At 41.9% G+C, this 72089-nt stretch overlaps 2 protein-coding genes across 5 annotated transcripts; both read right to left on the bottom strand.

Annotated features, from left to right (window-relative positions):
• Nucleotides 1-32877: 32877 nt before the first annotated feature.
• On the bottom strand, nucleotides 32878-43915 carry EMB1138 (DEAD box RNA helicase (RH3)). 3 transcript variants are annotated; one of them, XM_087390509.1, is made up of 11 exons: nucleotides 43757-43915; nucleotides 42962-43645; nucleotides 42615-42751; nucleotides 42054-42468; nucleotides 36560-36658; nucleotides 36205-36429; nucleotides 35715-36092; nucleotides 34735-34878; nucleotides 34529-34624; nucleotides 33693-33997; nucleotides 32878-33220 (listed from the first exon to the last, which is right to left on the bottom strand). In XM_087390509.1, the coding sequence occupies exons 2-11, from the start codon at nucleotides 43517-43519 to the stop codon at nucleotides 33142-33144; spliced, it is 2436 nt and encodes an 811-aa protein (XP_087246635.1). In that variant the 5' UTR covers nucleotides 43520-43645; nucleotides 43757-43915; the 3' UTR covers nucleotides 32878-33141. The 3 variants fall into 3 exon arrangements, with proteins under 3 accessions (XP_087246635.1, XP_087246634.1, XP_087246633.1); XM_087390508.1 differs by having other exon boundaries at nucleotides 42962-43624; XM_087390507.1 differs by lacking the exon at nucleotides 43757-43915 and having other exon boundaries at nucleotides 42962-43749.
• A 9149-nt stretch (nucleotides 43916-53064) lies between these two features.
• LOC147890116 (uncharacterized) lies at nucleotides 53065-69196 on the bottom strand. Of its 2 annotated transcripts, none has more exons than XM_087390882.1 (6): nucleotides 68951-69196; nucleotides 68538-68797; nucleotides 68229-68300; nucleotides 67942-67992; nucleotides 67783-67845; nucleotides 53065-53307 (listed from the first exon to the last, which is right to left on the bottom strand). In XM_087390882.1, exons 1-6 carry the CDS (start codon nucleotides 69123-69125, stop codon nucleotides 53248-53250), a joined length of 681 nt encoding a protein of 226 aa, XP_087247008.1. In that variant the 5' UTR covers nucleotides 69126-69196; the 3' UTR covers nucleotides 53065-53247. The 2 variants fall into 2 exon arrangements, with proteins under 2 accessions (XP_087247008.1, XP_087247009.1); XM_087390883.1 differs by having other exon boundaries at nucleotides 67831-67845.
• Between the last annotated feature and the right edge of the window lie 2893 nt (nucleotides 69197-72089).

The following is a 72089-nucleotide window of genomic DNA, read 5'->3' as shown; positions in this document are numbered from 1 at the left end:
ATTTGAATGAAAGTATAGATGAATTTATTGGGCAATATATCCATATTGAAGAAATATTTCATGGTGTTAAAGGAACCATTGTGTATGATCCTTGGAACAATATATTTTTAGATCTGTAACAACTTCAAAAAAGAATGGTCGAGTTTTATGGAATAACATTTGAGGAGTGCAAAGGCATTTTGAAATTTGTTATCAAACTGGATGAGTGTGAGGTTGTAAAGGAAAAGAAAATGGAAAGAGTTACTATTACATTGATGAATGGAGCAATTGATACATCATTGACTGAAGCGAGTTCGAAGTATTTTAGTGTGTAGTCAGAGAAACACATATGGTGGTTAGGCTCGTTCCAGGTATGATCATTTTTTGTTTTATACTTGATTTTGGTCATTGTTTTCAAATCTGTTATAGTAATACTTTTGTTTTCTATAATCTGGCAGGTGAAGACCGAAGACCATGAAACACTAGATTGGGTGTTTCACCACACGGAAATACCAAGAATAATCAAAAGACAAGTGCAAGGCGAGAATCTCCATGTTGCAGGAAAAGGTGATTTTCAAGTAGAGTGGCACATGGCCGAGGATCTTAAAACACTTAAGTGCATGTATAACATTAGTAAAGGAGGCAACTCAAAGTCTCCTTGTCTTTACTGCAAAGAATCAGCTCAAGTAATGGATTCAAAATGGTGGAAGAGAGCACCTAATAGAGATAAAGTTGACCCTGACTTCAAGGCCATTCTGGACATTCCACTATGTAATGTTCACATCTGCACATTGCATGGTCTATGTCGAATTATTGAGAAATTGGTATTTTTATATATTGGATTTGCTTGGAAACTCCGTCCCAAAAAAAATAGAAAGGATGCTCTTCAAGCATTGGAAAAAGTGTTATCTGATATAGGTCTGCATGGAGGAGATGTTCAAATCACAAAGGATTTTAAAAAGTCTACCAATGGCAAGGAGGTACCAATCAAGCCCTCTATTGGTGGTGTTAAGGCAAGAAGATTCTTGTCTCGACCCAAACATAGTAAGCAAGTAAGGCAAGGTAGAACAGTTTCAAAGATTAATTATGGATTGTGGAAGCAAGTCCATAATGCTGTGAAAGATCATGAGGCAGATGGGGAAGCACGAAATAGGAAGGCAGAGGTGTGGAGGTCTCTTGATCAACTCTTCATGTTCTGTGACAAAGTAACATGGACAAAGAGTGATTACAAGAACTTTGAGGAGGCAATTAAACATTTTGGAAAGTCAATGAAAGACGCGTGGACAGCCTGCAATATAACTCACTACATGGTAAGGTTATGTCTTTTTCTTTTACTTAAGTGTGATCCTCTTTTTTTTTATTACTTACTATGCATTCTTATGTCTTACAACATATCATATACAACCACCTTCCCTATTTTGTCAAAAAGTATGGATGCCCAGCTATTTGGTCTACCCAAGGCATGGAGAAGTCTCACTACATGGCACGTAATGCATTTTTTAGACACACACACAACACTATGGAGGGAGTCAGAAGGCAAATAGTCTGAAGGAAGTCTTCCAATGGTTTTACCGAGGCATACTACAGAGGCTGCATGCTAAAAGAAAAGTTACTAGCTCCAAAATCAAGCTTGCTTTTCTTCTAGCCCAAAAGCAAAGACGAAGACAAGCTCTAGACAATTCAATTGCAGCAGAGAGACATAGACAATGGAGGGAACCAAAGATATTTAAAAACCATAAATGGACAAGTAAACATGAATAGGACTCATTTGTAACTTATTGGTGTTATGTCCACATGTTTTCAAACTCATTCAATAGAAATTTTTTTAGTGGAACAAGTGACTCTTGGTGTTATGCATGAAAAGTATTTCTTTTGTGAAACATATGATCTAAACTTAATACAATTTGTTCACAATTTCAATATATTGTTCATTTAATATTTAACGACACCACTCTATGTAAATGTACAAATCATTTCATCATCAACTTATTAATCATTTATAGAGATCATACCAGATATCAAAGACTTTATACAAATCAGTTCAAATTTAATATAATGTTTGTGCTATATTCGATGACTAAATCCTATTTCTCCCAGGGCCTGCCGATTGGAACTCTCTTTTTGATCTTGATTGGAGTCTTTTTCTTCTTTATTGGCTTGATGTCGACTGTCTCTTTATCCTTTTCTTCAACTCTCTCCACTTGTTTCTCTTCTTGGACTGTGTGGCCTGATGCAATCATGGGTGGCTCTCGAAACCTTACGAGCTGGTGTTTTCCATAGCCCTCCAGATATTTGGGCTCCTTAACACCACATGCTAATGCATAAGAAGTGTAAGACAAAAAGTAAGCAGCCCTAGAGGCCTGCTTATTCACATAATCTCCAAATATATCTATGGTAGACAACCTCTCTATCAAAATGATCTTTTCCTTTTGCCATGAAAGAACATGTCCACCTAAAGCCCTGGACAAACATTTTAAGAAGTAAACAATGGCTTCTCCATTGTTGCTCAACTGCCTGTGGTAAATCAAGATCTTGGCACTACCTAGATCATGAATATAATGAGCTAGACCTGACATTTTGCGAAACCCAACCTGCCTGCTTCCACTTGATCTCTGGAGGAATGTGTCATCCTCAATTTGTAGCTGCCACATATCAAAGGATTGGAGTGAGACAATACACAACCTACAAAAACAAAGTTAAGTAGAAGTCAAAGTATTTGATTTGAAGTACCTTCTCATTTTCATCAGCAACAAGCAGTTCATCTTTCCAAAGATTTATCCCTCTCCCCTCTTGTCTAGCCTCTTCTTTAGGCTTTTCTGTGTATAGTGTTGAGAGATTCATAGCTTCCTGTGTGAGCTGGAAGGCAGCTTCATCTGGCTCTTGGAACTTTTCAGCCTCTTTGAAACAAAATGAAAGGGCCTCTACAGGATCAAACATTGTTTCCAAAGCCAGTAGTGAATGGTCATCCTCTATGCCAACCTCCTTGTCAAGCCTTGAAGCCTAGGCAATAAGGGAAATGGCATAGTCCTCCCTCAAATTGAACATAAACTCTATATCATGGAGGAAAACATAATCCTTTCCACTAATCAACACACCTGGAAGCATGGGCACTGCATAGTTGCTGCTCTGAACATCAAAATCTTCAACTAGCTCTGCTCCCCTCAGAGTTTTTGTCCTCAATTGAACAAGGTCAAGAGCAGCCACTTGCAGCCCCTCATCCTGAAGGTTGATATCTTCTTCTTGCTCTGCCATTTCTGTGACCAAAGAAACATCCTCCTTTTCCTCTGCTTCAGATGTGTCTTCTTCTTCTATTTCCTGCCCTTGTTCATCCAAAGACTCCTGACTGAAGACAATGTACATAAGAAATGCCATGCTCTCCTCCAGCACTCTGCACTTTCTGGTGTGCAAAGTACAGTTGAATTTATATTGATCAGGCAAGCTGTCAAATCTTCTGTTCACATGGTACCTCAGCCTGTCATTGGAGACAATATGATTTATATGCACAAAAACCTTTTCTCCTTCCACAATTCTTCCTGCCTCTGTCAGTTCTTTGAAGGTATCCCAATAGTCTGAAAGAAAATCTTTGTGCTGCTCCAGTACAGAGCTCATTGTGAACTCCATGTTGAAAATACTGTGGTATATATGGAAGTTACTCTGAGCCTTGCATTTGTGAAGAAACTCAAATAGGAGCAAATCTGGAGAATTGTCCTCTTCTGGTTCCATTTGTTTTTGGATGGAAGAATCAGCACTCTGCTCCAGTCTCTTCTTTTTGTCTGTTCAAAAACTTATATACTATGAATTCTATATGCTGACATATGCAATCAGTGAATGCATTGTATATCACCAGATAATTCCTTCATGACATCTCATGACTCACCTGGTGATTGCTGTGGTCTAATAATAGCAGCAGAAAAGTCCCGCTTCCTCTTGAAAGGTGGGGCCTAGGAGCCAGCTGTTCCAAAACAAAAACATTTCTCATCATCAAGGAATATTTCCACAGGGCTAAAGATAGCAAATTAATGAGGTAGAAGTGAGAACCAAATTAGACACAGGAATTTGCAGCAAAATGCGATATGGGCTATTTAGAGATATATAAACCACTCTCCTCACATTTTGTTGCAAATTCTCAAGTTCTGTTCATGTGCTTGTCAAATCAAGCACTTGGTTCATCTCAGTGATTCCTGGACACTATGATCTCATATGCAAGAGAAATAATGGAATGAGTGAAACTTTTCATGAGGAATGTGTCAACAACAGGAATTTGTAGCAAAATGCGATATGGGCTGTTTAGAGAATTATAAACCACTCTCCTCGCATTTTGTTGCAAATTTCTAGTTTCTATTCATATCCAACTCCAATCTAATTTCTAGGTGATTTACCACATTCTTGAACAGTATAAATTGAAAATGTAACAAGAAGGATGGAGCTGAGTGAAGACATTTGGACATCAAAAATCCAATGGATGGAAGAAATATATGTTAAAACACATTGAAACCAATCTAGAATTCTGACCTTTTTTATCCTTTTCCATGCTGATGGAGTTGCACTGGTAAATCTCCTACTCTTTCTCTAGCTTGAACTTTGCACTCTAGGTAACCTAGAGATCTGGCAGTAGTAGTAGTCTTCAGGTAGGTTGCAGTCTGGATGGAGTGTGCTGGGTAGGAAAGGATCAAAGAGAAGGAAATGGAAGATGCGAGGGTCATGGCAGGGATGAAAGATTGGGAGGCAGGGGAGGGAAAAGTGGTTGTGGTATTGATTATGAAATCATGAATGGCACAAGTTCCAAGGCATAAAGTGTACTTTCACACGTGCCAAATTTCAAACTCCAAGAGATCTGGGTCCCATCCACACGTGTGAAAAATGACTACATTCCACACGTGTGAGATTTAGAGATGCTTTATTTCTATTTGCACTTATTTGTGGTATCCTGTTTTAGACCTCTTGCCCTCCAGTCTCTGCTCTCTTGCCTCCCTACCTCCATACTCTGCAACATCAGCATCCTGTCCAGCAGCACAGGTTCATCCTCAGCACAGGTTACTCATCAGCAGCACAGCACATCCACAGATAGATTCCAGGTCAGTAACAATGGGTTCTCCCCTTAGTCTCTGCAATCTTCTTGCCTACAATAGAAAAAATCCATTCTGCATGGAAATGCATAGACTCAAGTCAAGACAGAGAAATCACTGTAGGAATGCAGATCTTCAAGTGTGATATTTGCATGTGAGGGTAAAACTGTACTTATGGGTTCTCCCTTCAGTCTGTGCACACTTCTTGCCTTCCATAGACTCAATCCATCCTGTATGGTTATGCAAACACCTTCAAATGACTGAAGGCATATTCTAGCATGCTGCCTCATGAATTTGTAGCAAAATGCGAGGAGAAGGCCTCAGGAATTTCAAACAGCTGAAATCGCGTTTTGTTGCAAATATTGAAATATTGCTTCATCAACCCCTGTCATTCTGGTTTTGTGACTTCCATAACTATCCATAGCTGTAATCTTCTTGCATAAACTCCATTCATACTGTATTTAGTTGGAGAGACAGAGAAATCACTGTAGGAGTGCACCAGCATGTCATTTCAAAAATTTGTAGCAAAATGCGATGTGGACCTGTTTGAAATTCCAAACTGCTCATATCGCATTTTATTGCAAATTTCTCTATATGGCTTCATCCACCCCTGTGATTGCCTTTTCTTTGTTAGAACATGTTCTCCATGTCTGTGATCTCTTTCCAATAAGGAAGTTGAAGGTTGATGAGGTAAAGGTTGTTGAGGTAACACACTCAAAGAACACCAGAGGGAAGGCTGCTTATGAGGACTCACTGAAGCAGCAAATAAAAGAAACAAAATCTGTTATAGATGTGGAGACTGGAAAGAAGGAGCTATAGATACATAGAAGGTTGAAGGAGCTGGGCCCTGATGTAGTTGTTCATATTGAGGATGAAGTTTTAGTGAATGATTTTGACTTGACAAAACAATGCTTAGCAGCATTGGCTCATAAGAATGAGTATTGCTCAGATACTATCATTCTTGCAATGCTCTAGTAAGTGTCTATAAATTTTACATTTTTTGCAAATCAATCCTCCTTGTACCTCCTTTATAACCTACCCTAATTATTTTCTGATCCTATGCAGCATGATGAGAAGCTAGCTTCACCCCTCTGTACAGCATACAGTCCATATTGTTGATCCAGCCATTTCTTCTAAATTAAGAGATGCAAAGGAGACTCCCATGAGTATTTCTAGCTGGTTCAAACACTACAATTTTGAAGTAATTGATGTTTTGCTACTTCCATACCATAGCAGGTATGTGGGTGACTACTTCTTTTAAGATTCTTCTTTAAGATTGGGAACTCTTGTAGCCTTTGATTTTCTTATGCTTTTTTCCTTATGCAGTGACCACTGGAGTTTTGTTTCTATTGACATCCAGCAGAAGCAATGCTTTCTATTCAACTCTCTAAAAAACACACATAGAGAGCTAAAATTGTAAGTGCTGTGTGTGCTTTTTGAACTTAAAACTTCATTATTTTGATATCATACTAACTAAATTATACATATTGCAGTTGTATTAGAAGGCTTTTAGATGCATTGGATCACTGTCCTCCAAATGTCTCTCTTTTGGATTCAATAGAGCCAATAAGTCTAGAGGTAAAAAGTCTATTAAATGCTATGTCTTTGAACTTATTGAATAATTTTGTTTTGTGCTGATGCTAACAGTTTCTAACATATCTTTCTAACTGTACAGACACCACAACAAAATGATTCAAGTAGCTGTGGATGGAGAGTGCTAATCAATGCAAAATATATACTTTCAAGCTACTTTGAGAAGGAACAGCCAGACCTGGTAAGGAAAAATACTTTTCATTTAGCTTGAAGATAATTCATAATGATACAAAGCGTTCTAAATTATCCTCTGCCATTGCAGATGAAAGAGGATAGCTTCAGCTCCAACTATGTACATAATTTTAGAGCTCATACAATTTGGAGGTTTTTGAGCTATGCCTCCCCCAAACCTATTGTACCAGCTACTGTGGAGCTGGGTGTAAGCTCTAAAGTACAAGAACGTGTCATACACCTTGATCCCACAAATGAAGCACCTAATGCTGAGGACCAGAAGCCACAGGAGCAATCACATAGTGCTGAGGAGGAGCAGACACAGGAGCAAAGACCTGCTGCTGATGTTGAGGAGAAGGTGGAGAAGCAGCAAAGAGATGCTCCTGGGGCAGTGGAGGAGACAGGATGGAGCACGGATAGGATGGAGCAGCAGAGAAAAGATCCTCCAAAAAATGTAGAGCAGCCTCTGGATCAAGCTATACATAAATAGAAAATGGATGTCAGAAATATGTTCTAGATATTTAGCTAAACAGTTCTGTACAAAATCTTACTTGATTGAATACAAAACCTTTGTTTATGGAGTCTGTGTTATCTCAATTTTTAAATTTTCGATGTCTTTGCATTTTATTGAGCTCTCTCTTCTTTTGAGTAACTGCAAAAAAGCAATATGAATCAGAGTGGTAAATTAAACTAATAGCAATGCTTAATGAGACTAGGATAAATCAGATGGTGTACCTTTCTGTTGTTGTAGATAAATAAAAAGTCGTTTGAGATAGAACCTTCAGTCTCAAACAGAATGTCACTGCGCAATTGAGCTAGGGAGCAACATTCTCTTAATGAGATATTGACTAGCACATCACCATTCTCAACAACATCAATATCAATAAGTTTATTTTCTACACCAAAAGACTCTTCATCTTGATCCATTGGGACAAGCTTTGTGCCTAGCATTCGACTGCGCTTGTAATAAAAAGAGAAAATAAAATTTTGTGATGCAACCATGTACTTCAGTTGCATAGAAGGTTGGACCACCTCACAAAACACTGAACTACATGTCTTCTTATCCCAACCTTTATCCGAAAATTGTGGCATGCATGCCGAATTTGTTGCTTTAACTGTGAACATTGTTTTTGAAACCTTCACTGGAAAGGTATTAAACAAGTCCACAAAAACTGTGAGAGGCATGCACAAAGAAATTTTTACTATCCTAGTGGTAATATTGGGCCTTAGAGCTTTCTGTACTTCTGTAAAAAGCTTCGCCCTATATGCCTCTATAACACTAGAATGTGGGTGAGGCCAATCCACTGAATTCCACGCCAGAAGGTCTTGTTTTATTAATACACCATGTGTGTTAGCTTTGTCCAGCAACTGATAAAAATGATCAGTAAAAAATATACTCGATTGAGCTAGCTCTGTTGCACATCGACCTTGGTATTGTTGTTCTCCTATCGATCCATGCAGAACATCTATAAATCCCATAATGCAATCGATGTTTTGCCATGTCTCATACGATGAAGGATATAAATCTAAAATAAAACAACACAAGAATGTCAATAAGCTAAGAGAGAAAGCTTCATCTTAAAAATCCATACACCTCGTAAAAGAATTTTTTCAAGTTGCATTACCTTTGCTAAATCGGTGGCTTTCTCTTGAAGAAAAGCCACTTTCTGAGACATCTTTTTATCTTATTGCTCAAAAATTTCTTTGAGGGTAGATGTCATCAGGTGCATTGCAACTCCAGCAGAGTGAGATGACAATTTGGATTTGCCATCCACACAATTCTTTCAAATAAGATGTTAGAGGAAGGAGGAGATTACAAAAGTAACTTCTTGAAAGGAGGAGATTGAGGAGACAAGTTGCAGGAAGAGTGCAAGGGAGAAAAAAAAGGTCAAGAGATAGAAGATGAAACAGTGAAGGAAATGGAATAGTGGAGGCTAAAGTTTGCAATCCAATTGCAAGGGCGAAAGAAATGGTCGAGAGGGATAGAAGATGAAATAGTGAAGGGAATCAAATAGCGGAGGTTTAAGTTTATAGCCCGACTACAAGGAACTATCAAGGTGAGAGCCACCGTGGCAGTTGGCCCAAATTTTGATTAATTCAAGGCCGCAGTACTACTTACATGGTAATGTGAGTGATTAGAGGTGATTAGGCTTCATGATTTCATCTGTGGTAATTACTGCCATCTTCCATCGATGATGGCATTTAAGATTACTAGCCACATTCATGGTGGTGTGGTTAAGATTCCAATGGGCTGGGAGTTAATTACCAGCCACCTCAGTGACCCATAATTACTCACCTGCCAGTTACCACCTCCAGGCTTGCATGCATGATTACTACGAGTGCATAAATAACCAGTCACTGGGCTTGCATGCTCAGTAGAGTAGTAGAGTGCATGGTAATGAGTGATTAGAGGTGATTAGGCTTCTTGATTTACTTTTGTGGTAATTACTACCCAGTGGTGGTTGCTCTCATCAACCACATCTGTGGTGGCTAAGATTCCACTGGGTTGGAGTTAATTATCATCCACCGTAGTGGCCTGCAATTACTCACCTACCAGTTACCACCACCAGCCTTGCATGCATGATTACTATGAGTGAAGTAGATTACCAGTCATCGGGCTTGTGATTAGAGGTGATTAGGCTTCATGATTTGTGGTAATTACTGCTCGATGGTGGTGGCTCTCATCAACCACGTCTATCGTGGCTAAGATTCCACTGGGTTGGCAGATTTAATTGCAGTGGCCTACAATCATTCACTTGCCAGTTACCACCACTGGGCGTTTGCTTCATGTTTACCAACCACGTTTAATTGACATTGCCCGCCTGGGGTGGCACCTAAGATTCCACCACGGTGGTCTTCAACAATTAATATGGCTAGAACATTGGGCCTCCAACCACACCACAGTGGCTCAAACTTTATAATATATAAGATCCGTGGAATTCGGCATTTTACTACGTTTCTCTCATCTGCCCCTACTCTGCTACTTTGCTCCACACACCCTCCTCCACCTCTCTTTTGCCCCTGCTCTACTTTGCTCCATGCTCCCTCCAACTCTCATCATTCATCTGCTCCCTTTCTCATCCACTCCATTGCTCACCCACTCATCTTCACCATGCCTTATTGTAACTACTACCACCCCTCAATACAACGTGATCCCAATGCTATATGCCTTATCAATAGGCTTAACTCTTCATGCATGCATCAAGGCTTCTACAACCTTGACTCTGTCAACTAACACTCCAAGAAAAAGATCCTCCAAGAGAGCTTGTAGCCAAACGCTCATGGCTTATTGCAACTCCTACGATGTCTACAATAGCCCTTAGTTTTCTCCATGGATCTCACAACTCTCAATGGCTTTGTGAGTAGTTCCTCCATCACTAATGAGCAAATGGCTCATAGAAGCTCAACTGTGCTCCACACGGCACCTCCCGCAACCAACGCTAAAGCCTCTATGCACAGCATAGTGTTTGACAACTATCATCAACCACCAAGGCCCAGCAATTTGAGTGGTCTCTATGGCTCCCTAGAAACTCTCCTATACAGCTCCCTCAAGCTAACTCTCACTACTAGCAAACAGACTCAATCCCGCCAACCATCTACGATGATGAGCGGCTCTTTAGCAGCACCACCGACTAATGTCAATGAAGCTGACAATGAAAACTAATCGACAGGATGGAATATTGAAGATTCCAAAGCATAATCCAAAGATTTCATCTCCAAGCTCTTGGCCACTAACATGTGGAAGATCACAAGGGTTGGAATTTGAATTGCCATGTAGCAACCTATCTACCACCTGCCACTTATTTTCCATGTGGCTTATCTACAACATCATCACCACGGTCCTACTACCACATCATCATGACCTCTAGCCATGTCATCAGATGACTCCGCTGCCATGTAGGCAGTCCATGTCAACCTACCATGTCATCCTACATGTGTCACTACCACATCATCTTGCACAATCAGCCCTAAGTGCCATGTCATTGGCCACATGGCAATGCCACATCATTATTTCCTTCTAGGCACCGTTGCCTCTACACAGGCACACTTTGCATTCTGCATGGAACACACAATGCCACATCAGCAGTGCCACCCAAGCACAACCTTGTAAGTAGCATGTGACCACCATTGCCAAGTCACAATGCCATAGCACCATAGGCCACATCATCAATTTGGACCCCTCCTTGATCAAAGTTTGGCCATCCTTCCGGAAGCCATAACTTTTGATCCAAGTGGAATTTCGCAGAGCTATAAACAGGAAAATTATCTTCAGATTGTGCTCTATGCAGTAAGCACCTCAGATCTAACATTTGACATTTCCATAGGTCACCTTCATCAAATCCTCTTAATTGGAACCACATCATTCTGATCCATTGCAACGTACCTAGCACAAAAAATGAATTCAGATTAAATTCTTTTACTGAATTTGATGCTTCAAAGGGTAGTCTAGCTATAGACTAGCTCATCTTTAAAGGAGATCCAACTCCAGCATGTTAGATGCATAAAATGATTAAAAAATGTAACAACAAGAAGAATTAAACTCTCACCTTTCCCATCCTGTCAGCAATTCTCTTTTGAATCAGGACACGTTGCTTTCCTTCAACTTCTGTTCTTGGTCTATAGGCATCTTTGTGGATATCTTATCAATTGCTTTTTTGAGCTCTGTATTGTACTCAACCTACACAAAAGATTTCCTTTTATAGAAAGAAAAGGAATGAAAGAGAATAAGCACCAAGAGAAGTGTAGCATTAAACCTGAAAGACCAATCTTGCAAGATAGCCTCTTGTCAATGGAAACCAGGGTCTTTTTCCTTTACTCTCATGAGCCCTCCAGTTCTCTATGGATTTCACTTCATTAGGAGACAATGATTTCATAAATATCGTAGGATCACACTCACAAATGTTGTGTGCATTTATAAGTGTGTCTCGGAGACTAGGTTTGACGATGGCATGCTCATTCATACTACAAGATACATCAAAAGATTAGTTCGTTTGTACAAAATAAAAATAATGAAGATAAAGAATTATACAAGACAAAATAATGGAAGAAAAAAAGGTATCAAAGTACTTACGAATTCATGCGCTGTAGGCCAGCCAATAGAGCAATCTCACTTATTTTTCTAGGATCAATTATTGTGCAAACCACTCTTATGTGTCATTTTTTGTTTGTAGGAAAGATATCCTTTATAACACTCATCCAAGCAGTAGTCCTATGATTTCCCTCCCAAACAAAAAACATCCTTCTTGACATAAATTTAAATTCATGACTTGATAGCAAGTCATTCTCAAACTCTTCATCAACATCTCTCCAAGTGGGAGACCACCTCTCCATCATATCATCTGTCACTACTACCTCCTCTCCATCACTTTTGCAAACGGACACTATGAAAGATCCTTTCTCTGGAAGGTAGCCCTCCACTTGGAATGCACTTTTTAATGAAGACACATCATCACGCAGTCCTCATACTCGTGCATAGGGGATCAATCTACATAATGGAATGCGAGGACAATGATCTGAATCAAGCATCCTGCATTTTCCAATCACATCACCTCCTCCTTCCACTTGCACTTCAGTGTCATCCAATTCAACCTCCTCCAATCTTGGTCCTTCATCTTTTGGAGCAGAGGATGTATCAGGCTCAGAACCTGCTGCACTCCCTGGTTCTTCTGTCCCACCTACTGATGATTGGGCAGGGGGATCTATTTTCTTTCCTCTTGCTAACTTTGGAGGCAGATCCTCTTGAGGCTTTTTACCTTTCCTTCCTGTCATCCTGAAATGAAATACAAAAAAAATGACATAGTAACTCAGGGATCTAGAAGCTATTTTTATTTTCAAGTCACCATGCAGGTCAAGTGTGGCAGCATTCTTGATCCCAATAACCAATCTTATTGTAGGAAGACTGTTGCAAGTGTGAGAGCATGTCAGTGTCCTAAATTGTAAAGATCTTTCTACCAAAAAAGACAGCGCGTTGATGCGCTGTCCATTTTGAAGCAAAAGACATCTAAATGCCACCCCACTAAAATTCTATTATGAAGCATAAAAGAGGCCAATTTTGATGCTTGGGATACCGAAATAGACAGCGCGTTGACACGCTGTCCATTTTGAAGCAAAAGACATCTAAATGCCACCCCACTGGAATTCTATTATGAAGCATAAAAGAGGCCAATTTTGATGCTTGGGATACCGAAAAAGACAGCGCGTTGTCACGCTGTCCATTTTGGTATCACAAGCATCAAAATTTCCTTCTTTACTCAAATATGAAGGTGGTACATGAAAGATACAATGGAGGATTTTAGATGTCCTTTTCCATTGAAATGGACAGCGTGTCAACGCGCTGTCCATTTCAATGGAAAGGGTATCCAAAATGCTCCTAACGTCATGGCTCTTCCAAATGCTTAAGGACTCACTAGAGAGGTCTTGGAAGATTGAAAAATTGGAGGATGAGGATGTGAGGAGAAGAAGGATTCACAATTTTGAAATCAATTTGAGGTGTATAGACAAAAATTGATGAAAGTTTTTTAAGTTTTTAGTAAACCCCCAATGCTTTTTAGTATAGCTCCTCTGACATGATTTTGATCTACTTTCCATGAGAAAGGGCAGCGCGTTGATGCAGCGCGTTGATGCACTGCCCTTTCTCATGGAAAGTAGATCAAAATCATTGGGCCATTTTGATCTACTTTCCATGAGAAACGCGCTGCCCTTTCTCATGGAAAGTAGATTAAAAAAAGGATGTGTGTAGCTTGGCTAATTTTTTATACGAAGCTTGGAATTCCCAAAAACAAAAGCATGGGAGAGGGAGCGTGTACCTTGGCGGAGGAGATGGAGAAGATGGGAGTTCACGAGACCTTTCGTGAGGAGGTGAGTTGAGCGTGGAAGGTGGAGGCGACATTGGAAGGAAGGTGGAGTGTGGAAGGAGAAGGCAGCTACTCCAACTACCACACTGGGAGGAAGGTTGGAGCATGGAAGGAGAAGGTGGAGCGTGGAAGGAGAAGAGAGGAGGCCAAAGAAAGCTTGAGGAGGGCCGAGGAAGCGAAGAGGGAGTGCGAGTTGTGGAAGAGGAGGAAGAGGCGATGAGGAGGGAGAGGCGGGTCATGGAAGAGGAGGGAGAAGCGAAGAGGGAGTGCAGGTCGTGGAAGAGGAGGCGAGGTCGTGGAAGAGGAGGTGGGTCATGGAAGAAGAGAAGCGATGGTGAAGGAGCGAGCGATGGGGAAGGCAAGGAGGGAGACTCACAAACTTAGAAGGCAGAAGGCAGAAGGATGGTCTATAGCGGCTGGACACAGAAGGCAGAAGGAGCGAAGGCAGAAGGCAGAAGGCTATAGCGAGCGATGGTTTCTAGATGGGAGAAGAGAAGGAGGGAGCGATGGCGAGAAGAGAAGGTGTGAGTGATGGAGGTTCACTCGAAGGCAACAAGCTCATCGGAACTCGTTAACCTGCAGGAAGTATGTTTGGGGGAAGACGATAATGAAGAGGAACACACTTGGGAGAAGGGAGGTAGAGGAGCTAATTCGGAGAGAGTCCAAGAGGTGGATGGCCTACGAGGGCGTTATTTGGAGAGGAGGCCTACGAGGGCGTTGTACCACGCAATCGCAGCAGGAACGTTGTGGGCGACAGGGATGTGAAGAGCGCAATCAAGCCACAAAAACGTTGCCAGATCGGAGTGGTTAAGAACGCCGTCACCATAGAAGAACATGGACAGAACGAAGGCGGTGAGAGCGAAAGCACAGAGTTTCAAAGATGAAGATTTCTTACGAGTTGGCGGCAGAGTGAAGGAGGTGTGATTATGTTCAATCGAAATTCACAGAAGTGATTAGTAACTTCAAACTTGTAAGTACTCGCCTTGCATGATTCAACTTGGTGGACGAGCGTTGTAGATCAATTGGAACGACTGATCAGTGAGAGAAAGAGACAAAGTGGCCGTCATGCGTCATGAGAGAAAGAGCAAGATGGAGCAGGTGTGATTATCAAATCTAATGACATTGATAGCAGCGGAAACTCCCAAATTTGAAAGACTCGTCATCTTTCTAACTCACTGTTAGAGAATTCCTGTTCCACCACAATCAAAATAGTTTATTCAACACAGCATCTTCTGCCAATCTTTTCAACGTAAGGAAAAAAATCGAACATGACAATATGTAAGGGAAACAGAAAAAGAGCGAGGTGGGCAAAATTTGCGCCATCCTCTTGCCGACGAAAAGACCCACAGCACTTACAACCTTCGATGGACTCTAGCGATAGTCGGCCGTCGTACATCAGAAAGTTGTGGCTACAAATGATCGCGGGAAGTTTCAATATTGGAACTGTAACTTGAATTCAGAGATGTTAAGAAATAAGAATCGTTTCCCAATGATTCTGGTCCACAGAGGTATTATCAGATCATGCTGAAAGCATAGGCAGAGGTGGAGCTAATGGGATACAAGAAGGGAGGGGAGGGAGGAGAAGGGGAGGGAGGAGAAGGGGCGGCAGTGGTGGTGTTGGAGGATACGATGCAGAGGACTAGCGGCGAGGCTGGTGGGGGAAGGGTCGCCGGCTTACGAGAGGTTGATGAAGAGGCCAACGGAGGAAGAGAGGCTGAGGGAGGCATCCGCGGCCATGTACTCGGTCATGTGCTCGCCAACCAAGCCATTCTGCAGTCAAGTTCGATCATGTGCTCGCCAACCAAGCCATTCTGGAGGCGGCACAAGGGAGAGAGACCGTGACCGTCGGAATTGGCCCCAGGTGCAACGCCGAGGGAGAAGCTCTGCCGGTCGCAGCCGCCCAGAAGTTGGCGAGGCTGGCCAACTTAAGCTTTGAGATGGAGGCAGCAATGCCAAAGAGCTTAGAGTTGCCTAGCCACGGCCCAGACTCTGCCTTGGTTGTCAATTGTGTCTTCGGCCTCCAACGCTTTCTCAACAACAACGTCGCTCTCGCTACTCTCCTCCGCCTTCTCTCCTCCGCCGCTCTCGCTACTCACCTCCGCCGCTCTCGCTACTCCCTCGCTTGTCGCTACATTGTGAGCCATAAGGCTTTTCGCGGGAGCTCTCTGCACTTTTTGCCCATGCCGTGATCGTTTATTTCGTTCCTTGCTTTCGATGATGAGAGGATTTTCGTAGCTGCAATACATGAAAATTCAAAAGGAGATTGACGAAAGTTGAGGGAAGTGTTGGAGGGCAAGCTGTATAGACGAAGCAGTAGTGAAGGCAGCTTCATACTGCAACCTTCAAAAAATCAGGATACATTGATGGAAATGAACTGTTGAAGTTTTGAGAGCACGAACAACCGGTTTCCAGGCAACCGGTTGCTGACCCATCGAAATTTGGGGAACAACGAAAATCAAGCTTAACATCACCAATTTTCCCGACTTTAGTGGAGTGCTTTGGAGCTCCGAATTCAGAGGCCAATTTCGCGGAGGATGGCATGGGAACATGTGGTGAAATAGGGATACAAACGGATGGCGTGGGAACGCCCTCTCAGTTGGTGAAATAGGGATACAAACGGGATTTGGAGGACAGGGTCAGGCTGTCAGGCAGGATGAACGTTGCCTTTCATGTTTCAATTTGGGTGGATGAACGTTGTAGCAAGACAACGAAGGTGGTGAGAGCGAAAGCGCAGAGTTTCAAAGATGAAGATTTCTTACGAGTTTCAAAATTTTGAATGGAGATGATGAAGATTTCTTGCGAGTTTCAAAGTTTTGAATGAAGAAGATGAAGATTTTTTGAATGAAGAAGATGAAGATGAGCTAATTAAGAAGAGGAATACGCTTGGGAAAACTTGTTAACGAAAACTCTTTCTGTGTTTGCGCTTGGGTTCTTTTGACTATATAAAAATAACACAAGATGCGTGGCTTCTTTTGAGCGACGATGTTCGTGGTGCCTTTGACACTGTAGGAAGGTGCCAATGACATGATGGAGAGCCTTTGATTACATAATCCTCCTTCGATTACATAATCCTCCATTAGCAAGATCCTCCATAGCTTCGATTCACCTTGATGGGATTTCAAACTCAGCTTCATGTCTTCCTGTACATATACTATGTTCTGTGCTGGAGGGGCACCTCTCCATTGGCAAGCTCAACCTCCATAGTGTCCAGTACAGGACGGGCAAAAAAAGCTAATTACTACAGAGTCTCGAGTCTCCATGGATCCAAGAGTCTCCATTAATGCTTGATCCAAGAGACTCCATTAATGCTTGGAACGGATATTTTCATTCTGTTGTCCACGCCTTGTTTGCTTTCATTCGTTGTTTTTCCCTCAGATTGTTTTGCCTTCTGCACCCAACCTTCAGTCGCCCCGCTTCTAGATTTAGCTATTGAGTCAAGGAAGGATTTATTACTAAATCTTGACTATACTTGATTCTATTCATATTGACAGAAGGTATCAAGTATTGATTCTGTTCTTAAACATATCCTCTTACCAGATTCGTGTTTGCAAGTTATGGAGCCTTTAATATTCAGATTACCATCTTGTGAAATGATTACCATTTTCATGGATATTATGAACCATGTCATGGAGCCTTTATGAAGATAATTGTGACGGCGTCATCTAACTCGCCACCTTTCAAAGACATAATTTTTTCACATCTTCTCTTCTTTTGTCATCTCGTCCTTCTATCAACATCTTCTCTTCCGCTGCCATGTCCTCTTCTATCAACCTCTTTTCTTCTATTTCCATCTCTTGTGCTTCCGTTTGCTCTTCTGATGCCACCTCTTCTCTGGCAATGTCATTTTTTATCACACTCTTCTACTGGCTACATCTTCTTTTGTAAATCAAGAGCCACTAGCTATTCTAGAGCTCCGTCTTCTTTTGCGCTTGCAAATTAATGAAATTGTTCTCGTAGTGGGTGGCGCCAATCCTTTAGTGTTCATTTGTGCATCTAAAACATGCCTGCATCTGTGTTCATTCGCTTTGGAGAATCAAAAACATTGTCCATTCGTTACGACACTCCTTTATTGGAGGTCTCCCTAGTAGATCTCAAGGAACACTTTCACCTTGCGGATGAGGAGATTAGTCTACATCAAGAAATCGGAGTGGATGACATTGCCATAGTGCTTCCCTTGGTGGACTTGGAGGACGGTCAAAAAGGGTACAAGATCAATGGAAAACAACATTCAACCTTCAGAGTTGAGGTGATAAGAAGGAAAGATTCTCATAGTGACTTTCAAAATGCTGAAGTGAATAGTGTTATTTCACTTATAGAGAAGATGCCTTTGAATAGTTCTTTGCATGTTGCATTAACTTCTGCAGTTAGAGTTGAGAAGGTTGTTGAACTGCCTAAAACTTATGATGGGTATGTTGTCTTTGAACTCCCCCCTTTGCCTGATGGATCTCCAATGTCTGGAATGGAACAAAATGCCGATGGTCATGTATGGACAAAATATTCAACATGTTCACAAGACTTTTTCAATGGAATTGTAAGGATGAGTAGATGTTCTGGATACTTGAGATGCTGTAACATTCATTGTCCTTACCTTGAACGAATGGGAGTTCTGAATGATACACAATGGAAGGGAAAGCTTAGGTAGCCACTTATGCCTGGTCCAATTGATCCAATTGTCTGCAAGCATTGTTTAGAAATCCCAGAGTGTGTTTATCAATGCAGTGCTATCATATATTATTGCTTGCCTCATGAAAGAGCGAAGACAACAAGATGTGCTGTGCATGTTGGGTTCCATGACCATCTTGTTGAGAAAGGAAAAAGTCGTGCAAAGGAATTGCAAGTGGATGATCTTGTTTCAATGCGTGCTAGGCTAAATGCAAATTCATCTTGCAAAAACATTGAGGTCTCAATTACACAAGACCTTATGATGGATATGTTGCTTGCAAAGGAGGGGGTTGCTATGGAACCTCTAGATTACCAACAATTTGAAGAGGTTTTGGATACAATCACACCAATGACACAAAGGAGAAGGCTTCAGAGAATAGTGCAGAGTGCAAGATGTGATGCTAGAGGAGGAGATGGTGAAATGGATTCAATACTGGGTTTGAAAAAGAGATGCAGATATCCATATGTGCAAAGTATCTTGTTTCCTGAGCAGTTGCAAGATGAACAACAACCACATATTTTCAAAATGTCGACCATTGGTCCAGGATCAGGGGTTGATTTGGTGAATCGAATGCGGCCAGGAGGTAGCCTTGGATCACAATGGGTGCATTTTGACCACGTCCATCGAGTAAAAGGATGGTCAACTATGGGTGCTCATGTGTATGACCCTTACATAAGGGAACTCTTAACAATAGCTATATGTGAATTCAAGGTGGAAGATACCAATGCACAAGTGCAATTCTGGAAGCTTTTGAATAGTCAAATGGAGAAGAATGGTTTTGAACCACCTCAATTCCGAGGATTCATGGCAGATGGAGCAGGAGCAAATTGGCTTGCTATCCGCACAGTTTACAATGGTGGGCCTGAAAATGTAATGGAGGGTAAAGAAAGGACTTGTGGTTTTCACTGGGAGATGAGCATGGTTGAGCATACCAAAAGATGCATTAAGCCACAATTTCAGGAGGAGCATAAGGTTCTATGTAGGAAATGGAGGGAGGCAACGACAGCTGCTTCTGCAGATCAATGCAAGAGAACATTGACCTTGTATTGGTCTCCATTGCATGTGAAAGAGGGTGAGTTGCCAGCACTCCACACATGGTTGGCTTGGTGGGATGTTAGAGTCAACCAATGGGGGGGAATGTTTTTGCAGCAAGAGAAAAATTCTGGGTTTGTTCCTACAGTAAATCTTTCGGAGACAAAACACTCTAGCATGAGAGCAGCACATGGGTATGCAAGACACATAACATTGTATGAAGCTTGTGCTGTAGATCTTGCAATGAGTGTCCTTAAGAGTGCTCACTATAATGCCTTTTTGAATGGAAAACACTTGGGTACAGGTCCAAATTTGGATGTTCTACGACAAAGAATACTTGATGGTGGTGGATCTAGTAAAGGAGATAGAAATAGGCTTGTTGATTTGTCACACACTGTGATTGAAGAGGCTGGGTTACACTCTCCAGAGATGGATAGACCGATGACAGAACTGATAAGTATGAGAAGAAAGAGGAGTTCTACATGTTCAACTGTGGTCCATGCACTTGATAGTCATCGCCCTGAATACATCACTGTCACTACAAAGAGAGTGATTGGAAAAAGACGACAACTTGATTTTTTAAATCCTACAAACCAGGTAGTTTGTAGAGAGGCAAACATTCATGATGCCAATTGGGCAATTAGGAGAACTGAAGCACATAGTGTTGTCACATGCTTTGGTTACTTGACAGAAAGTCGGAGACGGTGTGGGGCAATGATCAATGCGCTTGGTAGAAGTGCAAGCAATGGTGTGCCAGCGCCTTGCTTTAAGGGAAGAAGGCAACATTCCAATGGATTGACAGAACAATTTGTTTGGTTTTGTAATGGTACTGTGACCCATACATGGAAGGTGGATAATTCCATTCAAGGTGTTCCTGGAAACTCTCCAGGTGTGTGGAAGGTTGCATGTGGGACGTCAATTACTGTGGATGAGAGGGAGACCCTGGTAAGGGCAGGATTTGTATTTGAGACTGATGATGCTATTGGTGTCATGAGCTTCCCATCTCGTATGCAAAAAATCCATACGCCAAGCCATGTGCACCCATCTCATCGTGATGGAAAGCTTGTATCATGGAGAACTAGGTTGAATAAAGAATTCAAAGAAAGGATAAGCAAGGCAGTTGCAGAGAATGGGGAGGTTGTAAGAGAGAGCACTATTATTCCAAATGAGGTGCATCTTTTCCACATTCGTACATCAGGTTCAATTTCCAAGGGGTTAACATACTGTGTCTCAATTTCAGAATTCTCACGGTGTACATGTCTTGATTTCACTCAAAGGGAGACAAGTAAAACTCCTTATATGCCTTGCAAGCACATATACTTTGTGTTCATTGTAGTGCTGGGATTGAGTGATACAGTGCATCAGTTTATGCATCAAGCAGCGTTGACTAAGATTGAGTTGTTTCAAGCACTGGCTGGAAAAAGAAATCCATCTTCCATAGACTAGATGATGTGAAAGACATTCTATTGTTCTTTGCTGAACATGCGGATTATAGAGGTAGGGATCCTTCTATGTTTTTGTAATCGAAGTAAGGATATACTTCTACAAGCATTAGAGGCAAGATATGTCAGCCTTTAAGGTGAATAGTAGAAGATGCAATAGATGTAATGTGCTTTTTTGCTCTACATGCCTTCCATTTTTTGGATCAGACGTTTGGAAGATGTACTTCTGCAAACATGGAAGGCATGATATGTACATGTAGAGTATGAGCACGTTTTGGCTATATTCTACCTGCTCCTATGTTGTTGTCTCTCCATAAGGATTTCAGTGTGAAAGTAAGGAGAGAAAGGTATTTAATATGATGTGTAGGCTACTCCTTTTCTTTGGATGGGTGTATGGAGAAAGATACCAAGTATGGGGAGAAAGGATATGTGCAGCCTGATATTTGTATTCATGATGCATGTATGGAATATGTAATCATATAAGCATGGTGGGCATGATATGTAATGTAAAACTTGTGTGCAATGTTAGTTCTTTTTCAAATCTTGTATTCAGTACCACTATGTGTTTGTTTGCCAAATTTATTGTAATGTAAATATATGAGAAGGAAGGAGATGTGCAATTCGAACAATGTGCCCTCTACTGGGAGGCAAAGTGACCAAGAGCAATGATGACTTAACCTCATCATCCAAATTCAGCCCATGCTGAATAACATGACTAAAAGTCTTATTAAACTCATTCAAATGAGTCAATACAGATTGCCCTTCTCTCATTTGCAATTGCACAAGCTTCTTCAACCAAAAAACTTTGCTAAAAGTGCTTTGTTGTGCATACAATGTCCCTAATCTCTGCCATGCATCCCATGCAGTGTTCTCATTCCGAATGCTCATAACGATGTCATTGCAACATGTCAACATAATAGTGGCTTTAGCAAGTGTGTTTAGCCTCCACCATTCAGCATCTGTCATAGACGTAGGCTTCCTGCCTTGCTCTTGAATGGGAACATATTGCTCCTTGAGATACAGTATGTTCATGCATTGTGTCTGCCACACATCAAAGTTGCTAGTTCCCTCTAGCTTTTTAATGTTCATCATAGATGACGAATCTGCCATAATGTCCAAGCCACAACAACAAGACAATAATGATGCTCAAACGCTTAGCACCTTGCAAGCAATCAATGCCACCAAAGAGTGAAATGCACTACAAGTGCACAACCTGTACAACAAGTGCCCGCACTTAAACTAGTGCCAAAACCTTCAGCAACAAGTGCAGAATCCTTGCATACAATTGCATTGACCCAACATGGCATATGAAATCCAAACTGTAGCATTTACCAATTGCAACTGTTGCCCGAAAATTCACTGCATATGGCATCCAAAATGCCTCAAAAAACCATGCTCAAGTTTGCACTTTACGTTGTGTCAAATTTGTGTCCTGCACCAAACCTCACCACCACTCTACCAAATGGCAAGCTCTACCACCACATCCGGTGGGCCATGCCAAGAAGAAAATATTGCAACAAATGCAAAAACAAAATAAGGTAGAGACAAGTGCAAGAAATAGCCTCTTACTTGGTCCTTCATCGAATTGTGAAAAAATGCCAAATGACATGCCAAAAGAGCACTATATCTCACAAAGTAGTGGTCGAATGGCGAAGCGATGAACAGCAAACTTATAGCAAGTGGGGAATACTCCAACTTCTCAGAAGTGAGCTGAGCCAAATTTTCCAAGGATGAGAAGATATGGCAGCTCCAAAAGTGCCTGTCAAGAAAAGTGACTGTCCCATAAAATGTCTGCAAATTTTATGAACAGGTTTCGCCAGTGAATATCTCCCAAACGAAATGTCATATGGCTTTATTGCAGAAGGCAAACTTGTAGAAAATCCAAAAATCTCCAAGTTTTGTGTTGACCATGAGTCCAAATTATTGACAGAAAAAAAAGAGATATTAAATCTCAAAAATTGCTGTCCAATAAAAAATGACTGTCTGAGAATTTTGAAACAGCGATTTGGGGTTGTAAACAATCGAATTCGGCCAAAAAATAGCAGAACCAAGTCCAAAGGACCTAAAATTGCTCAGAGCGTCGAAATTGAGTAAAATAGAGTATTTGTTTGTAAAATTTCGACGTCGTGACCAAAAACTGCTTGTAGAAGGGAGGACAAGCCAGAGATTCGTCTCTCTTATCCTCAACCACGACCAGGGTTCTCCCTCAACACACCAGAGATTTCTTTTCCACAGCTACAAGTAGCTCAAGGGTCTCTCACTCTTCACCTCTCTCTCAAACTCTCCAGGAAACATAACTCCTTACTCCACCGAGTGGCTCTGGTCTACCACCAAGCTACTCAAGGTCATCGGGCTATCACCAAGCTTCCCAGAGCTTTGATACCAGTTTGAAGGGGATCGGGGATAGTAAAGGGCAACAAGAAGGAGAGGAGAACACACAATGTGGGGGTGTCAAGAGACACCAAAGAATAGGTATGCATAGTATATATAGTGGAAGCATAGTATACTATGTACATGGGACTAGCCACATGGCCTTTACCCCAACAGCCACCTTTGGTAGTCCTTGCAATCTTGCCTGCCTCAACAATGATAAATACTTCATCTTAAGGAGATTTTTTGTTTGCTTCCCGAGCTCTTGATTGCTGCATATCTAGTTGCTTCTTTTAGAGCCAACATTTGCTCTTTCTATGCCTTTCCTTCCTACAAAAGTAGCACGCATTATTCGCCTTCCTTTCACCTTGATAGGCCTTCTTAGGCTCTTGCACTACTTGATTGACCTTAGGAGCTCTTCTAACTTTGTTGTACTAGCAGTATTTGGTGTCATGGATTCCTAAACAATTGTATTATAGAACTTACCCGCCTGACACTCATTCATTATGTGATCGCTCACCTTGCACTTGTGATACAAGACCTCCCCTTTTTCTAAGCTACCTTGAATGCCCATTTCCTTGAGGATCTTCTTGTAATCCTCCTACATTGTGTCCTTCTTTGAAGCCTTTGCCTCTTCATTGTCCTCGCTTTTTGCTTCTTAGATGGGTGGCTTCTTCTTGTTTCAAAATTCTGTGTTTCCTTTTTCTAATGCAAGAGCTTATTGGAGCAATTTGTCATACATCCTTGTAGGGTATGCAATCTCCATTCTTTGCGGCTTGGGGGTACTTATTAAGGCCACTGACCAACCATAATCTTAGCGACATCTTGTTAGGTGCATTTTGATTTGGTTCATTAGCACCCTCAACTTTGTGGTGAAGTTAAACATTGTCTCGCCCTTTACCTGGTCGAGGTTTTTGAGCTTCAACAACAGGTCCTCACTGAATTTGTGCTGGAACCTGTTCATGAGGATAGCTTTCAATTCCTCCCATGTTGTGAAGTGCTTGTTAGGGTATTGGTTGAATTATACAATGGCCGTGGTGGGAAAGTACATTAGGCACCGACAAATGGATGATTTGCAAAAGTGCCACAGTCGTTCAGATGGATGATTTGAAACAATTGCCGCCGTCCTTAAAAAATTTTGCACATAGGATTGGGGATTTTCTCCTTCGACCCCTATGAAGTTTTGAAACTTCACCCTCACTCTTGGCCCTCGTTTTGTTGGAAGTTTTTCATTGCGGGTGCATTCATCTTCTTCCCTCTCCTCTCTCTCCTTATTCCCTCTTTGTCTTCCCATCCTTCATCTCTGTCCATCACTACTTTAGTCATTGCCTTGGCTCTCACAAGAGTAATAAGGATCTACTTCTTGTCCTTGCAAAAAGTAGTCAAAAATCTCTAGTGCTGGGGTTTCTGGACTCCTTAGGTAACTCCCTATAGCCACTCATCGCTTGGTGTCAGTGATGGTGAATATCCGACCTACTCATGTCCTCTCTTATATTGTTCAGTCTCATAAACAACTGCTCTCACTACTGTGAGTATCGCAGTTGCCTTCTAGATCTTTTGTTTGGTGGCTCCATCATGCAATACACCTGAGTCGTTCATCCTCCCAATTTGTCTAGCACCCTTGATTTATGTTCCCCAACAAGATTGACAAATGTTAATGTCGAGCATAGATTTGTGTGTTGTGATTTTGTCCTTCGTCCAGTAGTGGTTTTGGCTTTTCAGTGTTGGACAATCGCATTGTTTCCAAATAGGCATGTGAGCGTTAGTGCATTGTTAGTCATGAGATGAATGCAACATGCAAAATGAAGCATATTAGAAAGAGCACATACTAATTTAGCAAGATGAGCAAAGTGGTGTGAATTAGATATTGAGAGAAAAGACTTCTATTGTGTAGGGCCAAACCGAATAGATACATCAACTCTCTAGCTACACTTTCTCAAAGAATCTCAGCTCTAGTATGTCCTTTCACGCTTGAAACATCTTGCATTTTTCATTGCTCATCTACTCACATTCATTGCCTTGAGTTTCTGATGATTGAAAACAATGTGAATCAAAATAGAATCTTAGGTGAGAGAATAAGTGGCGAGATTTAAAAGAGAAGTGCCCAAAATGGAGCAAGAAGAAGATAGGAGATGCAAAAATCTTGAAAGTTTTGAAAGAATGAAAATGAAATGGGAGGGGAACACATGTAGGGAAGTAAAGTAATGAGAGCTTGATGTGAACATCAACCCATGATAGGGCAAACAATGAAAGAAGTTTAAAAAAAGAAGAGATTCAAAAGGTTCAAGCAAGAAAGATGCAAAATGGTGCTCACAAAAGAGAGAGAGAAGGAAGAGAAAAATGCAAGAATGAAAGAAAATGTGGTAGTTAGATGGGAGGATTTCATTTTAGGACAAATGGTGCAAGTTTGGCAAATTTCCTTTACTCCCTTGGTGAGTTTTGAAATAACGAACATGAAATGGGAGGGGAACACATGTAGGGAAGTGAAATGATGAGAGCTTGATGTGAACATCAACCCATGATAGGGAGGACAATGAAAGAATTCAAAAGAAATGAAGAGAATCAAAAATCAAGTTCAAGCAAGAAAGATGTGAAATGGCACTCAATGAATGAGAGAGAGAGAAGGAACAGAAAATGAAGTGTGTTAGTTACATGGGAGGATTTCATTTCAAGACAAATGGTGCAATTTTTGCAATACTCCCCTATTCACTTGATTTCTCAATACACCAGTGGCAAATAAAATTGAGACCATTTTCAAACATCTCCCATCACATCATGTAGTTCAAGGACATCTTCTAAGAGGCATCATGTGTTCTGAGGATTTCACGAATTTGTTGAAACAATGAAGAGGTTGGAGTACAATGTTGAAGAGGATCAAGTAAGAGTTATAATTACTAGAAATAATAATTTGCATTCTTTGAGTAAAAAGAATAGAAGATCTATTCATTTCTTGTTTGGTATTAAATTGTTTATATTTTTTCTCATGAATAAGTTTCTTCAAAGTTTTTGAAAAATTTACTATTGATAAATCATTTATGACATTTTGGTTAGAAATACCATAAGAATATAAGGGACTTAACCATATCCCTTAAGTGCCAATTACCCTACGGTGAAAGAATTGATTATATGATGGGATAACATATGTACTTGAATGTGTATTAATGCATCCCTTGAACACAATTCAACTATAAAAAACATTGTTCTTACGGAATTTAGGTTTCTCTTTCCTAACCAATATATTTAATCAGATGCCTTGCTTCCAAAACCCTACAATTCTAGCTGAAATTAGCTATTTGGTGAACCATTTGTTTATTTGTGGCTTTGATGATGATAGCGGAAGTGAGAGAGGGAGAAAGAGAGAGAGGAGTGCACATGATATCGCTACCTGTACACTATGTTGTATTGAACATAACATGGATATATACATGAGTACCCCTTAGGGTAAGGTTAGGGTTTCCCCCTATGCCCTATCTTGATGGTGCAATTTACACCATCCTTAACACCCACTCTTAAATTGCACTTGGGTAAGTAGAGGGTGCATGTACAAGATCTTTTTGTGTTTCGTTTGGTGCATATGATATCATCCAAAACTAGAAAAGAAAACTGAAAAGAATCAGAGTAGTATATGCATGTGTGAGAACAGTGACTACAGAGCGGAAGCCTGTACAATGAGTACAACTTACGATCCTATACATAACATGTATTTCTCCCTGTTAAATTGTGAATCATCCTTCACCTTTAGGAACAAAGCCCAGAAAATAGGCCGAAGGGAAGAGGAAAGAAATATGCAAAGTAAAGTCCACTTGGATCAAAGACTGGTCGATTGAAAGATTAATGAGTGGTTGGAGAACCATGTGTATGGCTACGTGCTGAACATGTCATAAGTCACCATGGAGTGTGTAGCTGCTCTTTAGCAGAGGCATTTGGGTGAGAGGCTAGTCGATGTAGTGACAGAGATGTGGTCCGGTATGTTATGACATACAAGGGTGTCACGAACCCAAAAGAATTGACAGTAATGTCGAAGGTATGCTACAGTTGAGTAATCTCTATCATATGATGTGGGGTCGAAGAAGACCACATATTCAGTGTGGACAAAGTGATCCAGGGGTTGCATAAAAGATGGGGCTGAAGGTGCAAGTGTGATACACTACTCGGTTGATAAAGAGGCCCGTAAAAATGACAAGGTATGGCAACCTTTAGAGCTTGTATGCTCAATTATCATGAGTTCAAGGTTGTCTGATGTGTGCATGGCTAAAAATCCATCGGCATTGGGATGTACATTGAAGGATAGGTAATTTGGGAAATCAATGTGGAGACAAGCGAGGAACCAAAGATGATCCAAATCAATGATGAGCTTCCTGCTAAATTCCTCAACACTACAAAAACTCTGTTCTAGGATTACCGTGGCGTGTTCACTTGGGAATAGATGGACTTAAAGGGGGAACCAAATAACCTAATCCAACATCAAGTCCCTTAGGTCCCTAATGCAAAGCACATTTGACAGCAATGATACAAAATGAGTCCTAACACACAAAGCTAGTGAGGTCCGGAATAGACCAACTGTTCAAGGTAGGGTTTATTTGTCAAGTGGACTGAAGTGAATGGTTGTTTCCAATGGTTATTGTACGCAAACACTATATTGAAGAATTTGGGAATCTCTTAAGTTCGACTTTCAAGTAAAGGGTTAAGATTTGACCATGTGGCCAAAACTTGAACCGTAATTTGAAAGTGGGACTTGGGAGGATTCCCTAATATGGTGTTTAGGATGGATTCCACTTTCAAGTAATGGGTTCAAGTTTGACCATGTGGCCAAATCTTAACCAGATTGGGAAGTCCCAAAATATTTGAAAATTCCCAAATTCCCTAATATAGTGTTCCCAATAAAAATGGGAAACGTTTCATCTGCATACACTATTGATGACTCAATGCGTAGACCATCAAAGATCCGTTTCCCCTACCATCCACTACCATGAATGATCGGTTCACTAAAGAAAGCATTGCCTTGAAGGGATGGGTTGACATTTTGCAAGCACAAAAGGAACAAGCTGAAGATAAAGTGGACGTATCAAGAAGCAAGCTAGCAGTACAAGAAGAAAAATTCACTCTACCAGCCTTGGAGATCTTTCAGGGCATCAAAACTTAGTGCAACAAAATGTAGCAGCACCTGGAAAAATTGTTGCATAAACTCACCAAGCCCCCAAAATAGGATAAGCTCTACAAGAAGGGAGATGATGATGAAGACAATGAGGATACATGAGTAGTCCAAGGAGAGGGATCCTCCAGGATAACCTCCACACGAAGAGAGATGATGAAATGAAGACAATGAGGACACAGGAGCATGCCAAGTAGGGGGATCCTCCACACCCAACACAAACAATAAGGCCAAGCCACTACATGAACAAAATCAGGGTGTCAAAGGACCCAGCACGCCATGGTGCCATAGGTGGAGCTTGCCAAAGCTGAGCACGGAGCACCAAAAGAAGGAGTAACACATGCAAAGGCAAAAAGGAAACTACAACATGAAAGGGCCACAAAGACCGTCTCTGAAAGTGGCATGGGACTTCGGAGAACCATAGGGCAGGGCTAGAAGGATGATACGGACAAAGGCAAAGTAGATGAAGCCCAAACAAACAAGGAGGCTGGAAAAGACCAAGAACAGTCAGCACATGAAGCCAGCTGCCAACTATGGCTAAAAGCCCAAGTAGACAATAGCAAAAGCGCACTACATTGAGTCATAAAATGGTGATGCAAGGAGGAACTTCTCACTCAAGTCCTTCTCATCATGAATACGCATCCGGCCATCAATACACCCTCCTTGAAACAATAAAAAGGATGTAGTCGAACTTCCATCAAATTGTTAATGAGCAAATATGAAGTCTTGAGTTCCAAATAATTACATGGACGAAGCTAAAGAGACTCATAGGAACAGAGGCTAACAAGCTCTAGCCAATCTTAGTAGAATGCACATATCCAACCACTAGACATAAAATGGACACTGAAGATGAAATCTTGCGTCGTTGAACAAACCCCCATCATTAATGCCATGAGGACATAGCTTGAAACAGAGCTGGGGAGAATGTTGCACCCCTCGGGGCAACGAATGCGTAGCCCAAGATTCTTGACAAAGGATGAAGGAGCAGAGGCGAGGGACAAAGCAACCAAGTGTAACTTTCCTCACATGACTTCCTAGACAACGTGGCCAAAGGGCCAGGCCAATGCATTACTTTGTGGAACCCTTTCGAGAGCAATAAAGGAGCAGGATGGCAAGGGGAACAAAAGACAAGAAAAAAGGCAACAGGATGTTAAAGTCAAAGAAGGCCTAACAAGCATGCGGACAAATGTTGAGCTTGTTTATGGTTGTAAGTTGTAACGGTAGTGGGTAGTACCCATCGTCTGTGTCAATTCATGATAATATAGAAAGGATTCATGGTCGAGATATTCTAAAGGAAGATCTAGGTGTGTCGAGTGCAACTAGAGACCTATTGTATATAGCCAATTTGGCCTTGCACAATAGAACTCTTTTCTCGCAAAGAATCACATTTGTGCCACTTTGCTCGTCTCGCTTTCGTGTGCATTTTTTCTAGTAAGCTTTACTTTGCATGTTGCATTTACCTCATGACTAACAACATAGTAAAACTTGCCCAATTATCTAGAAACAAATATTTTGCCGCCACCCAAGACCACTACTAGATGAAGGACATAATCACAGCATGCGAAACGAGGCACTTCGGCCTTAACATGTAGGTAGTACATTAATTGTGAAAGGAAAGGTTGGAAAGTGTGAAGAAGAACAACTTGCCGAAGACTTGTGGAGGTCATGGTCAAGTTTCACAATATGCATGTGGCAGAATGCAATGGTCAACTAAATATTGTCCTAAATCTTGATGAAATTAAAATGGTCAAAGCTCAAAAGTTAGAAAGAGTCGATTTAACAGTGGCAGGTAGAACACTAGACTCTGGAGTTGACCTTGATGATGTGGCATAATTTAACATTTAGGGGTAGTGTAAGGGTGGTAGGTGATTATTCACAACAACACAAAGCACCCACAGACACGCACACACACGCTCACTTAGCGTTTAAAGGTTGAGACAACCTTCAAAAAAATGCAAGATAGTGGCAATGACGAGATTTGAAATTTGACGATGCAACTTTGAAAACACAATCAAACTATAATTTATTGTGTGGTTGTGCTGTTTTCTCTCATTAAATGGTCACAATCGGAAAAAGCGAGCTTATAGAGTATTTCTTACAAGAGGAAATTTTAAGATTTCTAAAGTCTTTCTTACAAGAGTGAATAGAGCGACAGTAAATAAAGCGCTCTCTCTTGTTCACTCTCTATCTCTCTCACACACACACACACATGCAAGATTAGAACTATAGAAATTTAGCAAATTATCACCATAAAACATAGAGCCATCAATCTAAAGGTGGAACTTGACTACTTTGACTTGCACCTGAAAAACAGACATGTAATTTAATTCCCTAGTTAATCTAAACTTAATAGAATTGGTTGACTAACACAACCTAATTTGTAATCCCTCCAACTCTAAATAGATTATAAATATTGGCCCAATTTGGCCTCTTGCACCACATGAGCATACCTCATAACATGCCATACAAATTAAACAAAAACTTTAGTTATTGCTCAAGCACCGTAATGTTGAGAATGGAGAGAGTTCTGACATCTGGGATAGTGTACAGTGTAAATGTATAATGCTCTTCTCAAAGGATGTACCCAAAATATATGTACAAGCAACAAAGTGGATAAGGGGTTGAGAGCTTATGATCTCATACGTAGTAAGTGTACATGTAGTGTGTAGTTTACAATCTCAACACCCTCTCTTGTATTTACATTTACATATGAGATGGGAGCTCAGAACTGAACAAAAATTTCCTGGGCCCACAAAATCAAATTACCTCACCTAAATACTAATTCGGAAACGCTTCCATCTGACAAAACTTGTGCTTGCACGGGAATACTAGGCTGAGCTGCGTACCTCATGCTTGCCCACGACAAATAATCTTCAACAAACTTTCATCCTTAAAATCATTTTACCAGTGAAGAGAGACTTCAGCCAAAATCTCCTAAAACATGCTATACAGAGTGAAATATTCAAATGACCGTAATAGTTAAGCTTACTCATAACATGTATACATCATACAAACCATGTTTTCAGTCACACAGATCATATGCTACAATCTTTCCATAATTAACAGCACCCTGCCACCGAAGAGCCGCAATATTTTGGGAAACATGCTGCATATATTCTTACTTTATTGATAGCTCTCCTATATTTCAAAAGTTATTTTGTACAGTTAAATAAATGGAGCAGTTGTATGTCCTGGCAGATCTCTTGCTCCTAGCAAATAGTATTAACATAGCAGTCGTGAGTGAAATTAGAAAGTACAGAATGCAACCACAGCAGTATATGCACAGAAAATAGTGGCATCAGACAGCAATCCTGGAAAAGAGTCCTAGTTGACAGCTACCAGACCATCTTCGACAGGGCTGCACTGGACTCAGCCACATTATACCAGCAATTATCAAAGAAAATGTGAGATGGTCAAGCAGATCCACATTTGGAAGAGACAAAATAGAAGGGGAAGACGGGATGAATGGAGCGATGTGAAGGGAAAGTAGAGACCTGGAAGGAGAAGGGAGAGAAGGGAGGAGACGATGAGCAGAAGAAACAAGAAAAAGAGAGTGAAGGGAGAGCAGTGGCATGAAGAGGAGGCAGAACAGGGGTGTAATGGGAGGAAAGGAACTGTCAAAAGGGGACACAAAGCTGCCCTTGTTAAAAGTGAGGTGGACGTGTAGCCTATGTCCATGTATTTAAAAGACCCCAAGCGCACACTTTAAATTATGGAGCATTTAGCTCCAAAACATGAGCACCATTCCTAACACCTCTGACAAGGTCCAAAACATGTTTCGAAATTATGTGGCCAATATTCTTACTGAAGCACGTAATATCTATTAAAAAATCCCAGTACTTCACATGGTCTGATAGTGTTGAACAGCTACATCCCAACTTTAAACGACTGACAGCCAAAATCACCTTGCTTTAAAAGCACTATGGCTTCCACATCATTAGTTCAGCTTCCACATCATTAGTTCGGACTTCCACATCATTCATCTTAAATCTTGTCTGACCACCTTCACAATCAGCATACATTTAATCAACGTGACTGCTACATCTATTTTAGGCACAGTGAGTAATATCTCGACGACCCATCTACCAAATAGCACTCACTGCATTACCTAGATTCTCCTGCCATTTTCTTCACATCAATGTGTTCGTCTTCTAGAAATCACTGGCTGCATCACAGATGCAGCCATCAAATCGCTAGTGCTACAATTTTCTTGAAGTCAACGTGTAGTTTTCAGAACATTATTTGAGTGATGCAGGCAAGCCCCCTATCACATTAAGGGTTTTACAGCATTAGTATTTACCCTGTTGTGTTAAAACAGAGATTAGCCTAGGGTAATTACCTTCAAAAAAAACAGCACAATATAGTGCACTATTGTCGAACGTAGCAATAGAAAAACTGACTGCAGTTTTTTTTAAAGAAAAAAGTGGAATGTTTACTAGATTTCTTTCGAATCCATAGTCCAATCAAAAATTGTAAAAAGTTTGCCATGTGTCGGGACATCGAAACTGGGCTTCAACCATGTCTCAAGACATCCAAACACAAGAGCATCTCCAGAGAAAAGTACATTGGTATTCAATTGATAAATACGCTTGTAGACATATACATGATGACCACACTTTGGTCCCACCTTTCACAGGCCATTTGACTTTCAAAACAATACTAGAGGACTGCTTTCATAAATGGAGATGCAGCTACTTCCTTAGATTGAGATCATATAATCTTCCGGCAAAAGCTGCTTTGTCACTGGTAACTTTGGCAATCATAACATGAAGAGCCTTACGCCCAAGATCATTACACAAGGTACTCAAACCAAGGAAATTTACTGCCGTCCTGCACTGGGACAGACAGCAGCTCGATGCCCCATTTGGCCACATATGAAACAAGTTTGCGAGAAAGGCCTGAAAAGTACAGGAGATTGTATGTCATGCTTTGGTATTAATAAGTTGGAAAACAGTTCAAGATTCAACAGCAAGGTTACACTACAAGCTTATAATGACAAGAAGTCTCAAAACGGCCAGTATTACACCACAAGCTCTAGACTATCTTACCAAAACAAAACCCCATTCTCCCACAACAGAAATGATTAATCAAGCTGGACCTACAAAAGGCAGACTCCTACCAGTGATGATTGAGTATTGCTGTTTCTTTCAATGCCACACCCATGTTAGCAGGTCATTTGAGGAAAGGCAGGAAAGGCAGTTATAAGCGGGACTACCAACAAACACTGTTCTCACTTCTATATTGCATGGTTGATGGATTAAAACGCTTCATGGATGTCCTCAGACTAGCTACTCAAGCAAAATACAATGGCAGACATTTAATGCCATTCCTAAGCTTTATACTGAAGCAAGAAAGATTGATCTCAAATACCTGCGGTTGTCAGCATACCCATCAGACCGTTCCTCATAGTTTCTGCTTGTTCCCCAGTCGCCACTCCTGCTTGAGCTCCTCCCTGTGCCCCAGTCATCCGTCCTGCCTGCACTCCTCCCCATGCTCCAATCATCACTCCTGCCTGCACTCCTCCCCCAACTTGAATTCTGGCTCATTCCATCTTCCCGTCTCCTGAAGGACCAATCCGATCTGCCACCCATGCGAGGAGCACCACCACCTCTCTGACCAAACCTTCCATACCTGTCTCGTGGAGCTTCGTCGTACTGATACTGAAGTTTGGGCAGCTGCATTGTACCAAGGAAAAATGATCTCTCTCTCTCTCTCTCTCTCTCTCTCTCTCTCTCTCTCTCATACACACACACATTTTATGTGGAATCACCTTCTCCCCGCAGAAAAGGTGAAATCAAGCTACGGCTGCTTGTGAAATCTTTACAATTTCATTTTAGTATCTCCCAACTAGGTAAAAAATGCTTAAGACAAAGAGGGCAATGCACCACTTATAATAGAAAAAATGACAACATACGAAAACGTCACAAGGTGGATTTTGGATGTTTGCTAGTACGACATGAATATATATCTAGATGAATCTAGAAACAGGAATATATATATCTAGATGAATCTAGAAACAGGAATATATATCTAGATGAATTAGGAACAAGGAAACAAAATGACTAGAGAAATCTATCTGAGCCTCACGAACATCACCATTTCTTACATTCAGTCCACGAAAGATAGTGATAAGAGGAGATTGGCAAAGAGATAAGATGAGAATGCTTTCATAAAGCAGAATGGTCTATTAGATTACAGCTGCCAACCTTTGAAACCACCGTAACAGTATCGTCTGAGGTGGATTCTTGGGCCAGTAGTTCCTTGGCGACATCCTCTGGCAGATCAAAGACCGCTCCATCACCCTGTTCAGATTTCAAATCACAGAAGAATAATTACAATCATAACTAAATTTTCAGAGCGCATGAACACACTGGTCAAAGACAAACATAACTATCAAAGAGAGACAAATCACCTCTTGCTCGTCTAGCATTTGTATTTTCCCAATTTCATCAGCAGCTCTGGGATAAATTGCAGACAGTGCTCCCATGACACTCCGGGGAGAAGACAGACGAGCACCCCACCCGCGATTTCGAGTAATTTGTAATGTGGTATATCCCTTAAAAGACAAGGGAAAAGATTCAAATTTCAGTCTGTGGACTCGACTTCAAAATCGTCATGAGCTAGTTGTACAACCACCAGCCTTCAAAACAACACCACTTTGGTTAGGAAGAGAGAAAACTAATCACTTTCAATACGGAAAGATTTTGAAGACATGCAGAAGTCAGCTTGCAGATGATTCACTTCACACTTAAGGCCCCAATAAGGCTTAGAAGATGGGCAACTACAATATCCCCACCGACATTGCCACAACGCTGGGTGTAGACCATAGTCTAAATATGTGCTTTCACACATAAATATCCACACTCCCATACTTAGGCATCCATTTGTACAAAGGTCTTCAGACTAACCAAAAGAAAGAAAACTGCAACAACTAACGCTAACACAAGGGAACAAAGATAGACCAACATACATATAAGAACACAAATGAAACACAACACAAACACAGACAAGGAAACAATTAGTCTGTATTTTTTACTTATTTTATTTTAAATTTAAATGATAGTAATTAATAAAATAAGAAGTGGGACAAAAAATAAAATAGGCATTCACACACACACACACACACACACACACACACACAGAGCAAAAAAAACCAAACTAAACAGATATGTAAGTAGATGAACTCCAAAAATAGAACAAACATAAACTATAGGATATGAAGCTTCCTACTGTGTTTAAACGGATTTCAAAGGTAGAACTGATATCAGAGTCAGCTACTGCAATACAATAATATTCCAGGGCTATCAACACAACCTCAAGAATACTCCAACTAGCATAATGAAGAAATCCATAAATTAACTTGACTTTAGATCTTTCAGTGAGTAACCACACCTCTTGATGAGTGATGAGGGAACGTGAAGCAGGAGGTTGTATAAAACCACTCATGTGTGCAATTGCAGCAGCTAGGGCTTCAGCACCCTGTTCCCTCAGAAGCCTTTCCGCAGTAGGAAGGAAGACAGACCTCAACTCCGGATGCACTTTACTTAAAGCTGTCTGGGCTTGTTCAGAGGAAGATCTCAAGACATCGTTGACACTTGGTGGGCCAACAGACTCGAACTTGCATCCAACATCCCGCTCAATTGTTCTCACTGTTCTCATTTGAGAATCTGAGTGCATCAATATGGTTACACCTTCTTTACCTGCTCGACCAGTCCTCCCTGACCGATGAACAAATGTTTCTGGATCATTTGGGATCTCATAATGAATCACCTGGGTGGAGACCACAACATCAAGATTTTCAATTCCAGATTATGTGGGATCTGTCTCAAGGATCTGACAAAACCAAGTCATGGGAAAAGAGAGGGCTAGGAAAAAAACATACAAGATCAACATTTGGAATATCAAGTCCGCGAGCTGCAACATCAGTTGCAACCAAGACAGAAAACTTTCCACTACGGAATGCAGTCAGTGTCTTTTCCCTCTGAGCCTGAGATATATCTCCATGCAGAGCTTCTGTTCCAAGCATCCGGTTCATTGACATAGCCACTTCATCAGCATCTTTTTTGGTTTGAGTAAAAACAATGGTTTTCCCCCCTTTGCCATAGACCTGAACCAGAACACCACACCACACGGTAAGACTGTCGTAAAATAAATACTGTAGCACAGCAAATCTAACATTGCAAACTGGGCTCTGAAAACTAGTTCACATTCAGTAAACATGCACACTAGTTGCTTACTGTGATGAGATCACTCAAGATGGCTCGCTTTGCAGAAACCGGGGTCGGAACTGAGTATATTTTAATACCCGCAGCAAGCTTCTCTTCAGAATTTCCAACCTGGAAGACCAGGAAACATTAAAACTCTCTCTCTCTCTCTCTCTCTCTCTCTCTCTCTCAGTGTGTGCATGTGCTTGTGTGTTTGTCTAGCTCTGTTCCCACTCCCCCTCCCTGTTTCTACACATACCACACACACAAGTGCACATGGGTATCTACATGGGTAGATAGAACACCATAAGGCATCAAATATGGTGGATCGACCTAGGGATGAAAACACAAGGCACAGATTGCCGAGGGCACTGCCTCTTTTGAAGGCACTCAAAAATGGGAGGAAAGGATGGTTGCATTCAAAAGTTGGGGCTAATATGCAAAGGTTTGTATTCCAATACAAGCGTCAGGTCACAAGCAAGCATTAGAATGGGATTCGGTGAGTGCAGGCCAACAGAGTAGCCCTTTCCAGACGAATGCATACTCCAACCTTTTAGCAAAAAAAAAAAGAAAGGGGCGGGCAAAATTTTACCAAGCTTCCCCCAACCCAAACCTGCCAGCTACAACTCAGAGGGAGCTACACCACCGCCAACAAAACGACCACGCCACCAACAGAAAAACAACAATGATTCGAATCCGTAGACCTGAAGTTTGAAACCTTATGTTGACAAGCCAAGCACAACAAAGCTTAACCACACACACAGCCTCGGATGATCACAAGCAAATAAAATTCACTGAAATCAGTATTGTATGCTGTAAGCGATCAGAAAAAGAACAAAGTGCTGATGAGAGAGGTTGAGCATATCTAGCATATTCTTGCAAGTGCTTCTTCGATCAATTACAAGCCTGTGCTATATAGCGCATGTTACGCATAGCAAGAATTGCAAGAAGTTATCAAACCGGGTATGAGAGTTCAATCCCTCACTGGCCTCGTTGCTGCTCTTCTTGCATTGTTATTAGCTTCTTTCCCACTTGACGGAATTGAACCAGAATTCATGCTACAGGAAAGAGAATCGACAAGCCAATTAGAGGAACAGAAAGCTGAGAATGAGGTGACTAGGAAAAACATGTGAACAGTGGCACTCAAGAAGAGACTATAGACCATTGCAAGGAAGAGAAAGACCCAAATCACAAAAACAATGAAGACGGAAATAGTCTGGCAGTGGCAAAAAAGGAAACCAGCATGGACATCTTGTTGGAGATAAGTGCACACTAAGTGTACTATTTCCTAGTCTACATTTGTCTAAGTCTAAGTCTAGTCTTTATGTCTTGAGTGTGTGCCATGTGGCGCTTCTACAATTATCCCATAAGCACTCTTGCTTTATGTCTTGTACTTTGGCCCATATATTCATGGGTCACATCATTGCAATCAATCAGTCTAGCTTGTGTCTTGTCTACACTCTTCTCAAGGTATTTCTTGTCTTTCAATCTTGTTATTTCATTTCCAGTTTCTAATTCTAGTTCTTACTTCCATATTCCAACATGGTATCAGAGCTAGGTTGATCCCTCTTCTCTCCCCTCAGTCTGCCTCTTCTCAGATTTCTCCCTCTTCTCATTTCTCCCTCTTTCTGCCCCGCCATTGCGCGCCAGATCTGCACACCAGATTTGTGTGTTTCCGCTCCAGATCTGCGCACCATTTCTGCCTGATCTGAGCGCCAGATCTGCGCAGTTCAGCCACAGATCTGAGCGCCATTTCTGCCAGATCTGAGCGCCAGATCTGCGCAGTCCTGCTGTCACTCCTGCACCCGCTCCTGCATCAACGTACCTGCTATCCATAAAGATCAGCGCTGTCCGTACACCGACCGTACGTCGTCCTCCGTCCATACGTCATCCATACTCCATACGCCATCCGTACGTCGTCCGTACTCCGCTGTCCGTACAGTCCGTACAACTGTACAGAATCCATACCTGCACAGGCCAATTTCTCCAGCTGCTGTTCGAAATCTGCTCCATCTTCACGGAGATCTGCGCCATCTGTTCAACCTCCTGGACTGCGCCCTTTTTTGCACCTCTACCTCTGCCTGGGATTAAGGTACTGTGCTTTGCCTCTTTCAAGTTTGCTGAGCAGTCTCTCTTTTTTGCTGGTTCCTCCTGCTTCGATGGGCTGTCATATGCTATGGCCTTGACAAAGTGGTGAGAAAACCGGCTTCTTGGATCTCTCCTCTCATTTATTTCTGCAATATTGTAAGGGAATAGACACTGCCCTTACATCCTAGTAAGAGGTAAGACCTTCCCACATGGCATCTTCCTCTCATTCTCTCATATCTATCGACAAATTCAATGGGTCCAACTTTCATACTTGGCAAATCAAAATCAAGTGCCATCTTATGAAAGAACGGCTTTGGGACATTGTTCACCGTGCTGCTCCCGAAGGTCGCTCTGAGCAAGTTGTCACTACCAAGAACAACAAAGCCTATGCTATCATATTGCTCGGCCTTGGAGATGATTACATTCATCACATCTCCGACATACAGTCTGCTCCTCAAGCATGGATCACTTTGGATACCCTTTTTGGAGCCCAATCTAAAAACTCTAAGATTGCACTTATGATCTCATTCTTTGATCTACATATGCAGGAAGGAGCTACTATAGCCTCTCATGTCAATTATCTTCGCAGTCTTATGGTTCAGCTTGCGTCAGTCAAGTCTCCCATCTCCGTAGATATTGCTATTGCTATGCTTCTCAAAAGCTTACCTGACACCTATGCTACTCTTGTCACTACCTTCAAGTATCATAATAATCCTTCTCTTGAGGGTATCATCAATGCTCTCCAAGAGGAAGAAAGAACTCAACAACGAAAGGTAACTGACACTGCATTTTTAGCAAAGACAGGAAGTTCTAAGGTAAGAAAGCCTTGCACCCATTGTGGCAAAACTAATCACATGGAGAAGGACTATTTCAAGGCTCATCCATGCACCATTTGTCGCCGTGATAATCACCAGGAGAGGGACTGCTACTCCAAAACATCTACCTCAGCCCCTACATCTACCTCAGCCCATGTTGCTGCAACATCTTCATCAACTAATCTTGCTATTCCTTCCTCACATGATGAGAAGTGGGCTTTCTGATTACTTCTATGTCTTGTCTACCACCTTGATCACCGATGATGTTGGTCAAGGGGTTCTAGTGTCTTGGTCTTTCTATTTGTCTACAGTCAGTCTTCTGTCTATCTAGTCTTGTCTGTCTGTCTATTTGTCTATCAATCTGACTGTGTTTTAGATCCATCTTGTCCCTACCCTTGTGGACCCATATGAGGATATCACTTGAGGAGGGGTGTCTCAAGATCTTTTGTCTGTCATGTTTTCTATCTTGTCTCTCAGTCTATCAGTCTTTATGTCTGTCTTCTAGTCTTTTCTTTCTGTCTTACTCCTAGTGTCCACTTAAGGAGGGTGTTGGAGATAAGTGCACACTAAGTGTACTATTTCCTAGTCTACATTTATCTAAGTCTAAGTCTAGTCTTTATGTCTTGAGTGTGCGCCATGTGGCACTTCTACAATTATCCCATAAGCACTCTTGCTTTATGTCTTGTACTTTGGCCCATATATTCATGGGTCACATCATTGCAATCAATCAGTCTAGCTTGTGTCTTGTCTACACTCTTCTCAAGGTATTTCTTGTCTTTCAATCTTGTTATTTCATTTCCAATTTCTAGTTCTAGTTCTTGCTTCCATATTCCAACAATGCACACTAAGTGTACTATTTCCTAGTCTACATTTATCTAAGTCTAAGTCTAGTCTTTATGTCTTGAGTGTGTGCCATGTGGCACTTCTACAATTATCCCATAAGCACTCTTGCTTTAGGTCTTGTACTTTGGCCCATATATTCATGGGTCACATCATTGCAATCAATCAGTCTAGCTTGTGTCTCGTCTACACTCTTCTCAAGGTATTTCTTGTCTTTCAATCTTGTTATTTCATTTCCAATTTCTAGTTCTAGTTCTTGCTTCCATATTCCAACACATCTCCCCTTTAGACACAAAAGCTCATTGCTATAGCCTGCCCCTAGCGGTGCAGTGCTAACAAAGTGCTCTCTTGACCTATCAGCTGATTGAATGCCGTGCTTTCTTGATCATATATCCAGCAACAAATCCCAAGCTTCTTGGTTATTGCCAATTAGATCAAAAGCAATCGCTTGACAGCGGACAGTGCCATCATAGCAGCTTTGGAGCGTTCAGTTCACAATCACACCGAGAAGTCTGGTTGCCTTGGTCAAGGGGAGCATGATCAAGACCTCTTTCTAGTACATACATGTATGATATATCACAGATATAAGACCAGGAAAATGCCATCTGGAAATGAGGTCATTTACAAAGTAGTGCCACGAAATAAGAGCTGACAAAGTCGACTAAAGGCCCTATTTTTCAGATCATATCATCAAAAAAAATGTAACAGGTCAGGTCACGCACATATACATATGCTTTTGCAAACGAAGAAAAGTTCTCATTTCCTGACTCCCTCTTCAAAAGAAGAGTGGCTGAGGTTCAATGCTCAACATTGCGCCCCAACCTTAGGCGCACATGGTCTCTGTGCATATCTGACTATACATGAAATTAACTAACCTGAAGAGAGTTATTGAATTACTCTGGTTTCCTTGGAGCTCAACTTCATACTTTTCAAACAATGGATGCAGCTTCATCATATTATACTGCAACTTATTCCATCACAGTTGAACTTGGCCCTTAAAGAACTGGATTTTTCCATAAATACAGCAAAGAATTGACACAAAATATGGTGTGCCAGAGGGGCATGCATAATCACGTGCACACTGCAGACACATTAGATAGTTTACTGAGAGAAGTGGCATCCTGGAAAGTTAAAAGTACACCTTCCAGAAAAGAGCACTAAACCTGAGGAGCATACAACCACATCCTCGCCCATCACACAAAGAGGACCAAGCCAGGTAGATATGGAGGCATCTACAGCTAGCAAGTTGACACTCTGTCTGAGCAAAATGGCCCAAGTCCAGGACAGCTAGAGCTGTACCTGACATGATGTCTAGAAGCTTTCATCTAATCAATGCAGATACACTGTTATGCTCACTTTTGGTGCCCTGCTCTTGAAACGTATGAAACTTACCCCCCATGGCATGTAACTTTTCATTCAGTGTCAGGACGTGTGCATGATTTCCCAATCTAATATGCAAACTAGACCAAGTCATCAATGCCAACATCTAGAAAACCTTTGAACACTCCCAATGAGAAAAGTTTGGTAAGGGAAACAAGAGGCACATAACACAAAATAGAGATTAAATATACCACAAAGCCTAAGGTATGCATTTTAGAAATAAGAACAAGCCTCTTCATTAAGACCAAGAACGATGATTGACACGTTTCGAGCAGAATAACCTGCTATATTATACAGATATCAGAGAAACCTGACAAGAAAATGAAAGACCAGATTTCACAATCTAAATCCCATATGACATTTGGAAACCACAAAATATGGAGGACAGAAGGAGAATTACTTACCAAGTCAATAGTCAAGGGACTTTTCAAGTATTTCTTAGCAAGTCTGGACACCCATGTTGGCATGGTAGCGGAGAACAGCATGCTCTGCCTTTCAGCAGGGAGCTCTTCTAATATTTTCTCCACATCTTCCTCAAAGCCAACAGCCAGCATCTGATCTGCTTCATCCAAGACCATGTATTTGACCTCATTCAACACCAATGAGCCCCTCTGAATTAAGTCAATGATGCGGCCAGGTGTTCCAACAGCAACATCAACGCCCTTCTGAAGCTTTCGCTGTTGTAATGTAATGGATACTCCTCCATAGGCACAGATAGTAGATAAATTAGGCGCAGATTCCATAAACTCTTTTTCAACCTGTACTGCCAGCTCTCGAGTTGGTGCAAGCACTAAGGCTCGTGGAACTCTACCCATACGCCTAAAAGTACACCACAGAGAATAACTAGATCAAAACAAATGCGACAAAGCAAGTGCTAAAGCCATCAAGACACTGAGGATCCTCGTCTCTTCCTTTTAACAAGGGAGCTAATGAATTTTGATTGACTGAACGAGCTAGACTCATACCGGGACGAGAAGCTTGCTTCATTGATCTCCAGAATACGCTGAATAATAGGAATTCCAAAAGCCAACGTTTTGCCGGTTCCAGTCCTAGCCCGGGCTATAATATCCATACCCTTTGTGGCAGGTTTCAAGACTGCTTCCTGCGGGCATATCCAGACAACATCAGTACGAGTCTTAAACAGGAACTGGCCGATTTCAAGGCATTTAATTAATTGCTATGAAGGGTTATCAATCACCGTAACATGTGAAAGAGCCTACAAAGCACAAGCAGCTACTCTACCAATGCAGTTCATAAAATAGCAGAAAAAACCAAAGAATCATTCGTTACTCGTTTGAGAAATGCGACGTACCTGGATCGGAAACAAGTGAGTGATACCACGTTTTGCAAGGGCTAGTACGAGCTCCTCTTTCAAACCCAGCTGAGCGATAGGAGTGCCGACGTTACCTGCCACGGGAGATTCCTCGACATTCTGAGTCCCAGGAACACTTCTCCGGCTAAAATCATCGCTAGGCCGCTGTTCCGGAACAAACTTCCTCTCCCCTCGGAATCCCAAAATGTCCACGTCGTCTTCAGCAACGGCATAGTCTGCGGTTGCAACCGCAGCTCGTTGAGAAGAGCTGAGAAACGCCCTAGACTTGTCCAGGTTCCATGAAGAAGTATCATCTCCATCAGACGGCAAATCTCTAGACTGGAATCGCGCGCCCGTGGCATCCATGCGTACACATAAGGCCTGAAAAGCTCGCGCTTGTGACCCGGAGCAAGGGCAAAGGACCACTTGGGGCATTTCTCCGAAGAAAGAAGACGACAGCATGCTCACGACGTTTCCGGAGACAGGCTTCGTTATTCTCCTTGAGCTGTCGACAGAGAGAGTCTGGAATGCAGGGGTGACGCCGACGGCGGACGCCATGTCTCCAAGCTGGGTGAGCACCTTCGGCTTCTCTAGCAGGAAAGCGAATATACGCTTTGCGGTTGTTTATCTTGAAGAAGTAAAACTCATGCCGCTACTCTGCGTCTGCCAGCAGCAACAGACATCCTAACGACAGGTAAGGGAAGAAAAACTCGATACAAAGGTATATGTCTAGACGAATCCATAAGAATGTTGAAAAGAAAGCAAAACGGAGAGGAGGAGGGGTAAGAGAGAGACCTGAAATGGAGCTAGGAAGGGAGGAGGGGAAGGGGCTATGGAGGCAAGGAAGAAGGGAAGAAGCAGGAGGAGGAAGGGAAGAAGGGGGGATGGGCAAAAGTCTTGTTGTAGTGAAATGAAGAAGAAGAAGAAGAAGAAGAAGAAGCTCACAACAACAAGACGCCCCTTCCTTCAACCCTGTTTTGTTGATGAATGAACAAGATGAAGAAATGAAGACTATTGTTGTGTGTTCCTTTCTTTGTTTTTTGTGTTTGTGTTGTTGGGGTTTGATGAGAGTCTAGATATTATTTTTATCTTGTTTGGTGCCTTGTTTGGTCTCTAGCCCTCCACGCCACTCACCCTTCCATGATAAGGCCCCTCCTTTTCCTCACTCCTCTCCACATACATACCTTCTTCAAACCTTTTCTAACTCACAACTCTCTTCCTCTCAGTAATATCTCTCTCTCTCCCTCTCTCCTCCTCCCTCCCTCCACCCTCCCCCACGCGACCGCCCCTTATGACAACCTGAATGACTAATGAGTGAGTGAGTGAGCCTGCTTATGTGTTGCAGGTGGGTCGCGTAGGTGAGACCGCGGCGGGGAGGGGGAGCGGAGAAGGGACGCAAGGGGAAGGGGAACAACACTTACACACACACGCACGCACTCACACACACAACATTTCCACATAAACTAGCTACCTCAACACCTTTCCGCAATAATATGTCACTTACCTCTCTCAAGCAAGTGTCTATGGTGAATGTGTATGTGTGTGTGTGCGCGTGCATGTGCATGTGTCTATGCGCGCACACGCGTGTCTATGTGTGTTTTTCTTTTTCTTTGCATGTGTTTTCGTGGGCAGTCCAGATTTTTGTTGGATATGTTGGCTAGTTTTTGTTTAGCTCGCAACTCACCACACACCCCATTCAACAATCAAGCCCCCCATTCCCTTGTCATCTTCACACATTTCCAACTTCATCAACATTTCAACATAAGGACCAATAAGGCCCCCATCATCTTCACACATTTCCATCTTCATCAACCTTTCCACATAACCATGGTTGTTCGCTCCACTCAACACCTTCCCACAATAGCATATATATATGTCTCCCACCTCTCCCAAGCTCACCCTATCCTCATTAGTTACTTGTTGTCATCCAACCCTCTCCCTTCTCTTCCTCCTCCTCTATTTTTGGGAGAACTCAAAAATAACTTACATGTCTAGCAATTCAACAATAGATATATGGCTCAAGGATTCAATAAAATATATTTGATGCTAGTGAGAGTTTATATGCAGCATCTTAGCCATAGATGCACTCAATTGCAATTTGTCAATCTTTGTCAATTCTCTAGACCATTCATATGCTACATTGTTACCCTCAGGATTGGTACAAGAAATTATAATCTCACTATTGCCTCGTGATTAAATGCTATTTAAAAGCCGTGTGCCTCATGGTGGCCTTGAATGCTATTAGACAAGCCATAGTAGGTTTGTCGCTTATGATCACATTCATTGTGATCCTCATTGAAGAATGTTATTGAGCATCTTGTTTGTGGCCTTTGGTTGATCATCCGCCCTTGGATAGTAAGTGGTAGGATTTCTATGCTTAATTAAGAACTCCTTCACCATGATACCTATCACTAAATTGATGAAGTGAACCCCATGATTTGACATGATTTAAATAAGGCTTTCAAACCTACCTAGGATATTTACAAAAATCACGTTATGCTTTGGCCATGTTCTCTCGAAGTGAACCCCTTGCTCTGACATGATTTCAATAAGGCATCGAAGCCTACATAGGATAGTTATGTTGTGCTTTGGTCATGTTCTCTCTTGAAGCCTTTACTTCGACTCATTTGGTGAGCATAAGACAATTTTATACAAAAATCTTGTTGTACTTTGGCCATGTTATCACTTAAAGCTTTGCTTTGGCCCATTTGGTAACATAGTCACCTGCGACCACAATGTAGTTGTTCCCTCTTAGTGGATGCATGGTAACTTTGAATGATCCTACAAAATCTAATCCACACTTGAGAAAGGGTTCCCATTGGTATGTGAGATTAAGTGCCATCTCATCTTTAAACTTTGGTCTATCCACTCGCTAACAACATATACCACACTTTTATAATTCTTTGTTACATCTATGCACAATGTTCTCCACCATAGTCCATAAAATTAGAATTGTCCTTTCATGTGGAAGGACACATCTTTGTAGGATCATACCCTCGTCTTTTTGGTGCATATGTTCTACAATGTATACTTCCATGATTTTATGGAATGTTTCTATGGAGAGATCTCCTCATGTTTGTCATCGTACATTGACATAGGAAACAAACATGCTGTTACAAAAATTGAAAATCAAACATGCTCACAAATTCATGATTTACCAAAACCATAGAAACCAAGAACAAGGAAACAAGTGGGAGAGAGAAGAGAAAGAGAGAGTGACACTGCATGGGGTCCAATCTGCCCCCCCTAGATGGTGGCTCTTACTTTCCATCTAGAGTATTTATAATTATAACTCCAAAAAGCAAAGAGCCAATAATAGTACATCCAAAGCATCCCTTGTCCTTAATCAGAGGGGTTGCTCAACATAGCTCCACGAGCTTAAAATATCACAAGGCTTAATATGCCCTCATCCACAATTAATTAAAATAAATTAGCCCATGGTTTAAAATTCATTACTTTACAATATGGCCCATGGCCTTTGACAGCCATTAGATACTTCGATCACCTTCATCATCTCCGTTCCTCATTATCTAACTCATCATCTGTACTCAAGCCACCAATTGTGTTAGTTGTTACAATCAATTAATGAATTATCACACCAACTAATCCCAACACAATTGTACGCTTGATATACAGACATCAAAATACACACCTTGTGACCAATTGCAATAACACCAGTAACACTAGCAACATTAGTACAATACTAACCATCTAGCCTAGCAAAAACACTAGTTAGGCGTCCCTAACTAAACCCCACAAAGCATCTGCTAGGACCCTCGTTGGGTCCGGTGCGCTCCTATGGAATACTTTGCCATAGTCACACTTGACTAAAATAAAATAATCTCCATAGCAAGAAATATCAAAAATACAATTCTGTAACACATGCATCGGGTATCTCAATATCTATGCCCTCTTTTGTTCTTTGATATTTTGCGTGGGGCTAATAGTTTACCACATAATTAGATGAGCTGGGCTTATAAACTATCTTGAAATTGAACTTCTGTAACATAAGCATCCACCTTATCAATCTAGGTTACATGATCATTTTGTTTATCAAGCACAGCAATGCTAGATCATCCATAAGGAACATGAAAGGTTCGCCTACAGTAAAGAGTACCAAAACTTTGAGCATTCTACACCATTTCTAGGGCATCCCTTTTGATTGTGTGCCATTGAAGACATTTAGATTGCATACAAGATCGGAATATCCATGATCCCTTACGATTGATTAAGAATCGACCCAACTGTTATCCTTGATGAATCGATGTGCACATGGAATATCTTGTTCCAATCAAGCTTGTTGGTATTGGTGCCTTCATTGCCATCTCTTGGAGAATGTGGAATGCTCTGACTCACTAATCATTCCATTTGAACTTCATTTCCTACCTTGTTAGCTAATGTAACAGGTCGGACACTCGAGCAAACTTCTTAACAAATGTGTGATAGAAACACAAGAATCCTATGAAGGAGAAAACTTGTGTGACATTGTTAGGCTCCATCTTCAAACTGGTACAAATCTTTATTTTCTCAGTCATGATCTCTTCATTCAAACACAAACTTATTTTGATCACGGCAAAATCAAGTCTGGAAAATGATTTAGAAAGATTCTTGGGAATTCACCTGTGTATCCCTAGAATGTCTCCACCATGAACCTTTGGAATGTTGCTGGTGCATTTTCCAACCCGGATGGCACCACTTTACATGAATATGCTCCCATTCAGTGATAAAAAGGCTCCTTTCCCTCCCTTCTTTCTATTGGTAAAGGTCCATCTTTGATAGTCTATCCATTCAACTTTCAATAATCCACACACACCGTCATCTCTTTCCATTCTTCTTCAACATTGTGATGATGGGGAACAATATGGGCCCCAGTTCATAGCAGAAATAAACCTTGCTCTTAGTAATTAGTCAATTTCAATTTACATAATTAGGGTTAATTGGTACCTTTTATGTTTGATCAGCTTTGCATCTGGAATAAAGTGGATTTGATGTTGAATTTATTGTGTGGTACACCCTTTAGTCTTTCTAATCTCATGCAAAAACATCCTTGAGTTTGCAGACTTGCCCGATGAATTCTTTTAGTAGTTCTTTATTGATCAAGATCAGGATGAGTGGGCTCATCTTGAATTTGTATATATCCTTCATCCTCTCATTGAACCCCTCTGGGAACATCATTTCTAGCCCCTCTTTGTTAATTATTATCTATGTTGCCAGCCTTGTGGCAATTGATGCCACTCTCATGGCATTAGTTATAAAATATTCTACATCCGTAACATATGCTTCCTTCACCGAGGCATTTGGCTTGCACTCCTCTATAACTCTGCCTTTTGTCATTGCTATTTGCACATCCTTGCCTTCATTCTCAATCAGGATTGTATCATCTCCCCAATTGTACATAAATTTGGCTCCTTCCAACCATGGCCTACCCAACAACATGGAGTATTCTTGCTCGCCATCCATTTTGACCACGATAAATGTCACTATGAAGTAAGTCCCTTATCTTGGTCACTTCCACTTTAGTGGGCAGTGTTACTACCACTATTTGCTTGCTATTCAGAATTATTGGACTTTCTCACTTCATATGGACTTTTTTTCAAAATAGTCACCTCCACTTAATATGACTTGGTAAACTCCAAAATGGGGTAGAATTTCCAACACTAGTTAGGTCAACTCCACACAAATATGGTGTAACAAAGCTAAAATTTCATCAAATTTATAAGTGGTGACCTCCACTCAACAATGATGAAGTAAACTCTAAGCTTTGGTTCAATTATAATACCATGCAACTCATGTCTATATCATTCTTGTTTGATAGTGAAAAAATGACAAGATATGCAAAGCATTTGTTGAATTCAATATATAGATGGTATAAAGATACACCATTTGTTTGGAAAAAGACATAGAATATGCAATCCTATGCTTTTAGATCTTGTTCAAAGTGAATGCCTATTTTAAGAAAAATAGATTAGCAATGGGTAAAAAAATCTATCAAATCTCTACCTGCCAACCCTTTTAAACCCTAGAAAGAAATCTTCAATTTTTGTATCAAATCTTTTCATATGGTTTAAAAATTTATCCAATTTTGAGCAGGATGTTGTGTTGCATCCAATTTGTTGCTTGAGCGACAGGTTGGGTCTTTTTACCAACTTGTTGCTAGAGGAACAAATTGGGATGTAATGCAATCTCTTGCTAGAATCAAAAGATATCGTCGATTTAAGCAATAAGTTTAATTTCACTCCAATCTATTGCATGAGCAATAGGTAACAACCCACACAACATAAAGACAATCTGTTGCTTGAGCAATAAGTTGGTTTGAAACACAACTTCTTGCTCAAATCAAGAGATTTTGGCATATTTAATTTCACTCTAAGTTGTAGCTAAAGCAACAGGCTACGAGAAACACAACATACAAACAACACGCGGCCTTGCAACACAACCTTTTGCTAGAGTCAAGAGATTTTATTGATTTAAGCAACAAGTTGGGTTTCATTCTATTGCTTAAGCAACAAGTTGCGTGCTACACAAACTAAAGACAATGTGATGCATGAGCAATAGGTTGCTACAATATGGTGAATTGCTTGAATTGACAAAATTTCTTGATTTGAGCAAGAGCTTGTGTTACACTCCAACCTATTGCTCAAGCAACAAGTTGGAGAAAGAACCAACTTATTGCTTGAGAAACAAACAAGTTGGGTTTCATTCTATTGCTTAAGCAACAAGTTGCATGCTACACAAACTAAAGACAATGTGATGCATGAGCAATAGGTTGCTACAATATGGCGAATTGCTTGAATTAACAAAATTTCTTGATTTGAGCAAGAGCTTGTGTTGCACTCCAACCTATTGCTCAAGCAACAAGTTGAAGAAAGAACCAACTTATTGCTTGAAAAACAAGTTGGTTTGCAACACAACCTCTTGCTTAAATCAAGTGGTCTAGGCAACATGTTCAATTTCGCCCCAAAGTATTTCTTGAGCAACAGGTTGATTGAAACACAACACATAAACAACCTATCACTAAAGCAATAGGTTGAGGTGCAACACAACTTGTTGGTTTTATTGATTTAACCAACAAGTTGTGTTTCACTCAAGGTGTTGCTTAAACAAGTTTCATGAAATAAAACATAGATTGAGCAACAGGTTGGGATGCAACACAATCTCTTGCTTGAATTAAGAGATTTTGTTTATTTAAGCAACAAGTAATGTTTCACTCTAAGGTGTTCCTTGAGCAACAGGTTACATGCTACACAAAGTAAAGACAACATATTGCATTAGTTAAAGGTTAGTACAATATAACCTCCTCTCTCTCTCATTCTAGACCACTACTCAATCCATACTTAGAGGGACAAGTGAGGCTATGCCCCTACATGCGCAACAACTGTGAACCAGTGGGCTAAACATGCTCCTACTGCGATCTAGGTGCCTCTCCATCATGTCCCTCCCCAAGGCATCCATCTAACTTAGGGCAAGCCTTGGTTAGATGACCAAGCTCTCAATAATCAAATTCTAGACCGATACCAAGCCATACTCACAAGGACAAGTAAGGCTTTGCCTTGTGTGGTCAAGGGCTATGAAGTGGAGGCTGCAAGCTCTTGCTACAATCTAGGTGTCTCTCCACTGTGCCCCTCCTCGAGGGGTCTTAAAAACTGAGCAAGCAACCTTGGCTAGATGATCAAGATCCCCACAATGACAGCACTATCATGTAAGGCCCACCATCTCTACCCGTTGAAGCACTGAGTCTCCTAAAAGGGTCTCTAAGGATTCAAAAAAATAGCCAAACATTTGGTGCCCCATCATCCAAAAGGATAAATGCTATTGTCTTTGGGACTCCAATACAATACTAAACTTGGCACAAATCAAAGAAAGAATACACCTCTTGTACAACATAGACCAAGCCAAAGAATCTCAAGACGATGGAGTATTTGGGGATTTAGTGGTATGTCACCATGTTGTTGACTAAAGTCTATGGTGTCAAGAGATAAAGAAAACAAAATGTGGCCATAGGTAAATCGATGATTTTTGTGGCAACATTCGAGCCCTTCGCATGCTGAGAATTAGATAACGAAGGCACCACGCCCATATATCATCACCTCCTAGATGTGACACGAGGCTTCATTGTACCCAATCTACGACTTATGGTCTAAACCCACAAGATGCCCAATGACTCCTTGGCTTACTCAACTTCTTTGTTATCCTCAAATCAAAATGCAATAAATAGAAGGATTCAAGGATGCTACCATTTGAGCTCCTTTGGCCAGACATCTAATGACTTGGAATGTTCCAAGGTGTACTTTACTTGCTCCAAGGCCACAAAAAAGAAGGATGGAAGGGAAAAGAGAAGGATGGAAGGGAAAAGAAGGCAAGAGGGAAGATGTGGAAAGCTGGGCTAAGGCAAGGGAAAGAGGGAGGGGTGAAACACAACCCTACAAGGGAAGGGACGAGAGCGGGCTGTCTATAACAGCCTAAGAACTGCCCAAAGCAAGGCGAAAAGCCTATAACAACCCAACCATTGTTCATCCTTAAAAAGAGCACCTACAAAGGGCAAGAAAAAGAAAAGGGGGGGAAGAGGGACGAGGGTGTGAATGGAGAGGAGGGGAGCAGAACACAACGGAAAGAGATCTTAGAGTAGCAAGCAGAGATGGGGAGTAGCATAGTTCATTAAAAAGCAAGATGACTGATACACCAGGAGAAGATACACACGAGGCGAGCTCTTGACTCTAGCCTCTCACTCCTTTACTCACGCCTCCCACCCCTGCCAAAATGTCCCCCCCTTTTTCCCGTTTCCCCCTCTTCACCTTCTCCTCCTCTGCTCCCCCTGCTGCCAATCTCCTTTCCTTCTTTCTATTGGATGTCTTCTTGCATCCTTAGCCATTCCACCGTTTGTGGGCCGCTCCGCCCTTGATGGCTTCCGCAACACTCAAGCCTGTTCTGGGTCAGTGAATCCCGTGCTCCATGTGTTCTCTTGTCTATTCCATGAGCTCCTGACACTAGTTGGTTGCAAGGGTTGGTGCACCACCTATACCTCTTAACTGTTGGACTGCTTCCCATGTGCACCGAGTACCGCCTGTGCGCATGTGCACTTTGCTGGACTGCTTCCCATGTGCACCACCAAGTGTACCCCGTGCACCATTGTGCCAGCTGGACTGCTTCCCATGTGCAAGGGAGGAGGGGGGGTGTTTGCAAGAAGAGTACAAGACCTTGGGGGGAAGCAAATAGCCACAAAGATTCCCACCAAGAAGAGATGGGCTGGGCCACATCAAGGGGCTGCAAGGCACAGCCTTTGCACTCGCAAAACTGGGAAGAAGGGAAATGAGAGGAGGCAGAGCTGCAGAAAGAAGAAATGAGCCAAAAGGTGGGGGCTTAGCAGGAAATCCCTAAGCTTGTGAAACTGAAGCAGGGGGAAAGCAGCAGGAAAATGGTGCAGGAACAGGGGAAAACTAACAAACAGAGGGGGCAAGGCCCGAAAAACAAGATGGGGAGGGGTGAAACAGAGGGCTGAGAGAGGTTGACAGGGGCCCAGGAGAGGGTGTGAGGCAAGGAGTTCATACTTCACCTGGTCCCTCACATCTTCTTCTTCGGCATACCTCGGATCCCATTTTTAAACAGTGCTCAACAATTTGACGTTCGTAATACTTTTAGAAAAGAAGTGCATACTCAGCCAAAATGAGGGCTGGCAATTAGTCATGGCTGTTCAAAATTCAATGCAGATTTTTCGGATTAAGCAACAATTGATTCTGAAGATGAAATTATTTTCATCATCATCTTTCCAAAATAGGAGCTAGCCAAATTTGTCTCACTTCACACAACATTTAAAATTCGTCACAGAAAATAGAAGAAATTGTTACAATATTAGTTAGCCACAACTAGGGCATGTAAGGCAAAAAAAGTATCTAATGTATCTAGAAATAACAATTAGCGTTGCCTTGGCTTTTCTTGTAGCTTTGGCCAATCGAAGCAGCACCTCAACCAAACGTGCAATTCAAGGTCTAAATACTACTAATAACATCCTTCATCGGAGTTCTCAAAATACGGGAAAAACGTTATAGCAAGCAAATTTAGTATATGCATGTTAAACAAAGATTGATGTGAAATGACCCAGGGGAAAACTCTGGCAAAATATTATTTGAGATGCAAATAATTATTTTTCCTTTTTTTACCAATTGAGGTGAAATGACAAAGTGGGCATTGTATCTAGTTGAGATGCAAATAATTAATTTCCTATTTATACCAATTGGATACAAGGCCCAAAGTAAAAATACACTGTCACCATTAATAAGCATCTACACCTATTACAAACCAATGGATCCTGCATCATGTCCACTGTTGTGGTTGGCTTTGTACCCTTGGTCCTGCAAAGTCGGAAAAATACATACTTGAGTGCTAAGTCAAGGAAGCATCTCTACCCATTCATGTAAGGTACATGTTATTTTATCCTTACATACAAATGGTGCTTGAACATTGGAGAGAAACATTGGAGAGACTACAAACAAAGAACAGAAGCACAGAGACCCACTCATGTGGGTAAGGATGATTTAGATCTCCTCCATTCACTTCTTCAAAGGTGTTCAGGAGAAATCACTGTTTGCAATCACAGCTTTTCTGATCTTGCTGGTCCAACTCAAACTAATCCGTAGGGGGCACAAAACTTCAAATTTCCATGCATAAATATTCCAGATGACGTCAACATACTTTCTTACACACAAATTGGAAGCTTTCAGCCGGTTTATAGAAAAGGTGAACAAGAAAAGCAAGTAAAAATATGCCATATAGGCAAACCTTATTATTATTATTGCAGAGAACATGGTAATTGCCAACCTATACTCGAGAGTAGCTGAAAGAAAAGATTTACAACATTGCAGATATATCTTCTCAATCAAAGTCCTTCTAAGGCTCTCAACACCTTCATAGCAGAGGAGAATGCATTATTGCATTAAAATCACAAAGAAGCTAGATGATAAGGCTCATCTTTCTTAGTTACTATGCAAGTTGAAAAATCTCAAGGACAAAAATTTGCATCACTATAAACAGTATGTCTTTAATGAAGGAGAAAAGCCAGCAACCACTTCATCTCCAGCACAACAGAGAGGCCTCCACACTAGATGATACTATCATTGTCACAGAATTAATCAAGATGAGCGAACAGGAGCTTGGACATATGCCCGAGATTAGGAGTGTCTGAGAAAGAGCACCATTTGGAGCTGGATTGAAGCCATTTGAAACTGGTTTGAGTTCTCTTGTCACTATCCCTTTCACTTTGATTGCACTTGGTCATTTTGGAAGCTTGTTGTTGCTCCTTTGCTGTTGGAAGTCCCCTCTTGGCCATTCAGGTTGTGAATTGACACCCAGTTACAAGGGGTGAGACCAGATGGTTGTCATAGGGGTAGTGTGTGGATTTTCTTCCTGTATTGAGGTCACTTATCCAGTTTGAGATCTGTGATGATGCATTGTCGCCCTGAGAGGCTGGTCAATGGATTGTGGGACTACCGGACCTGTAGAGCAAGTTGGATGTCTTGTGGAATGTTTGGACAATTCTACAGTTGGTCATAGACAATGGTGAATGCCTTAGCCTTACCCTGGCAGTTGGAAACTAGGGTGTGCACTAGGATTGAATGCAGGTTGTAGCCAATGTTTGGCTTTGATAGAGGAATAGCTTGAAACACAGTGCAAGGAAGAGCCCTTGTTGTATGAACACTTTCCATTCTAAAGAAATAAACAAATACCGGAAGGGGCGCCAGGTGTTTGGGACCAGTGTGGTGTCTTGTATTTGGTTTCATTGAGCAGGGGCACTCTAGCCTCCATCCAGTTATTTCTCCACCTGTTTCTATTGTTCAAAACAAAATTAAGTGGCTGGAAATGATGCAATATGGCTGTGAATAATGAATAAGCTAAGATAGTTATGGTCTACTGCCCTTTAGGAAATTGAAGGCCGGTTACAGTGGTTCCATAGCTGTGACAATCACCATCTCCCTACAGAGGTGAGCCTTGGTAGTGTTGGGTGAAGAAAGCCCCATTGCATTTTTGTTACAGCCATATTACCAGCAATCATGTCACACCGAGACTCTTCATTATCGGTTTAGGAAAATGCATGTTTTCTAGAAAAACAACACCTTAAGGAATAAATTAGACCATGTGATGGTTGTTAGAGTGTAGAGCTTGAAATTCTAAACATTTCTCCTTTTTACGGAAACACATTCTAACACAACCACCAAAAGTTTGGGCAATCAATGATTAAAGGTTCTAAATGCAAATTGACTATCTCCGAGCAAGAAGAAGACGGCTTTGAGGAGGAGCACAAGACCAATTAGGGTGAAGAAGAACAGAATGATGAGGGACAGCATGTTCCTTCTAAGCATGCCACTGAGGACTCGCAAGACGAGGTAGATGAGGCGGAGCAGCTTGATCCAGTTGCGAATGCAAAGTGCAGTGAGAGCCCTATCACAGTTGCAACAGACTTTCATGGAGATTATGCAAGCTTCTCCTGATAGTAATGCTCCCCCTGGAAGCAAAAAGACAGCTCAGAAGAAGCAAAAGAAGCATAAGAAGACTCACATGCATGTATCTTTCAGTGGACAGCCACTAGAGATGCCCATAGTTACCCCTATAGCGGGTAATGCCAATAATTTTCATTCAGTCAATCAAGGACAGCAAGTCCTCCCTCAGCCCATGATGCATCCAGGATACTTTGGAGGGGGATCAGTTTTCCAGGCAATGGTGGCACAGCCCACAGAAGGGTCCGGAATGCCAAGCGGTTATGTGGGCAGCATGCAGGCCGCAATGCAGAATTTCCAGCAGCACATGGTCGGAGGAATGCCCCCTGCAAATGCCAATATGATGTTTGCAAACATAGGGATGCAGCCCGGTATGCAGACAGGGATGCCTGGAATGATGAGCAGCACTTGGAATATGCCACAGATGCAGGGAATGGGACCTGGAATGGTCAACCCCACCATGGGCACATGCAGTATGGCACAGAATATGGGATCCACGATGCCTCCACCATATTTACAGCCCCCCGTTTATGATAATCTTACTCCCAAAGGCAAGCTGAAAGATCATAAGGACGGAGGGGCAGCTGTGCAGTTTGAAACCTTCAATGGGATGCAGGACAGATTGAAGGCTCTGACATTTGTGAAACAGTTTGATGCTAACTACTCCGGTGGTCATTTGTCTTCCAAAGTTTGCAAAGCAGACACCTTCTTGAAGGATAATGCACTCCAATGGTGGACCAATTTGTTTTTGCAAGGTAAAGCCCCTAACACTTGGGTTGAGTTCAAGCAAGTTTTCTCATCTGCTTGGCTCATCACCACTTTTAAAGAGGGTATCATGACAGCATGGCATAAGCTGGATGCCACAAATTGTAAGAACCTCGAAGAGTATAATAAAAAGTTCTGGGAGGCCTTATTGCCAGTCAGTTCGTATAGGACTGTATCACTATCCGAGTAGGTGGAAAAGTATTGTTGTGGGCTGCCAAAGGAGCTTCATGACTATTGCACCAAGACAAGGGTCTCCAACATGTCTCAGCACAGCCTATGCCCTCATGCAAGGGATGACTCTGGGGTTCAAAGGTAGGCAATAGGATGACTCTTTCACGAAAAGGAAATTTGCCAAGACGACTAAAGTCAAGTTTGATGTGGACCCGACGCCTGATAGTAAGCCTAGTACCAGAGAGAGATTGTCTCCTCACGAACGGCAAGCCCTATTTGAAACTGGAAACTGTTTCCTTTGCAAAGAGGAGGGCCATCATGCCAAAGATTTGTCCCAATCGTAAACGGAAACAACCTATGGGAGCGCAAGAAGAGAAAAAGGACAGCCACATGTGCTAGGAGATTTGTTTTTCTTTGGTAAGAAGCTGTAATTTTGGTAGACTATTGTAACAGCCAGAAATTGGAGAGTCTCCTCTTTCTAGGCTGCATTGCTATGTTCAAGATGGTTATTCCCTACTAGTTTTGCATTGCAATTAGAAGGATGGTTCTTCCCTGCTGTTACGCTCAAGTTGAGGCAACATGACCCCGGAAGGGTCAGTCGACATTTGAAGCGCACATATTACAGATTTCCAAAGAGCTTGTTGATTGCCAAAACATCACCTCCTTCAATCGCTTCGTCATTGATGAGCTCCTTCCTTCGAAACATCGAGCAATCAATCGTTCCTGCCTCCTTCTAGATTCCTTCCACTAAAGTTTTGGTCCAGCCAAAGGCACAGTAAGCAAATCTTGCCGGAAGACAACACTACCATCGACGGCTGCACCAACAGATGTGTCCAGTAGACGCTCAGCGTCGTCAAGATTGTAGGCGCACGGCGTGGAGAAGAAAAGGACAATCAGGCGTTGGATGGTTTGTGTGACGGTGCAGATGTGAATTTTTAAAGTATGTATGCTGGCACAGAGATTTGGCTGGGAGGTCCAAAAGAGAGGCTGGAGCTTGGGTATTTGTTTATAACGGAGGCTGATCTTCTCTTGAATCCAACGTAAAGGCAAGTGGTTGCAGGACAGATCATAAATATAGATTGGGAGTGGCTTACAGGGAGCTTTCTATTTCTTCATGCCTTGGAGTTATTTGAGTTTCAAAATTTTATTGTGGGTTTGGTTCTCTCCCGTTACTAAAGATTGCTGATATCTCCCTAGTATAGGGAAGGCGTGGGGAAGGCGTGGTTCTTTCAATTGCCAAGTTGTAGTTGTCTGGATTGCAAGCATTCCCTAGCATAGGGAAGTTGTGGCAGTTTGTACTTACAGTTTATATAGAGTGCTATTTTTAAAATTAAAAAAAAACCCCAATCGACCTAAATGGAAGTGGAAGAAGAAGCTTCAAGGGTGGTCATGTAGAATCGAGAGTCCGGCCAACCCCGCAAGTGTCATGCCCAGCAGGCCATACATTGTCTAGTAGAATTGCATTATTGGAGGATGCCTTGCAACAAATTTTAGCGCAACAATTACAAGCAAATGTAGGGCAATCCAAGCTCAGAAAAATGGTTCATAGTATGTTTGCTAGACCATCTCGTGAAGAGAAGGGTAAAGCTCAAATGAAGCCTAAATCCAGTGTTCATACGGTCGAGCCTAGGAGGGCTAAGGTGCCTAATATTGCCAATTATAGGCCAAGAAAAGTATTCTAGTCAGATGTCTGACCGTGGTTCCGATTTACACAAATGGGAAGAGGCCTTCACCATTTGTGATCAGAAATGATATGAAGAAAATCCACGAGGTCACCAATATGTTTAATGAGGTAGCGGATAGGTGGTGGATAAAACAGCAGAAAGATAGAGTGGCATCCACTACTTGGAAGGGGTTTAAAAAGGAATTTAGAAAACACTTCTTACCTCCTGACGATCCGCGAGGTCACCCATATGTTTAATGAGGTAGCGGATAGGTGGTGGATAAAACAACAGAAAGATGGAGTGGCATCCACTACTTGGGAGGGGTTTAAAAAGGAATTTAGAAAACACTTCTTACCTCCTGACGAAGCATCCCGAGCTTGGGATCAGTATTGAAACCTTCGTCAAAGAAATTTATCAGTGGCGGAATACACTGATAAGTTCAGAGAAAGTGTAATGAAAGTTTATGAACCTTTACCTCAGACAATCCAGGTAAAAGATTTTATCTTTGGACTGAATGATTAGATCAAGATAGAAGTTCGGGCTACGTATGCGAACACGCTAGATGAAGCAATTGCCATAGCCCTAAACTATGAGGATGCCAAAGGAAACAGACCAAGTGGGTTTGTGCAGGTTGGGACTCGGTATGAGTACCCAAAGAAAACTGGGTTTAAGAAGAAGTGGATTAGCAAAGGGAGTGCCTCATAGCCTAGTGGTCAAGCCAAGCAGGCGAAGCCAATTGAGACTCCTAAATTGTAGACTACTCGGTGCTTTCTATCAATTCAGACAACGGATTTTGCAAAGGCGTTTGAATGAGATGATTGCGAGTTGCCAAACACATATACTTGAACTTAAGAGTTTGCAATTGAGCTGGAATTAAGACTTATACAGCTTAAACACAAAGTGACATCATTGGAAATTGGAATATGATTGAGGGGCCAAGACGGGCCCCCCCCTTATCCAGGCTCACTTTATTCTTGAAAATGGAGATACAAGACCAAGGTGCAATGCACCTTCCAAACTGATGAACTCAGTGAAAACCTAGGACCTAGATACAAGACTCAAGAGCATATGTGCAAGGTAGACAACAAAAAGGAGAACTTCAAGCTCAGGTTTCAACTCTTGGCTTGCCCAATCCACAAGGAAGAAGCCTGCAACAATCACCACTTACATCCAACATTAGAGACAAGCACTAGTTTCTAGAAAGATAGTAGAAACAACATGAAATAGTGCTGTAAATGAGATAAACTTGACAATACAAGCTCCCTTCGTGACTTGACCCTTTTGTAGATGAGTCCTTGATGCTTCTGAAGCTACCTTGGGTGAGGAGAGTGTAGAAAAACAGCCTGTAGGCTAGAGAGAGAAAGCCTTTATGGAGTGATAGCTGTAGAGAGAGAGTGCCAATTCCCAAGGGAGGGGATGTAAGAGAGGATCCAAAGGTGCACAGAAAGGCAGATTTCTGCAAGGGAAATGGGCTGGAACAGTAGAGAGAGAAATTCTGCAGTAGAGAGAGAAAGATTGCAGCAGGAGAGAGAAAGGGGCTGCGGCTGCTCCAGGCTAGGAGAAGGAGAGAGGATGCTGCTGCTGTTCCAGAAGAGCTAAGAGGGGGCAGATTTCTGAAGAGGAGGGGCTGGAACTGTAGAGAGAGAATGTACTGTTGTAGAGAGAGAAGAGGAGGGGCTGGAACTGTAGAGAGAGAATGTACTGTTGTAGAGAGAGAAAGTGCTGCTGAGGTGAGAGAATGGCCTAGGGAGAAGCTGGCTGCACCCAAGGAGCTGGAGAGGTTCTGCTGCATCATCCAAAAGGAGGGAGAAGAAAAGTGACGAATTTTTCATGTAAGGAATGAAGGGAAGAGGCCTTCTTTTATAGGCTCAGCCCCCCCCCCAGGCCTAGAGTGGAAGGTGGACACTTGTCCCAGATTTTTGGTGGGCTGCAGTCCCAAAGAGGACAGCCCACAACCTGCCCCAAATCTACCAGATTTGGGGCCAAACACTTGGCCTGCATGCCCTGCCACTTGCCATGCATGCTGCCACATGTGTGGCACAGGTGGACTGACCTGCCAGCTCAAATTCCATGTGGCAGTCTGCCACGTGTCACTCCCAAAAACCCTAAAATTTCAAAGTTGTCATAATTCAATTCTGATCGCACCCACGGGTTCCTAACAGCTTAGACTATCTATTGACGTACTCTAAGGTCATCATTGAGCCATACTGAGCTCATTTTTTTGTCGTCTTATCTTGTATCTCCATTACTCTTGGCATGCTGCCAGGCCCACACCCAAGCTCAGGGAACATTCTCTTGAATGGTTCCTAGGTCGGTATGCAATCTGTGCATTTGATTGGTCCCATGTTTGGGTACTCAGGTGGGATGTGGTTTCCAGATGTCCCTCTCAAAGAGAGGCCATCACTCTTGTGGGTCACTAATGCCCATAGCCCCAAGCAAGGGGGTCCACCCTCAAATGCTAGACCTAGTCCCCATTGTCCGTAACTGAACAGTAGGAAAACATAATAAGCATACTATTGAAAAACAAAAAGAAATAGTACCAAGCAAGTGGATACATGTTGAAGCAGGATGACATAAACCAAGTACCACCATTGGAGTGAAAAGAAAAGTAACACCAATGGCAGACCGAGCTTGGTCAAAGTCTTCTTTGAACCCAAAGCAAAGAGAAAAAGCAAGGAGAGAGGGCTTGTGTTTTGGATGCCTTCAGTCTCATCAGTGGAAAGATTGTCCACGAAACAAAGATCGTTAGATGGCTGAGATGGTGATTTCAAAATGCGACGTGGAAATGAAGGAAAGTCCCAGAGCAGAACAGATGTAGATTCAGCTAGCGGGATCTTCTCAAAGCTCAGTACCTGTTTTGTTATGTGTGTCTATTGCTAAGCTAGTAACCAGTACACCTGATAATGTCCTATCAAAGCCCGCAACAACGGGGTATACAGTCTTTAACGATACGGAGTTAATTAAGATGAAGGAGCAAGTAGCCAATCATGAGGTCATTGTGTTGTTTGACTCAGTGTCAACGCACAATGTAATTAACTCCAAGCTTATAAAGAGACTGAAATTAAAGACTAGCCCATCTGACTATGCATATACAGTCAAAATGGCGCGGACGGAAGTTCAACTGAAGTATGGGACCAAAGGGTTACCCAATTGGAACTTCAAATTTAGGACTATGCTGAGAAGCTTGATTTTAAAATGACAAAGCTTGCTCACGCAGACATAGCCCTAGGTAAGGCTTGGCATTCTAGGAAGAATCCAGCCATAGATTAGAAAAAGCACATTTATCAATTCAAGATGAATGATGTGTAATGTATGTCTTACGAGGTGAAAAAGATATACCTCAAGGACCGTTGGTTTCCTTAATGGAAGTTCGAAAAGCTCAAGAAGAGTTTTTGTTTCTTTGTACAGCATCGGTAGAGCCAATTGATGGTTCTTCGGCTAGCACTGATGTTACCCAAAATGGAGAGATGGCCAAGTTGGCTGATCAAATAGTAGAGTTCTCTGATTGTCTTAGGGACGAGTTACCTTATGGGTTACCTCCAGAGCGGAATGTTCAACATAAGATTGAACTAATCCTGGGGGCAGAACCAGTAAATAGACCTCCCTATAGATTAAGTTTTACCGAAGAAGTGGAGGTACGAAGACAACTGGAAGAATACCTCAAGCTGGGGCAGATTCAACCCAGTTTCTCACCTTTTGCTTCGCCAGTGATATTTTAAAAAAAGAAAGATGATACTTTTCGCCTATGTATAGATTACAGAGCATTGAATAATATCACTATTAAGCACAGGTATCCGATGGCTCGAATCGATGATTTGCTAGATGCGTTACATGGGGCCGTAATTTTCAGTAAGATCTTAAATGTGGCTACCATCAGATCCGTATTAGAGCCGAGGATGTGCATAAAACCACTTTTAGAAGCAGGTTTGGACATTATGAGTTTTTGGTAATGCCGTTTAGACTTACCAATGCTTCAACTACATTCATTATGCTTATGAACGATTTACTACGTCTGTATATCAAGAAGTTTGTAGTATATTTTATTGACAATATTCTTGTGTTCAACAAAAATATTGCTGAGCATCATGAACACTTAAGAATAGTGTTCAATACTTTGAGGAAAGCCAGTCTTTATGTAAATAAAAAGAAAACTGTACTGTGTATGGTAAGACTTGAATATTTAGGATTCATTATTACTCCTGAGGGGGTAGAAATGGATCCAAAGAAAGTGCCTGCGGTACTGACTTGGCCTATCCCTCACAGTTTGACCGCTTTGTGATCATTCTTGGGATTTTTCCAATTTTATCTAAGACATATCAAAGGATATTCTAAAATAGTATCGTCGTTGACTGATCTGCCCTCAGATAAAGTACCTTTTATAAGGGGACAAAATCAACAAGAGAGTTTTAACACCATAAAACAAGCTATGGTCTCAGGACCGGTGTTAAAAATAGTTGATCCCCAGAAACCGTTTTTCCTTGAAACCGACGCAAGTGGCATTGCGATAGGATCTGAAACATTTTTATAAACAACCTGACTTGAGAGGCCGCCAAGCTAGGTGGGCAGAACTCATGCAAGAGTTTAACTTGACGATTCGGTACCGAAGAGGGAAGGATAATAAAGTTGCTGATGCGTTGTCACGCATGCGTTGTCACGCATTATGCATAATATGAGTTTCACAGGATTAGAGAGTGCTCTAATGACCGAGATTAGAGAAACTCAAAAGATGGACAAGTTTGTCCAGAGCCTTTGGCCTAAGGCTCATGTATTCAAACCCGGGAAAAAGGGTGACATGGCATCCAGAAAAGGCCAAACTTATGCAAGATATACCATAAAAGATGGTATGCTGAAAAGAAATGGCAAGGTAGTAGTACCTAATCAGAATGATCTCAAACAGAGAGTCATTTAACAATGCCATGATAGCCCATGTGCGGGACATCCAAGAGTCGAGAAAACATATGATCTCGTGAAGCGAGATTTCTTTTGGCCAAAAATAAAAAAACATATTCATGACTATATGATACGTTTTTCGTATCAGGTAAGTAAGGCAGAGCGGGTGAAGCCACCCGGACTTTTACAACCTTTGGAAATACCACTAGGTAGGTGGGAGAGCATTTCCATGGACTTTATTGTAGGTCTGCCTACGACACAAGGTGGATATCATTCTATCCTTGTGGTAGTTGATTGTCTTACCAAGATGGCTCACTTCATTCCAACTAGAGAGTCTGTTAGTACCCCGCAAGTGGCGGATTTGTTTAAACATATATTTCGTTTGCATGGATTACCCAAATCCATAGTGTCAGACAGGGATGTCAAATTTACTAGTCATTTTTGGACTACAGTGTTTGAGACACTAAGGACTGAGTTGGAAATGAGTAGTGGGGATCATCCAAAAACGGATGGTCAGACAGAAAGAATCAACCAAATTTCAGAGGATATGCTTAGAGCATATGTTTCATTGAGGCAACATACGTGGGACAAATGGTTGCCATTGTTAGAATTTGCCTACAATGATAGAAAACATTCCTCTACAGGGTCCAATCCGTTTGAGCTGAACTATGGTTATAGACTAGCAAATCCAATTACAGTTGGAGTACCTCAGAAAGTGCCTAGTGCCGCAAACTTTGTGGTTCAGATGCGGGCGATGCTAGCACTTGCGAGAGCTAACATCCACCAAGCTATGGATAGAGCTAAGGCGTATGCAGATGAAAACAGATCCGTTAGGGAGTTTAAGGAAGGAGAAAAAGTTTTTCTCAGAGTTCCTTCGCACTCAAAGTCTTTCATTGCAAGAGAGTGTGCTAAGTTATCACCCCGATATTGTGGGCCGTGGTTAATTCTAAAAAGAATAGGCAAGGTGGCCTATAAATTAGAATTACCACAGGGTTGTAAGATGCACCCAGTGTTTCATGTTTCTCGTTTAAAGAAATTTTTGCATACTGGTGACTCACTAATCGAGGATGTTGTTTTGTTTCAAGAGATAGAGGATAATGCAGGACGCAAACCAACAAGAATCCTAGACCGAGGAACAATGCAAGTACGCAATCGAAAGATACCCACGGTGTTGGTTGCATGGCATGGTTTATCTCTATCAGAAGCTACCTAGAAATCCGTATACCAGTTACAAGAGTGTTCCCAGACTTTATCATCGGGGACGTTGATGCCTGAAGAGGGAAGGAATATTACACTCAAGTTGAGGCAACATGACCTCGAAAGGGTCAGTCGACATTTTCCTTTATAAAGGATCAATGTTTGTATTATATTTATTTGGGCTTCATGTAAATGGTCAAAGGGGTTAATGTCAAGGTCCTTGATGAGGGTGACAAGGCACTGACTAGATGGGTCTAAGGCAATGGGTCTTAAATGCATTAAGTGGGAAATGTGCCTAGGGGCAAGTGAATATATTGATATCCTAAGAGAGAGATAGTAAATATGCATTTAAGAGGTACCCTAGAATGTAGACATGTGGCATACTAGATCCATCTAGGGAATTGGGGCTTCGTGGAATATGCAAGCTGGAGCCTTCACGTATGGTGTGGTTCTGAGTGTTTGCTGTCACCGAGAATTGACTGGCAAGAAAATTGAGTGCCTCCCCGTGATTGATCGTTGGCTAGAGAGGATTGAACAGGTAGTATGTTAGCTGATTGTGACACCTGCATAGTGCCCATAAACGCCTGAGCATCCAAAACGATTCGCCATTTCCGAAACCAGAAACGGCGTTTCAAACAGGATCCAAATTTTTTTATTTTTTATTTTTTTTTGGGTTTTGTGCTTTTGCAGTGCCTCTGGAGTTTATATAAGGAAACGTATATATAGAGCAGCAATGTAAGAGCTTGTAGACAGCAATGCTCAGCTATAGAAGCAAAAGTACCAGCACACACACACGCGCGCCTCAACCACCGAGTAAGAAATTAGAAACCCATCGGCGGGTAAGGCAGGGCAGTTTTTGCTCTCCCTCTCCAACCTCTCCTCTTGCTCTCCTCTCATCCTACAACCCCCCTCTCAGCCCACTGCCCCTCCTCCTTGCCCTCCTCTCTAGCATATCCTCCTTGTTCTCCTCAGCCCTTGCCCTCTCCTCCCCTCTCCTCCTTGCTCTCCTCTCCAACCTCTCCTCCTTGCTCTCCTCAGCTGTTGCCCTCTGCTCCTTGCTCTCCTCAGCCCTTGCCCTCTCCTCTCCTCCTTATTGTCCTCTCAGGCATTGTTGTATGACATATGTATTAATAATAATTACATATATAATATATATTTTATTAACCTTAAAAACCAAAACTCTGTTTCCATCGTTTCTTCTGGTGCCCGAAACTCCAAAACACCATTTCCCCATTTTCGAAACTCCTGGGAACTATGCTTCCCCGCCAGGTTAGTTGCTTTTTGTACCAATCAGAAGATGGAGAGTCTCCTCTTTCTAGGCTTTATGGTAAATTGCAGGATGAGTATTCCCTGCCAGTGTTGGATTGCTCTTGTTGCCCGGCATGGCTAGAGCCACAAATCCATATATCACATTCATGTTTTGGATGCTCTTTTTGCCCGGCATGGCTCGAGCAGTAAATCCATTTAGTACATGCCAATTTGTGTTTGATTTGAACCACGAGGCAAGGATCCAAGTGTAGCATAGATTGGCTGAACCGATTCAGCTTGCAATGATGCAAGTCTGAAAGGATATCGAGTACCAAGATCTATGTTTTCTAGGATTATGTATTGCCATGTGTGTGTGGTTCAAGTTATTGGAGGAGAGTGAATTAGCAGATTTCACTCAGAGTGGCATAGTCCACTCAGTTGTTGTGCTTTGAGCTGACTTCGGTTGTAGCTCCTTCAGGCTCAGTAAGGCGTAGGTCTGGAGCATCACCTACTCCCTTGTCAACAGACAAGCTCACGCTATCTAGAAGTCGCTTGGTGACACTGTATGTCTCACCCGAGGTATTGCTTGCTGACAGTACATCTGCTATGGGACTTCTATGATGAGTGTACTAGTCACTCCACACAGATGATGCATTGATATATGGATGGACTCGCGCGCTCTCCTAGACTATATCATCTTTGCTGGTTGTTTATGTTTATAGCAGCAAACCATATCATCTTTGCTGGTTGTTTATGTTTATAGCAGCAAACTCAATAGTTTGCTGTTTCAAGAGGAGGGTATGTCACGGGGACGTGAATTTATGAACCGTGACTAACTTTGGCTTAGGGGACTAGCCCAAGGGAAGCGACAATTCCCATAAGTCCCTAGGAATGGGTTCAATCCCTAGGTGCACACACTAGGCCTAAAGTGCTAGGGGCAAGGCAAGGTTTAGAGGGGTCATAAAGTTGGGCCCAAGAAAACCCAATGTTGTCATTGGTTTTAGAGGGTAGGACTTTAATGAGGGGGCAAACCAATGTTCCATTGGTGCCCTGAGAGGCTGGTCAGTGGATTGTGGGACTGCCGGACCCTTAGAGCAAGTTGGATGTCTTGTGGAATGCTTGGACAGTTCTACAGTTGGTCATTGACAATGGTGAATGCCTTAGCCTTGCCCTAGCAATTGGGAACTAGTGTGTGCACTAGGATTTGTAGCCAATGTTTGGCTTTGACAGAGGGATAGCAGTGCAAGGGGTGAGCCCTTGTTGTATGAACAATTTCCATTCTAAAGAAATAAACAAATACCGGAAGGGGTGCGAAGTGTTTGGGGCCAGTATGGTGTCTTGTATTTGGTTTCATTGAGCAAGGGCACTCTAGCGTCCATCCAATTATTTCTCCAATTGTTTCTAAGTGGTATTGTTTAAAACAAAATTAAGAGGCTGGAAATGATGCAATATGGCTGTGAATAATGAATAGGCTAAGATAGTTACGGTCTACTGCCCTTTAGGAAACTGAAGGCCGGTTACAGCTGCCCTAGAGTGTACAAAGTGGTGTGTGCACATCCCACGTTACACACAGAAAAACCACCTAAAATTGAACTATTATATGCTTTGTGTGGCACCCATTCCTTCCATGCATGGCGAATCTATATGGGCTGACATGTGGCCCCTCGAGAATCCCTAACCCAGCCAGATACAAGATAAAAGCCAGCCCCACTCTGTCATCTACTAAAAAACCATCCAGCCAGTCCACAACCGGGTAGAACTGGTCCAGCTAACTAATCTTGGAGTCCATACAAGCAATGAAATGTCTTAAAGAAATGTGCATCAGGGGATTCAAGGTTCTCATACAAGCACTGCCTGGCGCATGTAGGTGGAGGTGCTTGACGAGACTTTATAAATTAAGGTGAGAAGCAAATAACATAAGGACGTATGCTCACGGACTCTTTTGATTGAAGGGAGAGAGAGGAGTTGCTAGGTGACAGGTTGGGACCACATAGGCAGCTCCAAGCACGAAATATGGCCCAGTCTGGTCAGGGGCATCTTTCAGTGGGAAACTCTATCCTCAAGAAACAAGAACATTATGCTGACAGAATTCGACAAACAAGTACAACAACTGAGAGAGAGGGACAGAGAGAGATGATTTAAAATGTTTTATTAGTGATCGCAATAGAAACCTATGGGACAAACCAGACACAGCTAAACCATATGATTTCTTGCTCCAGCTCTAAATAGCTGAAGCCACTTAATATGGATTATATATTCTTTGGGAAAATGAAACTGAAAACTAAGAAGAGCGGGGAAATCCACATTGACACTACTTTTTTTCTTAGCTCAAAAATTTCAGAGAGAGAGAGAGAGAGAATCTTAAGAGTAAATCACAAACATAACGCATGAACCAGCAAACCTGCAGAAAAGGCTTCTGGTTGAAAAGGGAAAGCGGCAAATGTCCTACTTGTTTTTGTCCAATCTGCAAACATATAAACATCAATATAGTTTTATTTTTGCCCCTGCACCTTAGAACTTTGACGCTACTATTAAAATACATGCCCTCTTGGAAGATTACCTGCACTATTACGCCCCGGAACTTCCCTGCATACGGCTGTAGGTAGGACGCCTATGGATTTAAGGGGAAAAAAACGATCGAGTTTCAGAATGCATTAAGAACACATGACTAGGCAAGCCAAAGCATCTACAAAATCAACACCAACATTCTAAAGGAGCTGGGATCGAGGTCAAGGTCAGCAAAACCAATTCCAGCATTTGAGTCACGAAACAATTCAGAGATCAATGACTCATGATACTACGGTGAAGCATCAAAATTTCAACCCATAAGAAAAGAAAATAGCGAACTCTGGACTGAGGATTGCATTTGAGATAAGCTGGACCAGGCGAAGTCCTCAAATCACGTTCTGAATCTAGAACCTTGCATTGCATGGCACATGGGCACGTGTCAGCCATCACAAAAATACAGAAGAGGGCCTAGAAGTACTAGATTTATCCCTTTTGTTCCTTCTAAATGTCATTTTCAAAAATGTCGACTTACAGCATTCCACAAAACAGGAAAAGTTGTCTCAGAGGAAAATAAATTCTGGGAGCAGAGAAACCAATCCCCAATACGAGAATCGATCTAACGTCAAAATGTCCGCAGAACTGCGATACCTTTGGCAAGAAGAACTCAAAGCCTAGGACTTCGGCCCACTGCCGAAGCACTCTTACGGCTTCTTGTGCGTCGTTAGCGCATATTCCCAGCATAGGCAGGCGTCCATCTTCCGCTTGAGCAGCTTGGGCAGCGACCAAAACGGACGCTCCCAAAGCAAAGAGACCGTCAGGGCTTTGAAGAGATGGCTGATCCACACCTTTTACGTCATTCTTGTTATAGTTATCGAGAATCTCCCATGCGGCTTCAACCACAGCCGAATCTGTCCAATACCCAAGAGGTGTTTTCGGTCAATGGAAACGGTATGAGCATGTTGCAAATGACAGACCAAAAACGGGCGCGCAAAAGCGTTTGAATTGTGAATGAGAAGCAGAAGAGCAGATCTACAGAGAGAGATACTCAATTGGAGCAAGACCGTGTGCGGTGGAGCGAATGATGGGTCGTCTGCGAATGAAGGGAGGTCTGGGGAAGGACCTTAATGGCGCGACAGATACACGGATGAGAGGAAGAGGTAGAGGAAGCCTTTGGATAGTGGAAGGGAAGGGGAACAGCCCTTCTGATGAAGGGTAGTAGGAGTGGAGAATGGACATAGCTTCAACTTAGCTCTAGCCTCCCTCTTTCTACATCTCTAGACTTGGTGTTCTAACACACCTGTCCATAATGGGCTCCCTCCCAGGTGACCTTTTCACAGTGCCGCGACCCAGGTGTTAATGTCCTTTATGGGCTCCCTGCCAGGTGACCTTTTCACAGTGCCGCGACCCACGTGTTAACACCTGTTCACCATCAAGCGTTGTTGCCAAGTGACGTTTTCAAGAGTGTGGCAACGTAAGCGGCTCGCCACCAGATGGTGTGCCCATCAAGGGCTCCTGGTTGAAGTTTTCAGATTGCGACGACGCTGGTGGTTTGCCACCAGATGGTGTTCTGACACCTGTCCATCAGGGGCCTACCAGTTGAGGTTTTCATATTGCGACTACGCTATTGGTTCGTCGCCAGATTGGTGTGCTAACTCCTGTCCATCGAGGTCGGCTAGGTGAAGTCTTCATATTGCGACAACACTGCTTCTCATGTTTCTAACAGTTTTTTTAAATGTACTATGTTTTTTCGAGTTCATGTTTGGTTCTTTCCTCAAGATTTGAGGAGTTGATAAGCTTCTTTCTCAAAAAAAGGATGTAGGTTCTCTAAAGGAGGTCATGTCCAAATGAGGTCCAAATTTTGTCAAGCACCTTGAAGGATGTAGGTCCTTTGAATGAGGTCATGTCCAAATGAGGTCCAAATTTTCTCAAGCCCCTTGCTTTCCAAACTCCATTCCATGCTACCTTTCCTACAATGTAACTAATGCAAAAGGAAGGGAGGGAAGAAAATAGAGTAGATAGGAAAAAGAAGGAAGAATACCTCTTTCCTTTGCTTGTGTTGTTGTTAGAGTGCTTTGCTTGAAACGGTCTTTCTTTTTGCTTTTTTTGTTGTTGTTTGCTTCTCCTTTGTTGACTTGATTATTTCATGAGACTAACAATTACTTTAGGGTTTAGGCCACGGCTTTATAATACTAACATGTGGTGTGTTTGTTTTGTAGCTTTCTCTCATGTAGACTTCCCACCACCTTTAGCCTTCTCTCTGAGGGTTTGTCTTATACAACCTTTTTGGTACACTTTATTGCACTTTGTGCTTCTCTTTAGTGGTGGTGTTTTTTTTTAAGAGAGCATTTTGATGTAGGGTCTTTGTTATTTATTTGTGCATGTCTAGCTATGTCATCTCATAGATCCAGGTCTCTGGCCTTGTAGTTATCTTAGATGAGTCCTAAGCAAGTTGCTGAGTTTGAGACCTTTGATCTATGCAAACCACTTGGCCACCAACCTAGCTTTTTACTTGTCAAGTGCCCTATCAGACTTGTACTTGATATCCACTTCGTTCCTAACTAGATCCCATGTCTAGTTCTTCTCAATGGCATTCATTTTCAAATTCACTACAAGAATCCTACTCAACTTGCAAGAAATTGTGGTCTATGCAATGTATATCCGTATATTCAAAATAAAGATATGGCCTTTCAGTTTGGTTTGTGGAAAAACAACTTTTACATTTTGTTCATCAAACTGGGCAAATCATAATGGCGGTGATGGCACGGTCAAAATTGCTAGAAAATCTCTCGCTCCTCTATCCGTTGACGGTCAAAATTTGGTGTTGATCGTCAGCAATGTGGTGGAAACTAGTGAAATTGACTCCTAGCCGTCTGACCATTTGCTAGTTTCATCAATTTCTTCCTCATAGGTGCACATGGGTCTGTGGAGTTCACATCACAACCATCCATCTTGTCAAGATTATTCCTAGGAATCTGGCTCCTGCATGTTCAAGTTCCAATTTTGCTAACGTGGCAAGATGAATCCTACATTCTTTGTAATCGCAATGCAACTCTAATTGTTGGAATAGATCTTCACACTTTATCACTTTGAATAACCAGCATGTGTTTCATCAATGTGTTGCAATGGTAATGAACGTGAATGTGTTTCATCCTACCAATGAACACTGCATCTCCACCACGTCATCACTTTGAATAATCAGCATGTCTTCTAGGATCCAGCTAAGTCATTAAGATTCACATGATGCCAGACACATTGATTGATAATATGCTTTCGTTGAAGATAGAGCCACATTGGATTGCTTCTTTCTAAGCCACAAGATGGCCCTAGCTCCTAACATGAAGTAGTATTGAGAGAAGCAGCTCACCACCATGTGTCCACATCGTTGACCTAGGCTAAATCACAATACTCATGTGGCCCTAGCTCCTAACATGAACTAGTACTCAGAAGTGGCTCACCACCATGTGTCCACACCCTTGACCCAATCTAAATCACAATACTCATAAAAGTTGATTCCATTATAGTAGGTATTCAGTGGTACCTTTTAAATACTGGAGCACAAGAAGGAATCCCTTCCAATGTGTCTCCTTTCGTGGGACTTTTAAACATTTGATATTTTCATATTCAAGGGACGTTCAATGGTACCTTTTAGATATTGAAGCACATGAAGGCATGCCTTCCTAGGTTTCTCCTTCGCTACAAATGCAAATTGACATAGTAGTTTGACATTGAATGTGATGTCAGGCCGAGTATTTACCAATAGACTCCTAATTAATTGTTGAATCAATTTACCAATAGGCTCTTAATCAATTGTTGATTAATGGTTGAATCTATCCATTAAGTAACATCTTCAGTGCTTAGCTTCGTTCTGGCCTCTAGTGAAGTGACTGTTGCCTTGCAATCCTCCATCCTGAATCACTTCAGTATCTTTAGGCAAGATTTATCCTGCAAGATAAATGTCCTACCTCGTGATCCTATCTCCATCTAAATGGGGTATAGGTTTGCATTTGATGAATTCTAGATTAGACTCTTTCTTCCAAAGTAATCATCAATCCTCCGATACCATTCTTGTGGGGCGTGTTTTGTCATATAGTGTCTTCTTGAGTTCATAGAATTTGCCATGCTGGATGTGAAACCTCGGTGGCTACTTGTCGATATAAACCTCCTCTTTAGGATCCCTATTCTAAATTTTTTACTTCATGT

This window comes from Dipteris shenzhenensis, chromosome 19 (genome assembly GCF_047967505.1).
Source record: "Dipteris shenzhenensis isolate YYH24624 ecotype China chromosome 19, Dip_SZ_1.0, whole genome shotgun sequence".
Classification (NCBI taxonomy): domain Eukaryota; kingdom Viridiplantae; phylum Streptophyta; class Polypodiopsida; order Gleicheniales; family Dipteridaceae; genus Dipteris; species Dipteris shenzhenensis.
This window is presented reverse-complemented; position numbering and strand designations above follow the sequence as displayed.

Excerpts from the sequence above, each read along its gene's own strand:
- LOC147890116 (XM_087390882.1), bottom strand. The coding sequence starts at position 69,125 with ATGTCCATTCTCCACTCCTACTACCCTTCATCAGAAGGGCTGTTCCCC. Across the intron at positions 68,798-68,950 it reads CATTCGCTCCACCGCACACG|ATTCGGCTGTGGTTGAAGCC; the intron begins GTCTTGCTCCAA and ends GGTATTGGACAG. Across the intron at positions 68,301-68,537 it reads TTGAGTTCTTCTTGCCAAAG|GTTCTAGATTCAGAACGTGA; the intron begins GTATCGCAGTTC and ends ATGCAATGCAAG.
- EMB1138 (XM_087390509.1), bottom strand. The coding sequence starts at position 43,519 with ATGGCGTCCGCCGTCGGCGTCACCCCTGCATTCCAGACTCTCTCTGTC. Across the intron at positions 34,879-35,714 it reads CCCTCATCACTCATCAAGAG|GGATATACCACATTACAAAT; the intron begins GTGTGGTTACTC and ends TTGTCTTTTAAG. Across the intron at positions 33,221-33,692 it reads GGGTATGCTGACAACCGCAG|GCCTTTCTCGCAAACTTGTT; the intron begins GTATTTGAGATC and ends TGTACTTTTCAG.